A 72089-nucleotide genomic window follows, 5' to 3' on the forward strand; every position below is an offset into this window, starting at 1 on the left:
GTGATGTCACTTATAATTTTACTCACAAGTTATGTACCACAGAAATTATATCGATAAATACCAATATAAGAGCATAGCAGTTATTAACACAATAAATCAAGTAAGCTAGTTCGGTGAGCAACTTAATCTAGAGAGATTAGAATCCCGACGGAAAAGAGAGTTACTAGTAAGAAGTACACAACGGTCTTACCTATTGATCACACTTTCATTCATAATCCCTTAATTTTGTTTATGAAATTTTGTATGGTTGGAGGGACAAGATGTCGCACACAATGTATAGACAATGTGTCCGACAACTTGCTTAATACAGATAATGGATAATCTATAATAAGTGCGATAAAGAAAAGACACACAATATGTTTACCCAGTTCGGTGCAATGTCACCATCACTACTACAAATTTGGTTTTCTAATGCGCATGACTATCAGGTGCGACTAGTCGCACCTAAAAGTCGCATCTAAATGACTTTCAGGTGCGACTAGTCGCACCAGATTGTCAACCCGAAGTATAAAAAATTTCACTAAATTTTTTTTTTTGCTTTTGAGTATCAGGTGCGACTAGTCGCATCTGATAGTTTAAAATTACTATCAGGTGCGACAAAGTCGCACCTGATTGTTTAAAATTTTAACCGGGTCAATTCTCCCCCTCATTTTTTCATTCAGCTTTAAAAACTGAATGAAAAAACCGAGAGGGAGGGAAAGAGAGATCGAGCGAGAGAGAGATGATAAGAGAGCGAGACTGAGAAGGGGAGAGACCGAGGGAGAGGACGCACGACCACCAGCACCCGCCCGAGACCCCAGCCCTGTGCGCGCGCCATCCAGCCAGCCACCGAGCCCGAGCGCCACCCGCGCGCGGCCGAGAAGGAACCAGCGCCGCCGCGAGCACGTCGAGGACGCCGGAATCAGAGGAGAGGAGAGCCAATCGGAGATATTCAAGTGAGAATTTCTTTTCCCCAATTTTGAGATTCGATTCTAGGGTTTGGATTGAGGTTTTTCTCTCTGATTGTCTTAGGGTGATTTTGGGCGTGGATTAGTATTTGTTCCGGATTTAATAGTTTAGGAATCGATTCAATGATGTTTGTTCTTGATTTAAACTGAGTTTGCCTTTGATTTGGATCTTGGCCGTGTGATTTGGATCCGGATTAGTGTTTGAACTGCCTCTGTAAATCGACGTGGACAGACCGATATGATCTGAGTTATCATTTTTGGATATTTTTCATGGATAGTAGACTGTATGAGCTTTCTAAAATGACCAAGAACATGTAAATCCATTGAGTATTGAATGAGTTATGAATTTCCAAAGTTTGTGTTTCGCAGCAGTAAAACGAGATTTCCAGAATTGTAACAGTGAATTACGGGCTGTTTTTGAGATAGCTATTCTTGTCGTATATATGCTTGTAATATCTCGTTAGAAAGCTACATGAGTCTACTTTCATTTGCCGCTAGAATCAATCGATTTCAAGTTTTGTAGCTCGAGTTATGATGGCTCAAATTTTCTTGGTGTGGATTTGGCTGAAATCTGTGTGGTGTGTCGTTAAAAGTAATGATTTGATTTTATGATGATTTTTGGCTGATTGCTTTGGTTTGGTCTTGGCTGAAATGAGTTTGTGATTTTGCTGTGATTCATTGGCCGTGACACTTGTTTTGGCTATGTGATTCATTTTGACTGTTTGTGATGTTGAAATTATAGGAGTGGCCTTGTTCGATTTGAATCGGTTTTGGGACGTGAATATGAGAATCGCTTGTCTAATTTCTAGAAATTTATTTGGATGAAGTGGGTTATGAGAAATTAACGTGTGTGTGTGAGTGTCTCTTGGTGTGCATGTTGTTTTTTTTAGGCCGAGGTGCCGAGGCTGCGATGGGATGGCTGAATGGCTGTCCACGCCGCAAGGGTTGGTAAGCTTTGGTTCGTGGAGAAGGAGGCGCTAGTATGCGATGTACGGGGGCTACGAGGACGCTGCTGTTTCGGCAGCGGGACGACACCAACCTTGAAGGTTTTGGCCTCGATTCGGCCAGCAGCCTCCGGCACGGACCGTTCAGCCACTTGTTTGAACGTGAGTTTCTTCCTCAAGTAATAAGCGACTGCGATTGGTATGTCTGAGTTGTATTGTGGCCGATCATCATGATTGTTCTAAAAAGTTAAAAATAAACTTTACAAGAATTTTGTGTCCTCTCTTAGGTCTCATGAAGAAATGTCCGTGAAGCTTGTTGACTACATTGTCGACGAGCATTCCATTGATATTGAACCTGGAATGTTGAAACGAGTGAAGGTAAAAATGTGTTCTTGATTTCGCTGGTTAATGATTTCTCAGTCTTCTATTTTTCTAATAAAATGCGGATTTTGCATTTGTCTTGTAGGAGATGATACTAGCTAGCTCCGAGATAAAATCTCCATGGGTAAGAATTTTTTTTTATAATTTTTTTATGGGCATATTTTCAAGATAATGATCTTATTCCTAAATAATTTCTGTTGGACGTGTAGGGTTCAAGAGAAAAGAGTTTCTTATACGATATCGTTGCAAATGGTCGAAATGGAATCGATGTAGACAAGTGCGCTTCTTTCATTTCATTCAAATTTATTTATTTACTTCTTGAATTATTTTTTGGTTATATGTTGATGAGTTTGTATTTCTAGATTTGATTACATTGTCCGCGATTGCCGAGCTTGTGGGGTTGGATGCAACTTTGAGTTTCAGAGGTTAACATTTTTTTTAAAACTTTGTTGATATATTTTCAACAATATATGAGCTTCCATCTTTTGCAGGTTAATGGACCTCGCCGTGCGCTCAGCCCCGGCCCCGCTGCCTCCGAGTCCCAGCCACTGAGCCGTTGTCCCCGAGCCCCAGCCTCCGAGCCGCTGTCCCCGAGTCCCCGGCCGGCCGTCCTAGGTTAGTGTATATATTAGTTTTTTTTATAATCATATATTAGTTAGTTAGCTAGGTTAGTTAGGTTGATAAATATATATTAGTGTATAAATTTTGATTAGTTTATGTTAATTGTAATTGTAATTGTAATTAATTTGATAACATGTTAATGTTTTGTAATATGTTTAGGTTAGTGTTTCTATTAAATTATTTATATAATTATTAGTTTAGGTTAAAATTAGTTTAGGTTAAAATTAAGTTTAGGTTAAAATTAAGTTTAGGTTATAATAATGTGATTAGTTTAGGTTAAAATTAAGTTTAGGTTAAAATTAGTTTAGGTTAAAATTAATATATAATCAGCATATTAATTTTTTTTTTTAAAGATAAAGAGCATCAGGTGCGACTAGTCGCACCTGATAATCAAGACTTTCAGGTGCGACTAGTCGCACCTGATAATCAAGACACTTTCAGGTGCGACTTGTCGCACCTGATAATCAAGAGGATTATCAGGTGCGGACTTTCGGGTGCGACGTTGTCGCATCTAAAGTCGCACCTGAAAGTACTTTCAGATGCAACTTTTGCAATTTCAGGTGCGAAAAAAGTCGCACCTGATGCTATATTTTGTACTAGTGCATGTCTGGGAACTTACAGTCAGTGAAAAGGAATTCACGATCACGTAGTCAATAGTACAACCAAGGTCTTATATGATTACAACAACAAATCAAAGCCATAGAAACTATTACCACGAGTGATTACCAAGTGCAAGGACTCCCCTTGAATTTGAGACCCCTCTCAATTCCACTCTTCAAGCACACGCCAATGCTTGGATGACTTCAGTCTTCAACGGGCGTGAATTTTCAATCACGTAAGCACAAAACCCAAATCACCCAATCTTCTCGAATAGTATTTGGTGAATGACACCACTCAAAACAATCCAACTAGTTTCCCAATCTGTCAATCTTGCACGTCTAGGAACCCTAATTGTTTTTTCAAAAGCGTCAAGGCTGCTAAGGGTGGAGCCAGGGGCGGACCCACATAGTCAACGGGGGTGGCCCGGGCCACTCCCACTTTTCAGAAATTAATAATTTTTTAATTAGTTAAAAATTAAATATAAATAAAAAAAAATAATTATAATACACTAATAATAGTAAAAAGACCAAAAAGTCGGAGTCAGTTGCTATTTAAACGAGAAAAACCCTATTCTTTGATTGTTTTTTTATTCAGAATAAATTTCTTTTTTAATCTTCCTGCGTCACAGCCACACTGCTCTGCCTTCCTCTCCCTGCCGCACAACTCCCTGCCAGACTGCTCTCCCTGCCACACAACTCCCTGCCACTTTGCTCTCCCTGCCACACAACTCCAGCAAATAAGGTAATTTTTTTTTCTTTTACTCATTTAATTCTTTGTATATTATATTGCTTGAGTAAAAAAATAAAGAAAAGTCAATACTCACTTGCGTACACTACCACCAAGTAAAGCAATTCACTTTATTTTATCTATTCATCTATTGTACTTTTTTTTTTCTTTTTGGGTTGTTTGTTGAACAAATTAGTCACGCAAAGCAGTTGCTTTTACAAATCCTGACATAATTTTTTTTTTTTAATTCTCTTAGCTTCAAGCGAATTTGAGGATATGTACATGTGTATATTATTTTTTATTCAATATATTTTTTCTAATTCATTATTTTTTATTCAATATATATTTTTTTAATTCATTATTTTTTTTCAGATGAAAACACCCACAATTCATTCGTTCTTCAAAAGAAAAAATATTGAATCTTCATCTTCAGATAGTCAATTACAGTCTGAGGATCATGCTTCAAAATTACAAAGAGTTGAAGTTGTTGCCGAATTTGATATCGATAAATTAGAACGTGATCCAGGTTTACGACCACAAATATGGAAGTATCCACTCGATAAGCGTGACGAAGTTCGAAGAGCTTATATTAAGAATGGACCATATCAGCCTATACTTTCTATGTATCCAAAATCAGGTGAAAAACATTCTCGAAGTTTTCAGCCATCTATGTTTACCCGCTTTTCACCATGGTTGGAATATTCTCCTGCAATAGATGCTATATTTTGTCTACCGTGCTTCTTATTTCATAAAGAAGATGGACCATCAGGATCCAATGCATTCACTGTTAATGGGTTTCGGACGTGGAGTAAAGTGGGAGGGAAAAATTGTTCACTGGTGGCACATGTTGGAAAGGATCATAATTCTCCTCATCAAAAGGCACAACATGCCTTGTCAGATCTCTTGAATCAGTCTGCTCATATTCCAAACAGGTTTGGAAATTTTATATCTCAAGATATAATAGATAATAGACTTCGTCTTAAAACCTCCATTGAAGTAGCTAAGTGGCTTGCATACCAGGCATGCGCATTTAGAGGTCATGATGAGTCTAGCACATCAAGAAATCGCGGAAACTTTTTAGAATTGTTGAGATATTCTGCAGCTTTAAATGATGATGTAGCAAACGTTTTGGATAAAGCTCCACGAAACGCGTCGTATACATCACCGAAGATACAAAAGCAAATATTACATGTCTTGGCAAGTAAAGCAAAAAAGTATATCCGGGAAGAGATTGATTGTGCGAAGTATTGTATAATTGTGGACGAAGCTAGAGATGAATCTAAAAGGGAGCAAATGTCACTTGTATTGAGATTTGTTGGCAAGGATGGTTGCATAAAAGAGCGCTTTTTTGGTTTACTTCATGTCAAAGATACTAAAGCATTGACTTTGAAAGATGGTATTTTCTCGATGCTCACTCGTTATGGTCTTGATGTGCAATCTATACGAGGGCAAGGTTATGATGGTGCAAGTAACATGCGTGGAGAATGGAATGGTTTGCAAGCCTTAGTTTCAAATCAATGCCCGTATGCTTATTATGTTCATTGTTTTGCCCATCGCCTGCAATTATCACTAGTTGCGGCGTCCAAGGAAGTTTATCATGTGAGTTTTTTCTTTACTAAGCTTAATTTTATTGTCAATATTGTGAGTGCATCATGTAAGCGTAACGATCAACTTAAAGATGCTCATGCCTCAAATATTGCCTATTTGCTTAATATGGAGGAGCTTGAAAGTGGGAAAGGCCTTAACCAGATAGGTTCTTTGCAAAGACCGGGTGATACACGTTGGACTTCTCACTTTAAATCAATTTCTAGTATGATTAAAATGTTTAGTGCAACATGTGAAGTGTTATTAAACATCATTGATGATGGAACTACTCATAACCAACGTGGTGAAGCATGTTCAGCTTACGAGACAATGACTTCTTATTACTTTGTCTTCATTATGCATCTGATGAAAGAAATTCTAGAGATCACTAGCATGCTTTGCAATGCTTTGCAGATTCAATCTCAAGATATTTTAAATGCAATGCAGCTTGTTTCATCAACTAAGTCACTCCTTCAGAAACTTAGAGATGATGGGTGGAGCAATTTGGTTGAAAAAGTGAGATCGTTTTGTGGAAGTGTCAATATAGAAGTGCCTAATTTTAGTGCTTTTCATGTTGCACGGAGGGGAATGGCTTGTGACATTACAGTGGAGCATTATTATAAAGCTGATATATTCTATACAGTGATAGACTCTCAGCTGCAAGAATTGAATAGCAGATTTAATGATAATACAGTGGAGTTGATGATTCTCAGTTCAGCTTTAGATCCGAAAGAGATGCGCGCATCATTAAGAGGTGATGATATATGTAAACTTGTGCAGAAATTTTACTCAGAAGATTTTGCGGAATATGAGATGACATTGTTGCATATGGAGCTTCAACATTTTGATCAGGTTCGACAACTTCCAGATTTCATATCATTGACAACGATTTCTGATCTATGTCAATGGTTGGTGAAAACAAGAAAATCGGAAATATTTCCTTTGGTGTATAAAGTGATAACTCTTATTCTCACACTTCCAGTTTCTACTGCTACTACCGAACGTTCTTTTTCAGCGATGAAGATAGTGAAGACTGCACTTCGTAACAAGATGGAAGATGATTTTTTGTCAGATTGTTTGCTCATTAATATTGAGAAAGAAATTGTTGAGATGTTTAGCATAGATTCAATAATAGATGATTTTCGTGATATGGAATCAAGACGCTCTTTATTTTAATTAAATTATGTATTAGGATACATTTTTTTATGATATTTAATTTATATAATTTTTTTTTCTTGGCCACCCTCAACTTCAATTCCTAGTTCCGCCCCTGGGTGGAGCACTCGGCTCCTATAGCAGTCATACAATTCTGGAAGTGAATCTAGGGTTTCCTTACCCATACTCGCAAGAATATCACTCAATAAAGTCACCAGCGAGGCAATCTGACAAAACCGGAAACTTGCCAAAATAACAATCTGCGCACAAGAGGAATGATGTCTTAACAGAAGCTGGAACATGATGACCGACATCTTTCCTCACTACTTGCGCTAAAAAATAGAGCCAACTTATGACGTAACAACAGTTTTCCTTATATTCTACCTATAAATTTTCAACTCATAATGTATCTAAATTTTAGATCCTCTCACTTTCACTCAAGACACTCAATCAAGTGTTTCATACACTTTTACAACGATATATGATCTTTACAATATCATGAGAAACAAATTTAACCTCTATCACTCACAAATAAGTGGACTATCTAAGATAGGGGACCTTGAACAGAGCCTTACACACTCGCAAAAACAACCAATTTTTGCTCACTCACAATGCTTAAAAAATCACACTACGTAAACAAAACAAAACATTAAGATCCATTTAATATGTTTTGGGAAATAAAAAAAATAAACTCGTGACAAAATATTTGATATTCATAAATGAGTCCCACCTAAATCCGTTTAAAATATTAAAATTAAGTTCCATATTAACACTAAATATGACCTCCGAGAAAATGGGATATGAACTTCATAGAATCGGATCCGATTATTGCTTAAAATGGAAATGAAAAATGTTTGGTTTTGAAATAAACAAGCAATCGTCACCACCTTAATTTAGGATTTAGGATTTTCAGGGTTTGAGCTCGCAAACAAACACACATGCATACACATATAAAGATATACAAAGAGAAAGAAGGAGATGGCACATTGGTGGTGATCTATGGTGGTGGTGGTGGTGGTACGGTAGGGGAGAGGGAGAGACATGAAAATAAAGAGAGGGACAAAGAGAGAACTAATTGAGAGATTGGGGACATGGTGCGGCGAATCTTCAGGGGGGGGGGAGGGGGGGCTGGGTTGCCGGAGCGAGAGCGATGGAGAGAGAGAGAGGGTGGCGACGGAGAAGAAGAAGCGCGGCGCCGAAGTCATCTCCACTCCGAGGTTTCTGGTGTGTATCATTAGAAAAGTAACGCGACGTAGAGAACAAACTCAAGAAAGAGAGTCAAAGATGAGGGAAAGAAAATTAGCCGGTGTTCGTTCACGAATAGGTGAGAATCACTTGAAAATATTTCTTCTTGTTCGAATATCAGAGCTGAAATTCTAGGGTTTCTTTGTGCTTTTGATTTGAAGATTCGAAGGTGAATTTCGTCTTGAGTTTTAGGGGTTTCAACGAGGAAGTGGTGGAAGAGTGTTCTTGATTCCGTGCTCCAGTGATTTGATTACTTGAATTCTCATGTCTTGGTCTGATATTGCTTTATGAATTATGAATGGATTGGTAATTTTGGTTTGGTTGTGGATTGATTTAGGGTTTTGGCGTTTGAATCTAATTCATTTATAGAGAGAGAGAGAGAGAGAGAGAGAGAGATTTCCCTTTTGATTTTCGTTTCTCGGTTAAGTGAAAAAAGAGAAGAAAGCTTTTATTATTAAACTTAATATAAAAGTCAAAATAAAAGTAAAAGGGGGAAATTGGACTCGCCAAATAGTTAAAAATCAAACCTATAATCATCGCTTTTTGGTGAAGTTTGGTAATGTCTTTGGATGCGACATGTCAAATCCAAAGGCGTTTTAGATGCGACCTTTTGATACGACAATTCGCATACAAAAGCTGTCCACATCTAAAAACGCTTTTCGTCCTAGTAAATGCCAAAATAATAATTAAAACATGAAGAATATCTTTCACACACACACACACACACACACACACATATATATATATATATATATATATATATAAATTTTAAATACGACACTTATTATAAATGGGTAGAAAAAAGATACAGTTCATGAAAACCATAACCTTACAATTTTGAATGGGTAATATACATTCTTTACCCTAAGTTTATTTATACACTTAATTAGGAAAATAGTCAATTTAAACGTTTGATATTGCTAAATAGCTAACATTTCGTAAATCTTAGGTAAATAACTGCTACCTTTTATTTATAACCGCAGTTTTACAAGAATACCTATACATATTATTCCCGTCCAAACGTTGGCTATTTAAATGAATTTGATAAATCGTCTCTCTTAACACGATTAAGTCAACTAAATAATTAATTTCTAAATTTAAACACATAACACAATTCAAATTTAAATGAATGACTCACAAAAATATTCAAATAAAAACGTAAAATAAATGTGTTAATATCTGTTAATATGTGTCAATAATTGTAAATATTCTGTAAATATCTTTAAATACGTATAAATGTGAACTACGATTTTAAAGAACACAAAAAAAAAAAAAAAATAACTGTTGCGTATATTTTGGGCATTGATATGCTATCAGGAATTCATGAAATAATGTAAAAATAACAGCTTTCTATATTTTTGGAAATTTAAGAGAGATAATTTAAAATTCAAATTTTTAAAAAAATTGCCTTAAATAAATTACTGAATTAATAATCAAAATTTAAATAAAAATTCGAAAATATAAAGGAGGGACAAACCTGAAAATCATAAAATTTTCTGATAGGGCTACGTCATCTTTGTGGCTATTTATTTAAGATTTACGAAACGTTGATTATTTAGCAATGTCAAACGTTTAAATTGACAATTTTTCTAATGGACCTTTATTTATATTGGTAAGGTTCTACCCATATTGTCAAATAAGGTCTTATATATGATACGTGATTCCGCGGCTAAAATTACTCTGTGTTCAAGGATTAATCACCGAGTCAAACATATTCATTCAAAAACTATCGTTTTGAGGGGTATCATCTACATATAATAAAAAATAATTGGTTAAAAAAATAATTTTTAACATAAAAGCAAACAAATATTTGAGCAAAGGTGTTGAGAGTGATGTGGTGGTATAATGACGTCGTCATCATGGCTCATTGCCCCGGCATGATTTTTTTTTTTTTTTTTTTTGTGTGTCGTAATTAATCTACTATTTTACAATACCGGACAACAAGTTTACAAATAAAGTAGATCACTTACCTCTCTATTCTCTTCCGGAGCATTGGAAACAAAATATCAATCGGACTACTCTACACACACACATGAAATATTGTCAATTATTTGAAGATTTTTTTATTCAAGAACATGTCAACCACACACACACTGACACCTACATATGCCATTGGATTAGGATGACTGTTTTTCTAACAAATTATGCTTCGTCATGTAACTAAAAACACGCGTTGTGCATTGAAAACGAGTATGCTAAGAAGAAACAATAATAGAATATGAAACACGAATAAGAGAATAAGGTTTCGATGCCAGGACACAGATACGGTATAGTGGTCTGGTTGGTGTGGCTGAACAAGTTATTGTAAGGTTTATTAAAATAAAAGAAACGGTATGCGTACAGTGGGACTGATTGGTGCAAGATAATATTCGAATATGGAGGCCATTACTTACACATATTGTTAATTTCAGTACCTTTGCTTTGATATTGACTTAATTTTCTAATACCAAAAGAAATACCACCAAACACTTCTTTTGGACTTATGTATGTGGCAATATATATAATATATATTGGGTCAAATATATATACAGATACATATATTTCTTATGCCATGGTTATCGTTTTGGAAAAACACTTTGTTCAACATTCAAGCATATGTAAGGAACGAGGACCTGTCATGACTCATGATGATCAGTTTATCTCGCGCGCTTTGAAGTTTAAGTCTTTGACTTTAGGTTACAGCTTTATTAAGGATTTAATTATATTTATTTTCTAGATGTTGCGCTATTCAAAAAGGAAATATTACTCGAATATTGAAAATATACTAATGATTTTGTTATTGATTTTAACTACAGTTAAGTCATTCGCGCTACTATACTTTCTCTCAACTGGTTGTTAGTTTGTTCGAGGATTGACTAGTGTGTATTTGCGTTTGATCCGTGAAATGTTTTGGGGAGAGGATCGCGTGAAAGTAAAGAGGGTCACTTATATAAGGGGAGTTTAAATCAGATAGAGAATAATAACTCTTTGAGAAGGAGTGTGTGAGTCTAAATAATATACTTCTATTGACTTATAGTAAATTTCTTTACACCACCACACACACTGTTTTCTAGACTAGGGGTTTATCATCAAATTGAATTATGGGAAAATATGGAAAATATTATATGTATCCACTGTGTTTAATCTAAATGTTGCCATTATTTTCACAGTTTTTAAAAATATCATATCTATCTCTTCAAATTATTATTTATATCATAGTTATACTCTAAAATTCATTTGTATATCAAATATATCCCTCAAACTAAAATTTTATTGACTTTTAATTTATTTACCCTAAATGATATCACATATTTATTTTTTATTTTAAGAAGAAAATAAAATATATTAAGATGAATAAATCATAATTTACCATTTCGTTTGTGTCAAGAAATCTGTTTTTTACCATCTCATGACACTTTTCTCATTTTCCACCAAAATCATAATTTGGACAAAAATACTAATAAAAAGGAGGAGAGAGAATATATTTTTTTAATCCATTTTTACCCTCTTTTATTTTCTTTACTTTTTTTAAAAGAAATTTTTAAGTCTCGTTTGTGTCAAAAAATTTGTTTTTATTTTATTTTATTTTAAATATAGATTTGTTTAACGATTTGTCGACATATATGTCAACAAATGACAACACTGAAAAGTTAGTTTATTTATTTACATAAATGTCAACAATTGACATAATTTGGTTATATAGATATCAACAATTAACACATATATCAACAGTCGACTTGATTTGTAGATATAATAATCAACAATTGACATGAATTATTGACACAATTGTCAACAATTGACATGATTTGTTGACATAGAGGACACAATTTTTTCAATATTTATGCTAAAAAATCAAAGCTAAAAATCTATCATTATTATTTGTACTATCTATCATTATTTGTTTTGAGATTTTGTGACAAAAAACTAAATGTTTATTTATCTACATGCTTATCGTCGGTGCATCAATTTCAAATTCTTCAAATTGCATTGGTGTCGGAAGCTCTCGCTCTCCGCCTCGGTTTATTTTTCGTTTTGGTTGTGTTTTTATCTATCCATTTTGTGGAGTCATATGCTAAGACGGTGGTTCAAACTCTCGAGAAACACTCTATTTTTAAAATGAGTTTCGTTTCATTTCGTCGAGTGCAGCTAGTTTATTGTCTAATTTTCAGGAGTAACGTTTTCATACTGGGAAGCCAACATGTTAGCCCATGTTTTAACAACTTAAGCTCTTTTTATAGATGATAAACTCATTAGGTTGGAGGATATATATCCCTCTTTCGATAGAGTCTGTATTTAATAAAAAAAAATATTATGATTTTTAAAAAATAATTGAAAGTTGAGAGATTTGTGGCGGGAGATTGAAAGTTGAGAACAAGGAAAAACAAAATGTCAAGAAAGGGAGAGAGGATCCTAAATGACGACGACGACTTGGCATCGGAGGACGTTGCTCTGGCGACGAAGCTCGCCAAGAAAAAACCCGAAGACGACGACGACATCGTGGTCTGCGAGATTTTGAAGAACCGAACCTCAAGGCTTTCCTTTTCTCGACGACTTCGTGGTCTGGGATCTGAAGTCGGAGAATCGAGGCTTTCCTTTAATCACCACAGACTTGACCAGATCGAACCTCTCTGTGACCTGCCGCGGCATGAAGGAATAACAGTTGTCGATGAAGAACTCGGAGCGGGTAAAAGCCTCGGTGCGCCACTAGGACTTGCAGACGAGCAACGTGGCATTCCGGTCGTGCCACGACATCAGGAAGCACAACACGCTCTCCAGCACCTGATCTACAGGCGGCTGCGACTGCACCTCTGTCGATGTCCCTTCCCTGCTCTGATTCACCTCCTTCGACATTAATACTCTCTTATTCAAACCAACGATCCAATTTGATCAATGAGAGAGAGAGAGAGAGAGAGAGAGAGAGAGAGATGTAAAATTGTTAGATGAGTTTAGCTGATCTGCCTTTTTTTAGCTAACATTCAGAGAAGAAACGTTAGAGAAAGAGAAATGAGAGGGAGAAAATAGAGAGATGGCAAAAAAGTATTTGCACACTTGACTTATTAGTAAAATATTCCAAATTAGCATTTTGGTGGAAAATGAGAAATGAATTATTAAATGATAGTAGATGTGTCAATTTCTCTTAAAGGTATTATGCGCATTTCATATTTTTTTTAACAAAAAATTAGGTAACTAGTCAGCTTAGACGTTTGAGTTTGTTATATAGCCAACGTTTGGTAAATATTTAGTAAATAACCATAAACATAACGTGACATTTTTGGTTTACCATTTTATTGAATTAAAAGGGTAGGGTATTTATGTCACTTTAAGCGTGTAAATACGTGGATGTGGTTATTTACCAAATATTTATAAAACGTTGGTTACATAGCAATCTTAAAATGTAAATATGACTACATACTTAATAGACCCTTTTTAATTATAAAGTCAATTAAAAATTATGAAATGGTTATATATGATCCAATACATTTTTTTAGGATATAAAAAGGGTTCATTAGGAAAATAGCCAACTTAAACGTTTGATATTGCTAAATAGCCAATGTTTGGTAAATATTAGATAAATAGCCAATTTCATATATTTACAAACGTAAATCTTAAATAAATAGTCACTGCCATATATATTAAGTCACGTTATCATTTATGGCTATTTACCTAAGATTTACCAAACGTTGACTATTTAGCAATATCGAACGTTTAAGTTGGCTATTTTCTTAATTTTTTTATATAAAAATGTTATAAATAATAATCTAAAAAGATACGCATGTGAATCGTGGGAATAATCACAATATTTCCACTAAACATAAAGAATACATCCCTTGAATTATTAACTATACGTCTTTATCTCTTATCTTAGTACTGCTTATTTCTTATTACTTGTGTTGTGTGTAATAAACTGACAATTAGTACTCGTCGGTCAATATATAATTCTGCACATTCGTTGAACAACTATATATATATATATATATATATATATATATATAATATTGTATTTGTTCTATAACCAGTCATTCATCTCACATAAAGAAGCCTTCGAATTTTATATGCTCTACCAATTTTTCAAAGAAGAAAAAGGAAAATTCTATATGTTTTTTCCTTGTCCATTTCGATATTTTCAAGAAAAGCTTCTTTTCCTGATTTCCTTTTACCTGGATGCGCAAATGCGCGTTCCAACTTTTATAAAGTTAAGAACTTTCAGTCTTTAAATTACTCTTGGTTAAAATATATATTGTCCTTCTCCCAAACTAATTTGCAGAGCCAATTAACTTTACCGCCTTCTTTAAAATGTTAATATTTCTAGTACATGAAAACGAGAGTCACGAAGTTTTATGGATGTATGTGCATCTAACACCGCACGAAATAAAAAAAGCATAAAAGCAAAACTAAGAGATTATATATATTACTAATTACCAAATTAACTTGGGAATTAATGCATGATATTGAAATAAAATATTACCATTGCACTTTAATATTCCGACATCACAAAATAAAACCAAACAAAAAGAGAAGAAATTAAAAAACACAAAAAGTAAAATAAATAAAAACTGGCCAATTGCACGGTGGTCTCTTAGTCACCTTCATTGAATTGTATCTAAAAATATATTAGCTTATTATTATAGCAAACGGCCATGCTAGTATATGTGAAAGTAACATCCATTATATGATTTCCGACCCCACATAAAGGAATTCATTACATAACAGCGTTTCTTCATGGAAGATCAATGGTTGGACAATAATTAAAAAGTATATATAATATTGATTTTGTACGTGTATAAATACCCTCGATTGTGGCGTTAATTAGTAAGCGAAAGCAGAAAAAATGGGTTCACCAAAGAAGAGTGACATTATTGATGAGCTCAAGAAATCAGAGAGTATGTCAAAGTCAAACAATATTAGGTCGAACTTATTCATAGTTCTGAGATACTCTGATTGGGTTGATATTGTGCTGATGATTTTGGGCACTGTTGGAGCTATTGGTGATGGCATGTCCACAAACATTTTGCTGGTTTATGCCAGCCGTATTATGAACAGCCTGGGATACGGAAACACCCAACAAAATCGCGGCAATTTCATGGACGAAGTTGAAAAGGTAAATTTTAAACAGTTTCAATTTCGTTCACTATTATATATTTCTAACACACTTTTTGTGTGTGTGTGTGTGTGTATGAAAACAGTGCAGTTTGAACTTCGTGTACTTGGGATTAGCAGTACTGGTTGTGGTTTTTATGGGTAAAGCACTTTATAAATTATATACACATACCCTATTCATTTTTCTTTTTCCTTTCTATGTAGTAATAAAATAGGTACTTTAATTTGGATGCTAATTAAAACGGAACTAGCTGGTAGTATTTTCGTGACTGATAAACGTCCTTGATTGAAACCCTAATAACATAGTATTTTCGTGATTGATAAACGTCCTCGATTGAAACCCTAATAGTTATGGTGATGATGAATGGTATGATATGATATATGGGTACATGCAGAGGGGTATTGCTGGAGCAAAACGAGCGAGAGGCAAGTGATGAGAATGCGATACAAGTATTTGGAAGCAGTGTTGAGACAGGAAGTTGGCTTCTTTCACTCCCAACAAGCCACTACCTCTGACGTCATCAACAGCATCTCTGAAGACACCTCTCTCATCCAACAAGTCCTCAGTGAAAAGGTTTCACAACTAACTATTACAATTTACACCACTTCAAGTTTGTACTTTGCTAGGCCCTTAAAACAATTTTAGTCCATTATTTAGTCTCTCTAACTAATTTTTTTTTTCTTGGTAATTTCCGTCTAAGATTTAACATATTAACATGCAAAGTACATGATTTGTTAATAGAGGTCATTTTATGCCTTTGTAATGATTAAATAACATTTCATGTTTCTATCACGTATCGATATATATTCAACCCAAAACCAACAATTATTTATTATAAGGCTTAAATTATTCATTTAAACTAATAAATTTAATAAATGGTTAAAATTTGTCTAAACTTAGTAAAATAACCAACACTTAAAAAAATGTGCAACTACGAAATGTCAATATTTTTTTTTACTCTAATAGTTTCGATTTGCAATTTTGTATGAATCTTTCTTTATGGCTTATTTATACGGCTATAGTCATATGAAAATGTTTTACCGTATAGCCAACTTTCTATTAATTTTAAGTAAATAGTCACGGGATTTTATTAACAAAGCCAAAAACATTAATAATTGTAGATATTCGTTAATAATTGTAAATCCAAAGTTACATTTTGATTTTACATATATACAGGTGCCGATATTTCTGATGCACGCTTCGGTGTTTGCATCGGGACTGGCATTCGCGACCATGTTCTCGTGGAGGCTGGCTCTAGTGGCGTTCCCGACTCTTCTAGTGTTAATCATCCCGGGCCTAATCTACGGGAAATACCTTATGTACATCTCGAGGATGGCCCGCGAGGAGTACGGGATCGCCAACGCGATTGTGGAGCAGGCGCTGAGCTCCATCAGGACGGTGTACGCTTTCACCGCGGAGAAGCGCGTAGTGGAGCGCTACTCCGCGGTGCTGGACCGCACCACTGCCCTGGGGATCAAGCAAGGGCTGGCCAAGGGACTAGCCGTTGGGAGCACCGGGCTGTGTTTTGCCATTTGGGCGTTCCTTGCGTGGTACGGAAGCCGTTTGGTCATGTATAACGGCGAGAGTGGCGGCAGGATTTACGCTGCCGCGATCTCCTTCGTCTTGAGTGGACTGTACGTTTCTTTTACCTTACCTTTCATTTTTGTTTTATTTTCATAGTTTCTTATTCTAATCTTATTTTTGTGCTTAAGATAAACTTTATATGTTTTATTTTTTGGTCACCATAAAATTAAGATTTGTGATGATGATTATATATCAATTCTGTAAATAAAACGGTACTCGTATAGATATATTTTGCACGCATCAAAAATTGCAAGTTATTACACTTGAAAATTCTATGTTATTTTACAGGTCATAAAAAATGAGATTAATTTTTCACCTATTTTTCATGAAAAATTGAATTAACTAATTAATTACAACTTTATGTCTTAATTTCATTTCCCTCCTTCCTAATAGCACAATAAGATGAAATCTATTATTTTCTTTTACCTCCTATTTTTCAAATTAAAAAAAGCATATATATATATATATATATATATATATATATATATATATATATATATATATATATGAAGTGACATGTTGTTCTTAGCTCCAGTTGGAAGTTGGAACTCAGAATATAAGAGCAACATTAATGGTGCATTAGCTTAATTTGTCAAATCAATTTTTTAAGGTATAATTTTTTTAAGCAAAATTGCTCTTTAGTGGTAAGCCAATCTCCATCTTATTGCTTAAACATTAACCATATTTTTTTTTACATTTTATTGCATTCTCATTGGTTGAAAAATAAGTGGGACCCATTAGCTTAGTTTAGAGCCAATTTGCTTAATAGAGCTAATTTGCTCTACCAAGCAAATAGCTAAAATGTGCAACAATGGTTAAGCTAATAGCTTAAACTTTTCAAAATTGCTAGCAAGTCCCTCTTTTTGCACCATTAAAGATGCTCTAAGAGAGAAATTGAATTTGTGTTATTTAGATGGAGGGGAAAAAAAAGGAAAAGAAAAAGGGAGAACGGATAACTAATGAGTGAATCTTCTATAAAAAAAGTTATTGAAAAATAGAATTCATCCAAATTCATACACTAATTTATGTGTATTTTCTCATATTTCACTCTTCATTTTTTCTCTTTTTTATGACTTAAATACAACATTGAATTTTTGATATTCTGTATTATTTTTTATTTAATTCTCATTTTCCCTTCTATTTTCTTTTTTCCCCGTGCTTTTCGAATTCCAAACGAAATTGTATGCCATTTTTATAGCTTGAGTCTAATCCTGGGCATTGGAACGGAAGGCAACGGAAATTCCGTCCTTCCGCTATTGTTCTTGGGTACCGGAAATTCTGATCCGTTAGCTTCCGGTACTACTGTTGACCCGAATATATATATATATATATATATATATATATATATATATATATTTTGTGGATAAAATAGTATATTTTAGGATTAATTTTTATTTATTATATGAATCGTACCGGAAGTTATTGGAAGAGAAGCATAAGTAACACACACAGAGAATACAGAAACACTAAGGGACCGTTTGGTTTAGTTTTCTAAACACGTTTTCTGTTTTTAAATTCTATTTTCTGATTCTAATTTTTAAATTTAAAAAACAGATTTAGAATTACGTTTCGGAATATTTTAAATGTTGTTTGGTTATGTTTTCCATTCAATTGTATAGAGATAAAATAGAAAACAACTTTTCATTGTTTTTTGTTTTTTAAACAAATTTCAAAGAAAACAGAAACATGATTCTAAATCTGTTTTCTGAATTTATAACCAAACAGTTTTTCTAAAACTGTTTTCTAGAATTTAGAATCAGAAAACAGAAAACAGAAATGGAAAACTTAACCAAATGGGACCTAAAACTAATGAATTAGTGCACTAAAACTAATGAATCAGTGTAATTGATCAATGCAATGCAGGTCTCTGGGCACGGCACTACCGGAGCTGAAATACTTCACGGAAGCTGCCGTGGCAGCGGAGCGTATCCTGGAGCGAATCGAGCGCGAACCCGAGATCGACGGCGACAGCGACAAGGGAATAGTCCCGGCCACGATCCGCGGCGAGCTCAAGTTCGACCGCGTTGGGTTCGCGTACCCGTCCCGCCCCGACTCCCCCGTCCTCACCGACTTCACACTCACCGTCCACGCCGGCAACACCGTCGCCCTCGTCGGCGCCAGCGGCTCCGGCAAGTCCACCGCCCTCGCCCTCGCCCTCCGCTTCTACGACCCCGACTCCGGCCACGTCACCATCGACGGCCTCCACGTCACCGCCCTCAGCCTCAGGTGGCTCCGCGCGCAGATCGGCCTCGTCAGCCAAGACCACGCTCTGTTTGGAACCTCGGTGAGGGACAACATCTTGTTCGGGAAGCTTGACGCTTCCGCGGCGGAGCTCACCGCCGCCGCCGTCGCCGCCAACGCTCACGGATTCATCACGCGGCTTCCGGAAGGCTACGAGACCAAGATCGGAGAGAAGGGAGGGCTTTTGTCCGGCGGGCAGAAGCAGAGGATCGCCATAGCCAGGGCGATCGTAAGGAATCCCGTGATTCTCCTTTTGGATGAAGCCACATCGGCTTTGGATTCCGAGTCGGAGAGTCTGGTTCAGAACGCGCTTGACCAAGCCTCCGTCGGGAGAACCACGCTCGTGGTGGCTCACAAGCTTTCCACCGTGAGAAACGCCGATCTGATCGCGGTGGTGAACGGCGGCTCTGTGATCGAGATCGGCTCGCACGCCGAGCTCGTTAACCGAACCAACGGTCACTACGCGAAGCTCGTCAAGATGCAGAGGCAGTTCAGCTCCGACGAGCCGGAAGCCTTCTTCTCCGCCGCCGCCGCGCCGAGGTCGAGTCCTCTTCTCTTCGCCAAATCTCCGGTCGAAAGATTCTCCGATCCTCTTCCTCCGGCGAAGACGGCGATTCCGCTTCCTCCATCGGCTCCGCCGTCGTTCTTCCGGCTCCTCTCGCTGAACCGGCCGGAGTGGAAGCACGGGGTGGCCGGAGCGATCTCGGCGGCGGCGTTCGGATCGGTGCAGCCGACGTACGCGCTGACGATCGGGGGAATGATCGCGGCGTTCTTTGCTCCGACGCACGAGGAGATGCGGTCGCGGATCCGAGTGTACTGCGGGATCTTCGCGGCGCTGGCTATGGCGTCGATGGCGCTGAACCTGGTTCAGCACTACAGCTTCGCGTACATGGGAGAGAGGCTGACGAGGAGAGTCCGGATCCGGATGCTGAAGAACATCCTGACCTTCGAGACCGCCTGGTTTGACGATGCCGGGTCCAACGGAAGCGGCGCGCTCTGCTCGCGCCTCAGCAACGAGGCGTCGATGGTCAAGTCTCTCGTCGCCGATCGCGCCTCGCTGACAGTTCAGACGGCCTCCGCCGTCGCCGTCGCCGTCGCCATGGGCCTCGCCATTGCCTGGAAGCTCGCCGTCGTCATGGTGGCGGTGCAGCCCCTGACCGTCGCGTGCTTCTACGCGCGCAAGGTAATATATTACTGCTCACTTGTCAGTCTTATATGCTGCCAAGGGTTGAAATAAACCAAACGGATACTATGAAATGTCTAATTATTGTAGAACAGAAAATTTATTGCTAATCAGGAGAGAGCCATAAATTGTAAATTATATGCGAAAATATGAAAAGAAAAAAATAAATTAGATAAAGCTAATTCATAAATTTGTAGGTTTAAAAAAAAATTAAAAACTAGCAAAAGAAGTGTATATATATATATATATATATATATATATATATATATATATATATATATGTATATATATTTTTCAGTAGAGGTTATTAAAAAAATAAGTTAACCAACTCAAAATCTTCCATCTTTCTTTTTGAGTTGCTATCGATGCTTTTACCGAATCCAGAACTTTTGTCCATTTTTTTGTGTCTCCCGCCAATTTAACCATTTTAATTTATTTTTAAATAAATATACACTAATAATTAAATAAAATGATCATGACGTGATTTATTTTGATTGGAGGGATACCAAGGAAAACACAAAAAAATAACAGAGGATCCGGGCATTGACGGAGCCAAAAATTCAAGTCAGGGATCAAAATTGAAAATATTTTAAAATTTTGGGTCAAAAAATATAAAAAATGCTAAAATTTTAAGGGTAAAAATTGCAAGTTCTAAAAATTCAGGGGAGTATTTGTCTCTCTTAAGCCCAAGGTGGCTCCGCCCATGGATCCGGGTTTGTTTTTAACACATTTTAAACAAACATACACTAAAATAAGTGTGATGTGGCTTATGGTAATTTTTTTTTTTTTTTTTTTTTTCGCGTTGATTCAAACTCATCTTTTCGTTTTGGGTGAGGGTGTGTCTATCATATCATAATTATGCCAACTAAATGCGGGGTATGAATATGTGCAACAAAATTAAGGTGTTACTAACGAGGGCTTCGGCGTCGGCGGCACGGGCCCAAGCGCAGAGCGCGCAATCGGCGGCGGAGGCAGTGAGGAACCACGAGATAGTGACGGCGTTCGGGAGCAGCGGAGAGGTGCTGAGGCTGTTTGCGGCGGCGCAGGAGGGGGCGAGGAGGGAGGGTGCGAGGAGGGCGTGGACGGCCGGGATCGGGATGGGGTCCGCGCAGTGTCTGACGTTCATGACGTGGGCCTTGGATTTTTGGTTCGGCGGGAAGTTGGTGGAGAAGGGTGAGATTTCCGCGGGAGATGTTTTCAAGACCTTCTTTATATTGGTGAGCACCGGGAAGGTTATTGCCGAGGCCGGGAGCATGACGTCCGACCTTGCTAAGGGATCTGCTGCCGTTGCTTCTGTTTTTCACATCCTCAACCGCCGATCTCTCATCCCGCCCTCCGCCAATCATGTAAGTATATAAATGTATTTCTTTCTATTGTAATACTTATAGTTGAGTTTGTTTGTGCAAACGAGACCGAGTTTCTCATTTGTTACACCATAAATAAAAGACTTTTAAAATAAAGTATTCGTTAATAAATTACATTTTGTGGTATATCTCTATATGTTTAGTAGCGAGAGATTTCAGGGTTTAAGAATTTTGGGTTTTATAGCCAAATAGTCAAATGAAATTAAAGGATTTGAAAAATAGTAAACGCTCTTCTAAAATTAATTAAATAGTTAAATTGTGAAAATACTTGGTTTCAACAAATTTTACCCTATGATTAGAGTGATAGATTGCTTATATAAAATGTGAAGAAATTCAATGATAAGGTCAAAATATTTTTTGACGGCGTAACTTTGATTATTTGTTGAAAACTTAAAATTAAATTTGGTTATTTTGTTATTTATTTAGTTTCAAATGCCTATTTTATATACTACTGATTATTTATTTATTCAAATCATATATTTTATATAGGTTTGAATAAAAAAATAAAAAAAAACTAGAAGTAAAATGGGAGTTAATGCACAATTTTTTGTTAAAATATTTTGAGAGTGATTGGTGATATTCTTGCAAAATGTCATGAAGTCACTGTTTCAAAATAATCAGTAGCAAGTGGGAGGAGTAGTTTATGATTTTATTCTATTTTAAAGACATTCTTAGAACATTTTTTCACTTGGGATATCCATTGACACACACAGGATGATGATGGAAGAAAATTAGAAAAAGTGTTGGGAGGGATAGAGATGAAGAAGGTAGAATTCGCATACCCGAGCAGGCCACACGCGCCGGTGCTGCGAGGGCTGAACTTGGAAGTGAAGGCTGGCTCAAGTATCGGTGTGGTTGGGAAGAGCGGATGTGGAAAGTCGACGATAATAAGCCTGATTTTGAGATTCTACGACGTTGATAAAGGGAGCGTCAGGGTTGATGGCGTGGACATCAGAGAGTTGGACATCCAATGGTTAAGGAGCCACACCGCCCTCGTTAGCCAAGAGCCAATTATATATTCTGGCACCATCCACCACAACATCGTCTTTGGCAACCCCGATGCCTCGCACAGCCAGGTCATCGAGGCTGCAAAAGCCGCCAACGCCCACCAATTCATCTCGTAAGTATATATATATATATATATATATATATATATATATATATATATATATATATATATAATTAAGTATTTAGCCAACTAAAACGTTTGAAATTGCTATATAGCCAACGTTTCGTAAATTTTAGATAAATAGCCATAAAGATGACGTGACATTCCTAATTTGCCCTTATATTGAAATAAAAGTGTGGTGTATTTACGTTAATTTACGCGTGACTTTTTACCTAAGATTTACGAAACGTTGGCTATATAACAATGTGAAACTATATATATAGTTGTATACCTAATGGACTACATATATATATATATATATATATATATATATATATATGTGTGTGTGTGTGTGTGTGTGTGTGTGTGTGTGTGTGTGTGTGTGTGTGTGTGTGTGTGTGTCGATTTAGCAGTTAGGGATTATTATACAATATGTTTATTAGTGTATTAAATAATAATTTGATAAATGACAAATGATTTAATTTTTTTTTTTGCGGGCAGGTCGTTGAAGGAAGGTTACGACACAGAGTGTGGGGAAGGAGGGGTGCAACTTTCGGGAGGACAAAAGCAAAGGATAGCGATAGCAAGGGCCATAATTCGAAATCCGATAATATTACTGTTGGACGAGGCAACAAGCGCTCTTGACGTGCAATCAGAGCAATTGGTGCAAGAAGCCCTAAACCGTATCATGGTCGGGAGGACCACCATTGTGGTAGCCCACAGGCTCAACACCATCAAACACTTGGACACGATTGCAGTCCTGGCCGACGGGAAGGTGGCCGAGCGAGGATCCTATGCCCATCTCAAGCACAACAAGGGTGCTTTTTTCAACCTTTTAAATTTGCCAAACTTTGGTCCAATCAGTTAGACATTTCCATATTTTAGTTTGTGTGTAGTATTAGTATTATTAGTAGAAGTATATATGGTCTATGTTTGAGTAGACTATATATGTGAGAGTGGGTTTCAAAATATATATAGACTAAATAAGCAATTCACCTGTGAAAAAAGCAACTCACTACTTGAAATATATATCTAGTTTAATTCAAAATATTATAAAGCTAAACTACAGCATGATCCAGACACCTCAAAATCCAAACGTTCTTGAAACCTCAAAGAGTATGTAGTTACATTTTGCGTTTAACATTACTCATTTTGTGTAGCATTTGTTATTTAAACGTTTGATTTCAACTGCCAATTGAGTTTTCCTTGTTGCTGAATTTCGACCGTCAATAAGAATGTAATATCGAGCAATTATATTTTTCGTTGCTTTATGGTCAAGGAACAACAAAAACAAAGAAATCAAAAGAATATTCTTACAGGTTGAGACACGATCAATTACGATATGTTTAAAGCTTTTAATTTCTTAAAACTCAATTATAATCCTCAAGGCAATGTATATTTTTAGGCTTGTTACAGCGCAGGATTTTGTGGTGAAAGATTACTTGCAGAAATTATATCATGCGGCGAATATAAGGGGAAATAATACCACAAATGATAATAGAAAAATACAAACAGAACTTTTAAAAATAGAAACATCCTGCCTTCTTTTTCTTTTCTTTTCTTTTTCTTGGTTAGACTAAAGCCAATTAAAGATTAAGGATTGATATCTAATCATCATCTTCATCTTCTGTTCTTCTTCTTGTTGTTGGTATCAAACCAATTCTTTTTGTTAGTTAACAGGTCTGTACATGTTAGAAAACGGCAACCAAACATAGTTCTCACTCCTTTCCCTTCACCTTTTGATCCAAGAGAAAGGTGAAAACTGGATTTGAGAACGTTTCAGAAGAGTTTCTTCTTCTTCTTTGACAACACACATTCTATTGCCTTGGCTGGCGTCTTTTCTTGGACTTGAGATCAACGACGACGATGGAAATGTTGTCGGAGCTGTTCTTTCCGTAAGCAATCTCGGTGAGGTTGTCAGCGACGAACTGCGCCGGAGATACCTGGTCTTCCGTGGCAGTGCTATTCAGCAAGAATCTTCGGCGTCTTCTCAAGATGTGACGCGCGATCTCTCCTACTTCGTCGTTGCTCATCACGTCCCAAAGACCGTCGCTCGCCAAAATCAAGCACTCGTCGTCGTCGCTCCTGGTCATGAACGTAATCTCGGGTTCTGGTATTATCCACGGTCTTAGATATCTGTCCCCTGTTAGATATCATACGATGAACACAGCCCCTTAAACACAAGTTACGGATTTATAGCAAGTAATATTCAAATTTGGGGACTAAACCAAGCTACCAGAAATGAAAAATTGGTTCCACTGTCATGTAAATATAATATGACTAATTCATAGACTCATAGCATAAAGCATGGTGGGTTATATCATTGTTTAATTTGAAGTGTTAGTTTCTAGTGCTAATCACAGTACACTAGTATATCCTTCCATCCTATTTTCACTTGGTGCTCCAAAAAAAAAAAAAAAAAAAAAAATTGGAAAGGGTAGAGAGAGGAAAACCTATAGCTCTGGACATGGCAAGAACTCCAAAGACTCTAGAGCCATTCCAGTTAATGACTCTCCCTCCCCCATCTTCGATTCTCTTCAGCTCGTCTTCTCTATCGGGCTGTGTGACGATGAACCATTTTCTTGTTTAGTCTCATGCCAAAAAATCAATATCAACATCTATCTATGACACCTTTTTTTATTCATTACGCTGTCCCTGAACTGAACACAAAGCTCAGCCTTTAAGAAAAGAAAGAAAGAAAACAGAGTTCGGTTATAACCTTCTGATCAACGGTCAAGGGGATTGTTTGTGTCCCACGGCAAAGAACGGCTCTGGAGTCTCCGCAATTCGAGGTGATGATCTGGCAGCCGGAGAGAAGCGCGACCACGGCGGTCGATCCAACCATCTCCGGCGCCACCGATTCGGTGAGGACGTTATTGTCCACTTTCTGAAACCCGACAGACAAAGCTGTCTCCCATTTCCTCTGCCATTCAGAGCCGCCATGATCGCTCTCTCTACTCCACTCTTCTGCTATCACACTGTGCATTCGCTCGGAGCAGAATTTCGCCACCTCAACAAACCAACCAATTTTCATGTGCTCATAATTAATCACTCAATTTTTTTTTGGAAAGCAAGGCCTCTAGTAACATTATTCTTTCCTTTTAACTTACTCCAAACAGCAAAAAGTAGAGACCAATTGTGTGATCGTGTATATATGTTCATGTGTGTCATCAACAATAATTCAACCAACCGAGCGATGAATAATATCTCGGAGTGTTGAGAATTGAGATAAAAGGAAAGATTATAACCTCATGTTCCAGATAAATGGACTATCATGTCATGTCTACCAGCAACAAATGGCAATAAGAAAAATAAAAGTGACTCGTCAGAGCATCCAATGCAAAGGAATTGGTGTGTGTGTGTCCATTAAATAATAAACACAAAACAGCTGTATCCTAGCAATCAATTTACAATTATTTCTATAAAACATTTGTAACGACAACATTACCAACTACCTCTCTATTCTTTACTCACGCACTATACTATTATTACACGTGAAACATAAAACTCTCGTGTCAACTTTGCTATTTAAAAAAAATATATATAAAAATCGGTAATCTAAAATATAGTATGCAGATAAAAACCCCTGATTAAAAATTTGGAAAAAAAAAATAGAAAAATCAACCACGGTAAGTTTTTATGTTTTTGTTTTTTTGTTTTGTTTTTTTGTGTGGAAGAATTAAATAAAATGAATTGAATGTTAGAAAGCATTGTTTGGTGACTCACCTTGCAATGTGGTCCCAACGCAAAAGACTTGTATGTTTCTTCCAACAAAAGCGGAAAAGGACCACTTCTTGATCGTCATAATCAGAGATTTTATTTAGGTAGCGCTCTAATAATTATCGTTTTACACTAAACTAAGAGCTTTCAATAAAGGTTTCGTCAGCATGTGATGATGATATATATATATGTATACATAGCGAAGAAGAACAAATGGAATACTTGAATACTACTGTGGGTCCCACTGGGGAATTGTGACTGGCGAGGCTTCCGTGACGAAAGTTGGTGACCGCCACGTGACGCGAGCAAAGCCCAAGTTAATTACAATTGTTAACGAACGGAATTGCGTTGTCCTAAAGACACGTGTCGAAGACAAATTCTAGTGACTCAAAGGACGGTCACGCTCGACCCTTCGATGAGGTCGATCCAACAGCCAAGAAGTTGTACTCGCTCTCTCTCCACCGAATGTCCAAAACCAACACTCGTGGACCACTCGGGACACGAAACGTTTCACTTACTTGTGACTTTGGGACTATATACCTAAGAACCAATCGTAACTTGCCAAAACAACTTTCATTATTTCTTTTGTTTAAACTTTAAACCAAAATAAAATAAAAACTCGTACCCACTGTCACGTTCCTTTCAATCCCACTCGAAAGAGGAAAACTATTATCAAATTATCAATCCATCAGAAAGATAACGATTATTTAGTCTAAAATAACCATTTTTTTAATTTGCAAGCAAGAAGACACACCGTCTTTTTTGCCGGTACAATTTTAATCTTGTCGACTTACCTAACCTTGAAGTCTACTCTCAAATTCAAAATATTATTATTAAAATAATAACAGATCAAGTGTTTGCTTGAGTACCTGAGAACCTCCGTGACCGTCGTAGACTCCGAAGAAATGAATCGGCGAAACCTCGCCGGAAGTTCTGGATCCCGGAGCCGTACAGCCTCCTACGTGATCGCACGGCCGCGAAATGAAATCCGGCGCCACCGCCACCGCGTCCTCCATCTCTTTCCGCCGTCCGATCACCGACTTAAATCCCCAGCTCACCGCCGCGTTGTTTCTTCCGACGCACTTTTGCCTCGCCGCCCCGATCTCCGCTGCTGGCGCCGGTATTTCGCCGGAGCTCGTGCTGGTCATGGACGCTCCGCCTGAGCTGGACGAGCTCCGCAATTCCTCGGCCGTGAAAACGGAGGAATTAGCTGAATCAACTCGGTCGAAAAGCTCGTCTTCCGGCGAAGTTTCCATGTCAAGGCGTTTTCGTCGCTCACATCCGCCGAGAGAGAGAGAGAGAAAAAAAAAAAAGAAAGAGAGGGAATTAATTTCTTTTCTTTTTCTGTTCTGATGAGAGGGAGAGAGGGAATGAATTTCGATTAGGATAAAATAAGGGGAAAAAGAGAAGGGACAGGTGTGAGGCTGACACGTGTAAGAGGATTTATTGTTGAAGTGAATCATGGAAAGAGAGAAGAAAAGGGCATTAAGTGATTGATTGGCCACTCAGTGTCGTACTCTTTTCTTTTTTTCACTTTTCGCTTCACCACCACGTGTCCTTCTTCGATCTATCTACCTCTCTCTGGTATTCGGTAGGGATGCCAATTTGTCCCATTACCCGCGTTTCGGCCCGTTACCCGATTTATTCGGGTCGGGTAATATCCGTCTTTTTAGGTAAACGGGTAATACCCGTTAGGGTTTTAACGGGTCCAGGTACGGGTAACGGAATAGTCATCCCGTACCCGGTTACCCGGAATCCGACCCGTTAACTTTTAAATATTTAAAAAGATAACAAATTTTAATATGTTGCAATGAAGATGACCAAATTTACAATGAAAATGATCAATTTGCAATGAAGACTTCTTTTGTATTTTTATTTATTTATTTTGAATGTTAATGTTCTTTATATTGTAGTAGTATTTTGATATTTTTCACATAAATTTTATTATTTTTAAACTTTATATTGTTGATGGATTTTTATTTTATAAACGGGTAAGCGGGTCTACCCGACCCGCTACCATTTTTTTAAACCAGGTAAACGTGTAACGGGTCCAATATTTTTAACCCGCTTACCAGGCGGGTATCCCCGTTATCCGGCCCGTCTCAAAATCCGGGTAAACGGGTCCGGGTAACGGGTAAAAAATTATAGCGGGTACGGGTAACGGAATAGGTGTACCCAGCTTTACCCGTACCCGTTGCCATCCCTAGTATTTTCCAATATTGCCAACTCCATTCTTCGTCGTCCTAATTTCGTTACAAGCTTGGTAAACAAGTTTATTATTGAGCTCTAGTTTGTTAACTTTGTTTTACTAATTTTATTAAGTTCTGTAAAATTCAAATGTAATTTGTATTGTTAATGTGATTCATCGGATAAAATTTAGGAGACGCGTGTCGGTAGTGCAAGCTTGTGATGTGTATCGATCTCGGGTAACGAGATTCAAATATCTCATATTGTTACGACCGTGATGGAGTTCCTATGAAATTGAGGTGAATGGTGTGATTCACCGTATTTTTCATTTTTCTTAGCTGAAAGAGAAGTCACATAAAGTGATATATAATGGATTGTTCATCTTATTAAATGAAGAACATGAGAATTAGAGATTTTTCAAGTTCTTGGATACGTTTTTAGATGAAATGTAATGTGGCATAATTTTAGTCTTTGTTTGTGAAAAGAAATATGAGAGTAGATAAAAAGAATATTTCTTCTTCAATTCTATAGAGAAATGAAGTAGATCATTCTTTTTTGTGTTTTGAGGTGAGAGAGTTTCTCTTTATTAGGAGAGATGAAGTAATGAAGTAGGAAATTATAATTGAGAAAGAAAGAAAATTGTTATTTTTTTGTGTTTATTTTATAATCAAACTTGAGAGATGTGGAGTAATTTTAGCATTATTTTGCAGGTATATGTTGAGAGAAATTTAGAGAGAGTGAGAGAAAGATGGAGAGAATTTAGTTTCTCGCAAAATTCTTCCCATTTTTCTTTGGAAGGTAAGTGGTATTTATAGGGGTTTTGAACCTTGAATCTTGGGCCCCAAGAGTTATTGAGGTTGCTGGCCGAACTTGGTTAAAAAAAATCCCTTAATCGAATCTATGAATAGGGCTGAAAATCTCTTGATGGGATCTGAGACTGGGGCTAAAAGTCCCTTGAGACTGACCTTTTGTTGGGTTGAAAGTCCCTTGTTGGGGTATGAGACTGACCTTTGGTGGGGCTGAGATCTTTTGGCGAGGCCGAGTCCCTTGGTGGGGCTGAGACCCTTGTCGGGGTCGAGTCCTGTGGTGGAGTGGAGATATTTGCCGGGGTTGAGTCCCGTGGTGGGGTTTGAGATACTTGTCATGGTCGGGGTCCGCCTCTAAGCCTCATAATTGGGCTGGTGGTCATGAGTTGGTGGACTTTGTTATTTCTCCACTTTCTTGTCATTTTTAGTTAAGAGTGTCGTTTTTCACTTTTGAAAAATGATGACATAACAAATATAATAATAATAATTTAGTACAATTCAATTGAATATCAACGTTTGTAATTTCTCATTTCTCCCTTATAAGTTATCACATGATTTTATTTATAGAAACTTCCAAAAAAAAAAACTGGATATGACTTCTCTTTAACAAATTTATAAACATATTTGTGATTAATACATGTACTTAAAGAGAATAAATTTATTTTTAATTTAGGAACATAATTGACTTCCTTAAGAAATTGCCTGATCGTGTTTATCGCCTTGCGTGTATTCTTGCTCCCCATCATGACCAATCTTCCATCAATAGACTCAAAATCTTCGGATCATACCTTGAGAAGATTAGTCATGTAGAAAGTACATATATCGCTCAAGACCCATTCTTTGATTAGATCTTGTTCTGAGACCATCATGGCTTATGCACTCTCATATGTCTTATCATAATGGCCACCTCTATATCCTTGTTTCTTTTAGGGAAAATATCGTTTGATGTGATCATTCTTGTGACAATGATATCACTTGAAAATAATTTTTTCTTAATGTTAGTTTCTCTTGACTTTGAGAGATTTTTTTCCATGTGCTTAAAATTTCTCTTGTTAGGCATTCCTCGTGTTAGTAATACCTCCCAGGAAGGTTTCTTGATTTACCTTCCATCGAGTTCCTTTGACTTCAAGGCACTTTGAACTTCTTCAAGGGATAGAGACTCTCTTGCATATTTTATTACATCTATGAAATCACTGAAAGATTTCGGTAGAGCATAGAGGATCGTGATCGCTTGATCACGCCTTTGATTTTCATCCTGATGTTCTCTAGGTCAATGACAATATTATTGAAATTATCAAGATCGTAATCAACAGATACATCCTCGTACACCTTGAATCCGAAGAGCTTTCCTTTGAGGTTGATTTAATTAGGCAGAGAATTCGTCATGTAGTTCATATTTGAGCAAAAATTTGGTTGCAATGTCTCTTTTGAGACTTTGCACAAATTTATATCTACGAGGTGAGCTCTTTCATGTATGTATTCTCTTCCTTTGACATCTCATCATGTAGATATAAATTTGCTGCCTAAAGTCATCACAATTTTCATTTGGACCATCACATCTTTAAACTACTACAAATTCAATTTTCTGATATGTAAGGGTATTAGGTGCGACGTGTCGCACCTAAGTACATAGTAGGTGCGACATGTCGCATCAGATAACTAAATATTTCGTTGAATTTAAGTGGTATTCGGTACGACACAGTCGCACCGGATATGATTTCGTTGCACCGAATACCTTTATGTGCGATTTTTGTCGCACCTAATACCTTTAGGTGCGACGACTGTCACACCTAAAGGTTTCAAAATTTGGAATGTTCTAAAAAATCCCCCCAAAATTTTTTCGATGTGTGATTTCATATTCGGTGCAAAGCCGGGTGTGACGGCATCGCACCGAATAGGTTTAGGGTATTATAAATACCCGAGCCCTCTTCTTTCTCGCCCGATTTCTCTCTCTTTTTGCAACTCCCTCTCTCACTCTCTTTGCAACTCCCTCTCCGGCGACCTCGGCCCAGCTCCCTCGCCCAACCCCGTCGGCCCAGCCTCCTCGCCCCAGCCCCCTCGGCCTGGCCCTCCCTTCGGCCCCCTCGATCTTCTCCTCCCCCCCCGACGGACGTCCTCCTCCGGCGAGCCCTCCTCGGCCGATTCCGGTAAGCCCCTCTATCTCTGTCTCACCATCTCTCTCAATCTCACTATATCTCTCCGCCCAACGCCGCCGCCCAACCCTCCCATCGGCCCGACGGACGTCCCAACCCCCGGCCCAGCCCTCATCGGCCCGCCCCTTCCCTCAGCCCCCTCGATCTCCCCTCGGGCCGCCCAACCCACCCCTCGGCCCGACGGACGTCCCAGCCCCCGGCCCAGCCCTCCTCGGCCCAGCTCCGCTCGCAGCCGCCCGAAGCAGTGAGTCCAACCTGTCTCGGACCTCGCCACAACCCGTCCCCGACCTCGCCGCAGCCCAATGTAAGTCTCACTCTCTCACTCACTCTCTCACTTTTTCCCTGTATCCCGGTCATTCACAACCCCGCGTGGTAGCTCATTGCCTCGCAGCTCATCCTCGTCTCGTCGTCGCCTCGGTGAAGGTTAGTTGATATTTGTAATTAGTAACATTTTTAGATTATTTAATATGTAATATGTTCTAAAATTAAATAGTAACATGTTGGATTAGTTAAATTAAATTAAAAGTAACTTATATATTTAGTTTGATTATAAATATGAAACATGTTAGATTAGACGAATTAAGTTAAAAGTAAATACTAAATTAATTAGTAACATGTTTAGTGTAATTTCAAGTAATTGTAACATGTTTTGTTTAATTTGATTGCAATTTGTATAAAATTTGGTTAATTAATTAATTAGTAACATGTTTAGTTAGATTAATTAGTAATATATATGAATATGTTTTAAAATGAATTAGTAACATGTTAAATTTAATTTTAATTTATTGAAAATTTATTGCGACCGAACCACGGAGGCTCGGTTTAGTATTTAATATGTTGATAGGACAGTCCTGATTGGTTATATATGTGTTTTTTTTTATATTGCAGATTTTGGTAAGTCAATATTATAGGGGAAACTCTACCGAATTTTTTGTAGAATAAAACGTATTTGTAAAAAAATTAACTCTTTCGATAACATATTTTAACGAAATCAACTAATTATTCGAAATTGGTTAACTCGTTCATGAAATCAGTAGTGAATTTGTATATAATAACGTATTCTAATAATTTCGTTTAAAAAATAATACACGTCTTTCACAATTTCTCTTTCACTCTTACGAATTCGCTCTCGACTATTTCAAATCCTAACGATTCATTTTTTTCATCTCAATTTCCTTACAAAACGAATCCTAACGATTCATTTTTACCTCTCAATTTCCTAATAATCACTACTACAAATAATGTTTTCAGGTGCGGCAGATATTCGGGTGCGACTTTTCGCACCCAAAAGTCGCACCAAATAATCCTTCAGGTGCGACTTATCGCACCCATAAGTCAAACAACTCGTCGAAAATTTTCTCTGATTTTTTTGACTTTGGGTGCGACTTTTCGCACCCAAAAGTCTCTCAGAACTATTGGGTGCGACTATGTCGCACCCATAGGCTGAAAATATTTTTAGCGGCCAAATTCCCCCGCTTTTGGTAAAAATATCATTGGGTGCGAATTTTCGCACCCAAAAATAATGAAACGAGTTATTGGGTGCGACTTAGTCGCACCCAAAACCGCTTTTGGTAAAAATATCATTGGGTGAAAAAGTCGCACCCAAAGGTCCCAAATTTTTGAGCGGCCAAATTTTCCCCCTCTTTTACAAATATCACTAGGTGCGACTTTGTCGCACCCAAAAGGATCATTGGGTGCGACTCTGTCGCACCCGAAAGTGTCATTGGGTGCGACAAAGTCGCACCCCAAATTCAAAGGGTTATATAAATTAAAGTGCTGCTCGGTTTTCATTTTACCCGAGCCAAAGTTTAAACTTCTCTCTCTCCGATTTCTCTCTTAAAAAGTCTCCGACCACCACCATACTCCGAGCTCCGTCGCCGCCGCCACTCCGAGCTTCGTCGGCTCCCTCTCACTCTTAACTCCGTCGCCACCATAACTCTTTTCCCATTCTTCTTCCTTTCTTCTCCCACCACGCTGTCAGCCGTGAGTCACGAGGACGCCGGACCAGGAGCGACCACCGGGGAAGGAGTGAGAGAGCGCCGGAGAATCTAATTCCACAAAAACAAGGTGAGGATTCTTGACCTCGAGTTGATTTTGGATTTTTGAGCTCCGAAATTCAAATTTGGGGGTTTCGGATTTCAAAGATGATTTTTTGTGAAATTGATTGGTTTTGGTTGCTCATTGACAAACAGAAGAGCAAGGCGTAGTCTTTAACCAGGACGACGCAGAGGAGCATGCGATGCTATAAATTCTCGGGAACCGTCAAGATTGGTATGTTGGAATAGGTCCAGCGGTCCCGAGATCATCTTGGGCTATTGCTCAGGCTCAGGACGAAAGCTCGTCGTCAGGCTCAGGCTCGTCGCGGCGCCGCGTTCCAGATCCAGTGGTTGGCGAGCTCCAAGCTCAGGTGGCGGTACAACAACTCGCTATGGATGAGATGAGGCGAGCCCAACAACAGCAGATGAAGGAGATGCAGCGACAAATGTTCGCGTTCACACAGCAGTTTTCGCCCTTGCCTCAGATGTCGTCCGGCACGATGCCACAGATGCCTCAGATGTCGCCCGGCATGTTGCCACGGATGCCTCAGACGACGCCGTCGCCTCAAATGCACCCGTCGCCTCAAATGCACCCTATGCATCAGACAACGCCGCCATCAGTTTCAATGGCAGATGCTCAGACGACGCCGCCAGCTTCAGCAGAATTCCAGCGAGAGCGTACGAGCGGCAGTGCACGAGGAGGTAGCAGCAGTTCCGGAGGAAGATTTGGCGGAAGAAGGAGTAAAACATTCAAGGAGTGGTTTACAAACCGAGGAAAAGGAAAGGGAAAAGAATGAACATTTTTTTTAATTATTTGTCGTACATTATAATAATTATTGTAATCGAACAACAAGTGTTTAGTTTTTATTATTATTATGAATATTAATTAATGATTTTTCTAATTAATAAACTATTTAGTAAGTATTATTTGATTATAATAATAGAATTTATAAGCATAATAAACAAAAAAAAATTAAAAAAAAAAAACTATCGGGTGCGACTATCCGCACCCGAAAATTGAGCGGGTAGACCTTTGGGTGCGAATAGTCGCACCCAAAGGTCAACATTCCCCGTCACATTATGGCGGGAAGGCTATAAGGTGCGACTTGTTGCACCCAATAGTTTGGCGGGAAGGCCATTGGGTGCGACTTGTCGCACCCACAAATTTGGCGGGTAGGCCAATGGGTACGACTAGTCGCACCCACCCAAAGGTTTGGCGGGTAGGCCTTTGGGTGCGAAAAGTCGCACCCAATGGCCTTCCCGCGGACTTTTTCGCTCATCTTTTCTGACTTATGGGTGCGAATTTGGGTGCGGAAAACCGCACCTAAAAGTCATGACCATCACCTTTAGGTGCGAACTTTCGGGTGCGAAAAAGTCGCACCTAAAGGTATCATTGGGTGCGACTTTCGACTTTTAGGTGCGAAAAAAGTCGCACCTAATGATGTTTTTTGTACTAGTGAATTCACTCTTACAAAATGAATTCTAACGATTCATTTTTACCTCTCAATTTCCCCTCTCATTCAGCGGAATGTCAAATCCAAGTAGAGATTGGATTACCGAGAACAATCGATTGAGTTTACAGTATAAAACATGGGTTAACGAGTTTATCCATCTTGCAAGCAGACTCGCGAATGAAAATGGTTAATATTGTCGTCCTTATAAGTCTTGCAATAACGTGAGATGGCACGACATCGGCGTCGTAAAGAATCACCTTTTTAACAAGGGGTTTACCCCGGGATACACTGAATGGTATCATCACGGCGAACGCCATGTGCTTACCCAAGTAGAAGATGCCTGCGAAACTAACTAGTGATGAGTCGGTGGATTGCACGATGCTCTCCATGATATAATGGATCACGAGAACTTCGACGAATTTACGGATCCGACCCCGAGCGAAGTGCGTGCAGAGGAGCAAGTGAAAGATTTATTCGCCGAGTTGGAAGCGGAATTGTACCCTGGATGCAAAGAGTTTTCGTCTTTGTCGTTCCTGGTTTCATTGATGCACATCAAAGTCACGAACCATTGGACGAACAAGTCGTTCACAGAATTTTTGCAGCTCTTGAGGAAGTCTCATCTAATTAGTAACCGAATTCTGGAAAAACACTACGAGGCCAGGACGAAGCTGAAGCATTTCGGCATGGGATACGAGAGATCGACGCGTGCATCAACGATTATGTGTTATTTCGAAAAGATCTCGAGAAAGTTGCAGTGTGCCCAGTTTGCAATGAGAGTAAATGGAAGCCATCCGGGAAGAATATATCACAAAAGATATTGCAATACTTTCCCTTGAAAGATCGATTGAAGTGATTGTCGCTTGAGATGCAGTGGCACGAATGAGATAGTGTCAAGGAAGAAGACATTTTGCAACATCCTGTGGATGGTTCGACGTGGAAGAATCTAGACAAGAGACATCCAGATTTTGCTGCAGAGCCTCGCAACGTACGGCTGGGACTAGCTTTTGATGGGTTCAACACGTTTGGGGAAATGAGTTTAGCGTACAGTATGTGACCCGTTGTACTAGTTGCGTACAACTTGCTGCCTTGGTTGTGCATGAAAAATGAGTACCTAATGCTAACGCTTCTGATACTTGGGCTGAGCTCACCTGGAAAAGACACGGATGTGTTCTTACAGCCAGTTGTTGAAGAGATGAAAGAATTGTGGGATACTGGTTCCAAGTGCGAGATGGGGCGAATGATGAAGTTTTTCGGTTGTGTGTCGTGCTTTTATGGATGATAAACGACTTTCCGGCTCAATCGTATTTGTCGGGATGGAGTGGCCAATGGTATCTTGCATGCCCCACGTGCAACCTCGAGACGCCATCTATGAAAGTCAGAAACAAAACCGTCTACTATGATCATCGTCCTTGCCTACGCCCCACCGATTGAGAAAAAGCACTGATCACTACGTAGATCGCCACGAGAAATGCTGTAAACCTGCCAAGACTCAGCAAGACATACTCGATCAGTTGTCTAGTGTTTCTTGCACGACAACTGGCAAATATACTGATAAACAAAAACGTGCTTAGTGCGAATGAATTGGACCAAAAAGAGCATCTTCTATGAGTTGTCTTATTGGTCAGAGTTGGAGTTGAAACACAAGATGGACGTCATGCATATAGAAAAGAACGTGTGCGAAAATCTTCTCGAGACGATGCTCAGCTTGGAAAAGAAGAACTATGATATGGAGAAGTCGAGATTTGAGTTGACGGACTTGAAAATCAAGACTTCTCTGCACTTTAGACAACAAATGAATGAATAGTACAAACTACCAGCAGCGTACACGTTAACCCTTGAGCAGAGACAGCGGTTTACCAAGGTCCTCTGATATTCCAAATTCCCAGACGGGCTCACTGGAAATTTGAAGAAAAATTTGACTGCTGACGGGAAGCTCAGAGGTTTGAAGTCGCACGATTGTCATGTGATCTTGCAGAGGCTGTTGACTGATGGTATTTGCTCTTTTGTGCCAAAACTGATACATAAGACGATCTCTGAGATTTGCAACTTTTTCAAGTTGATAAGTTCTAGAACCCTAAGAGTGGAAGATCTCGAAAAAGCACTAGATTCCATCATTAAGATCTTGTGTAAGCTTGAGATGATATTCCCGCCAGCTTTTTTCACGATCATGGTTCACGTGGCAATTCATCTACCAGATGAAGCGTTGTGTGACGGTCCGGTGCATATGCGATGGATGTACCCAGTTGAGAGATACCTTGGAACGTTAAAACATTTTGTCTAAAATAGAGCTAGGCCAGGAGGCTCTATTGCGGAATCGTACGTTGTAGAAGAGGCATTCACATTTGTTGCAAGGTATCTCGAAGACAGGAAAACTGTTGATGAAGTTCAAGTGCGGGAACTGAAGATTCTGATATCGAAGCAATGCATAGAAAAGAATTCAAAATTTGGTTTGCAAAAAAGGTAAAATGAAATAATTCATTTGCTGAAAGCATACTAAAAATGCTAATGACATTTTCATTTGCTTTGTTTCGTATCCAGATTTATGACATGAAAGTTAGTGGTTTCGACGTGTCCGAAGAGCTTTACGCATTGTCTACCGGATCCTTGCAAATCGCTCATCAGTATCCGAGTTGCTTTGTGAATGGCGTGACGTTCATCACTCGTTGTCGTGATAACCAACGAATCACCTAGAACAACGGTATTTGTGTGCCTGTGAACGAGTACAATTTTTACGGTCGAATGGAAGACGTCATTGTGCTGAACTATAGACATAATTATCGTGTCGTACTGTTCAAATGTATATGGTATGGTGACAAGTGCAATGCATGGCATATAGTGCACGTTGATAAGACCATCGGAGCAACGAGTTCGTATACCGCCAGAGACTGGTTTACAAAAGAGCCGTATATACTCGCGACTTAAGCGAAGCAAGTGTTTTACATCCAAGATCTCGTTAAGGGACGCGAATGGAAAATCGTTCAGGAATGCAATCATCGAGGGATATGGGACATTCTTGAAGTTGACCTGATCACTTTAGCCTCGATTCCGTTGACAATAGAATTGTCAAACATCGACCGTCTTAATCACCGACACGAAACCGCTATGGCCGAGCTTGTTACTGTTGTTGACGATGATGAAGAAGTGGATGAAGAAGATAAGGCATGCGACTTTTTGAGGGAGACGATGTTGATGTTGATACTAACATTACATCGAGTGACGACGATGAATGACTAACACCATGTAATAACCACGGTCGAATACTAATTGAATAATAAATACTAACTACAATTCATTTTGTAGGATGTCGACTTCTTCAGGTCAGGACCCATCATGAGGAGATCGTGATCCCCCGTAGATGTCGAGGAGGAAGCGGGGACCAACGACTGGCCTCGTTTCCGCGAGAGCTGGTGTTGGGACTCCTGGAGCGAACATAGTTCGTTATGATCAGACACAACAGGCGTTCTTCCAAGACGTCAGGGAACAAAACTCATTGATCGGGATGTTCCAAAACCGCATAGGAAACCTGATCAACAGTACCATTCTCGTTGACCTCCCTAACCAGAATCACGTGCCTGCTCAGAGTGTGGTGGCTCTTATGAGCTCAATTCATAACGAGTACAACTTTGTGTACGCTCATCTTGACACTAGCGAGCTTATATCAGTAGATCCTATTCGCAACGGGATTGATATGGCTATCATTCGCGATGCGAAGAGGGTGCGATGTGGCCAGAAGTCGAGATTGTCGCAGCTCTTCTTCAAGACGTTTTGCAGGAGTAAGGATCTCACTAGAAACGAAACTCTCGAGGGCTATAACCAGGAAGCTTGGTTGAAGGCAATAGAGATGTTCGACACGTCAGAGCATAGTTGAATTTTTATTTAGGGTTCTAATGAATTTATGTCTCGCAGGCGAAGTCTATCCGCAACGGGGAAAATTCGAAGATGAAGAAGACGAAGGCGAGACAAGGGTCGCTCAATGTTTTTGGTCATCGCTCGAGGAACATAAGTTGCATAATATTAAGTTGCAATATATATGTGATTCTTATTTTAATGTTGAAAAATTGCAGGGAAATGAAGATGGGAGTATGAGCTCAGCTTTAGCAATATGGTCAGAAAAACACCATGACGCTAAGGGATCGTGGACGATGGAATTCGCAAAATCGCAATTTGTAAGTAACTTGTTTTATTTACTATATTTAATTACTTAAATTATTCTTATCTGATAAATTTTTGTGGTTTTTTTGTGAAGGATCAAGTCACCGTCATGATGATAGATATTTTACGACAAGCGGATGAGCAAAACACCGTGATCACCCAAGAAGATGCAATGGAGTACGCGATGCGCGAAGTTTTCGGGGTACGCAAAGACTGGGAAGTAGTGATAGGGCCTTCGATCCCAAGGTCATCGCTAGGTGTGGCTCAAGCGCTAGATATTGGCTCGTCAAGTTCGTCATCTCAGACCGATCCATTGCTTAACGAGATGCGAGCTCAGATGGATGCCCAACAAGCCGAGCTGCAGGAGATGCGGCAACAGATCGCATTCCCCACGCAGTCCCAGATGCACCACCATCCTCTCACAACTCCTCAACCTCAGCCTGCACCGCAACCAGGTGGCACAGATTAGCAGACGCCAAGATCTATGCTGGGTTCTATGGATTTCTTGCGAGACCGTCCTTACGGAAGCGACGGAACGAGCAGCAGCGCGTCAGGCAGCGGCGGATGAGGACGAGGAAGCGGTTCCCAAAGTTTTGGCAACTTATTGGTAGAGGAAATTCTACTATCGATAAGGTGTATAGGAAAAAATTAGGAGTTGACTTTTTCGTTTTTATTAGACTGAATTTGTATGTTTAATTTATATAAGAATTCTATTTTCAGAATATTATTTCTAATTTATAATTTTGTTAATTAATATTTATTTAATTATAGATTAATTTTGATTTAAATTTCTAATATATAAATTTGTAAATTTTTTTTAATTAAAATAACATATTGGGTGCGACATGTCGCACCTAATATAATGGCGGGAAGCTTATTCGGTGCGTCATGTCGCACCCAATATGTGGGTGGGAAGCTTATTCGGTGCGACATGTTGAACCAAATAGGCTTCCCGCCATTATATTGGGTGCGACATGTCGCACCCAATATGAAATCACCCGCCAATTTCAAGAATTTTAGCAGCAAAATAAGTGCGAAATTAGGTGCAACATGTCGCAGCTTATAAACTATTAAGTACGACTTTTGAGGTATTTGGTGGGACAGTTGTCGCACCGGATGCCTCTACTTGTGTTAGTGTTAGTTCGTTGTCTCCATAGTGCGAAGCCCTTTTTTTTCCGTCGAATCGATCCACCTATACTTTTGTCACTCGATCACATCTTTTGTCACTCGATCCCATCTTTGGTTGAATCTCTTATTTGAAACTTTTTTTTTTCTCGTCTTGTCTTTTGGGGTTTCACTATGTTTGAATATCAATTTACAAAAGTTCGTGTATTTTCTCAAACACCCTCTATTGTTTCCTGGTCTGTTTCCCTTTTCTGTCCCCAAAATTGCATATGAAGTGCTCTCATTATTTCTAATCTAAATACCTTTATAAATAGGCTTACAGATCAATCCTAGCTAGGGCTGTACAAAACCGAACCGAAAATCGGATAAAACCGATATCCAAACCGAACCGAAACCGAAATTTGGAGCCACGTCAGCTAACCGAAATTCGGATTCGGATAACCGATCCGGTTTACAAAACTGGACCGGATATCGGATTTGATTTTGGAAAAATTTGGATATCGGATATTTAACCGATTTTTTTTAATTAAAAATAAATATATATTAAAACAAATTTATGTCACTATTATTAACACATGATGGTCAAGTTGAACAAACTTCTCATATATCAACTCATACTGCTACTATAACTTGATTATGTGATCTATAAAGGTAACATACAAATTCAATTGTTGTATGGTTTATTATGATCATTAGGGTAGTAATTTTAATTATATATTATGATATTTACATGTGCAGGTAGTTGGAGACGAGTATCCTTTTGAATTTTATTTTTTTACTCAGTTTTAGATTATGTATTGTCATTTTGGAGCTTTATAAGAGTCGTTTGTACTCGTTTTTTGAATCTTTACAAACCGGATTTGGATTTTAGAAACTGGATATCCATTTTATAAAACTGGATATTAAACTGGATCTGAAATTTTACAAATTGGATAACCGAATTTTAAAAATTGGATACTGGACTGGATACTGGATTTAAGAAACCGGATAACCGAATATTCGGATAACCGAATTTCGGTTTTAGACTAAATTGGATCGGATACTGGACCGAGTTTTTAAAAACCGAAAATTCGGATTCGGATACTAAAACTGTCAAAAACCGAACCGAACCGATCCAGTTTCACCCATTCCTAGCACACTGACGTGTCAGTAAATAAACTTTGTTATGATCCCACGGTCATAACCTCAATAGAATTGTAGAAATTTTGGCCGCTAATGACTTCCTGTGCCACTTGAGTCCAGAATACAATTATAAAAATATGAGATCTACACAACAACATAAATTTGTCATATCTGATGGGCATTAATTTTTTTTTTCTTCTGAATTTCAAAATTTTAAATAAGGACATGTATATATATATATATACATATATATATATATATATATATATATATATATATGAGGGGATGAAAGTGAACCATAAAAAATGTATTATTTAGCTCGTAATTATGTATATTTTTGTACCACGCAGTGTCTGTTTTAATCTTCTCTCGCATATTATATGTTTCCGATACACTGTGAGTGAACATAGAATTAATATTTTCTTATATTCCAGTAATGAAACAGAATCGGAATTCTGTTTTGGTTTAACTAGAACGGATATTCCAAGTGTCGTGAATAGTGTTCAATCAAAATCTAATGTTCTGCCTATCATTATTCTAGGTTTTATTTATTAGGCTTCAACGATTCACATCAAAAATATAAAAGGCTCAAACTCTCTACAATTTAGGGCCGTACAAAACCGAACCGAAAATCGAATAAAACCGATATCCAAACCGAACCGAAACCGAAATTTGGAGCCACGTCAGCTAATCGAAATTTGGATTCGGATAACCGATCCGGTTTACAAAACTGAACCGGATATCGGATTTGATTTTGGGAAAATCTGGATATCGGTTATTTAACCGAGGTTTTTTTAGTTAAAAATAAATATATATTAAAAATAAATATATATTAAATATATATTACATGTGCAGGTAGTTGGAGACGAGTGTCGTTTTGAATTTTATTTTTTACTCATTTTAGATTATGTATTGTCATTTTGGAGCTTTATAAGAGTCGTTTGTACTCGTTTTTTGAATTTTTACAAATCGGATTTGGATTTTAGAAACTGGATATCCATTTTATAAAACTGGATATTAAACTGGATCTGAAATTTTACAAATTGGATAACCGAATTTTAAAAATTGGATACTGGACTGGATACTGGATTTAAGAAACCAGATAACCGAATTTCAGTTTTAGACTAAATTGGACCGGATACTGGACCGAGTTTTTCAAAACCAAAAATTCGGATTCGGATACTAAAAATATCAAAAATCGAACCGAACCGATCCAGTTTCACCCCTACTACAATTTTATAAAGAAATTAAGCATTTCTAGTCTTCCTACCGTGTTAGTTCCGATTTTAAGTTAACTACATAGCAAGAAGTCCCATTGTCTCCTTAGTGAAAAAAAAAAAAAAAAAAAAAAAAAAAAAGCCATGTATTGGTGGAGAGACCATGTAATGTGCCCGCGTGTAGCCTAAATATATGGCAGACTATTGAGCGACTTCCACGTGGCATGATGCCATGTATTGGTACTTCGGAGAGGCCATGTAATGTGCCTGTGTGTAGCAGATTTAATTCGAGTTAATTTTTTTTTTTTTTGAGGAAAAATTCGAGTTAATTAATGTGGAATCTTAAAGCAAATGAATAAAGTGGGCCAATTGCACAATGTCATAATAGCTACGTGTTGCGCTGGACTGAAGTGGGACCCTGTTTTCTCTCCCTCTTCCCCACACATGCTGTCATCAACGAAAATATATATATATATATATATATATATATATATATATATATATATTATTTTTCTTAAAGAAATACGTGAGGTATAATGTTTGACCTTACTTAGTTGCCACGTGGTACATTTGTTCTAAAATTCCTTACCAACATAATATAATAAACACTAAATCTAACTATTATTAAAAATATATATATATATATATATATATATATATATATATTAAATCTAACTGCCATTTAGTACCAATAGGAAAGAAGCAACGTAGTCCCAATTCCCAAATTAAATGTACCACGTGGCAACTAAGTAAGGTGTCATTTAGCAAAATAACCAAAATAAAACGATGAAATTTGTTTTTAGTCTACGTTTGAATTTTTTTAAGGATATAGCCAAATGGCTTATGTCGCAATAATTAAGTTCTGATTTGCCCTTATTTATTAACAAATTCGTCACTTTTTCTCTCTTATTTTCTTTCAAATAATTTTTTTGCATAAAAACTTTAAAAATTCGTATATTTCTCATACGAACTCGAAATTGAGTGATTCCAAATCATACGGATTCGTAACGCCAAGATCATCAAAAATAGATCCATTGTGTTTGATGAAACATCATGTTTAATACTATATATGTAGAAAAATCACGTTACTACCTTAAATATGGAAATAACTAAAATTTATCAAAAAAATAAATGGAAACGTAAATATGATGCATTAAACATAATTTTTCATCAAACACAATGAGTCTATTTTTTAAGATCTCGATGCCACGAATTTGTAGGATCTGAAATCACTCAGTTTCGAGTTCGTATGAGAAATATACAAATTTTTGAAGTTTTGATGAAAAAAAACTATTTGAAAAAAAATAAGAGAGAGAAAGTCTAAAATTTGTTAATAAATAATGGCAAATCATAACTTAATTATTGCCACATAAGCTATTTGGTTATATCCTTAAAAATTGTCAAGCATAGAATAGATCCAAAATCACATGTTTAAAATGGCGTAATTAGTTACAAATCTCCTTTTAAATTTGGCATGCATTTACTAATTTAGTCAGTGGTTTCTTTTTTTTCGTGGTGATACAGAAAAAGTTGTACAATATATATATATATATATATATATATATATATATATATATATTAGGATGTCATTACCCCCTGGACTCGTACCTCGATTCCTTTTTTACCTCCTGGACTCGAGAGAGAGAGATAGAGAGAGAGAGAGAGAGAGAGAGAGAATAATACAAATATTTAATTATTTAATAATTAATATATCTTATAAAAATATTTAAATCTTTAAAATATTTAGAAAAATAGAAAATATTAATATACCCTTTAAAATATTGTCACGTCATCAAAAAGTTAAATTTAACGTCCAAATACTAACGGAAGTGGCAAGTTGTAACACGTGTCTAAGTTCTGAGATTAGTTTTGCAACATTTCCGAGTCCAGGGGGTAAAAAAGGAATTTATTCAAATTTTAAATAACCAATATAAACAAAATTATAATAATGAGAGTATCATATTATGAAAAATAAATTATTTCTAAATAGTACTACATATCAGGACAACGAGAAATCCATCTGTTATAATCATTTAAATAAAAACTTGCACTTTTATTAATTCACATACAACGTATTAAGTATCCCATGATTTTGGAAACTTAATAAAAGGCATGGAAAAAAAAATAGATACGCATATATAAACCGTTTTGAACTTTTGAAAGAAAAACTTGGCAAAAAAAAAAAAAAATTGCCGTTCAAGAGGTTATATGCTTAAATTTCGTAAGGAAAAAAAAAACACCTTGTATCCACATCTATATGGATTTGATCTTTGTATTTTTGTGTAAATTATAGAACGTAAAATGTATTACATGAACCGAGTAAGAGACTTGAAAATTCCATCCAAAAGTTAATGAGAAAAACATAGATGAACAAAAAAATGTGAAATTTAAGGACTACAAGTCTACAAGGGCATATGAACTTCTATAATTTAAGTTAATTAACGCACCAAACCATCGAGTCTTTCTTAATGACTACTCAAACCGAACAGCTTTATCGACTTTTTCCTAGCTCAATGTGTCATCAACACAAACGAAGAGTTTTAATTTTTCTTTTTCAAAAAGTATATGGAAACTTGTTGAACTTAAAATGTCAATTTATAGTATCTTTTGTGATTTTCCTTTATACAAACAAACAAGATATTTAAAAGAGAAAAGTAAAATAAAATACATGCATTATAAACAACACTTGATTGCCTTGGGCTTGTGTATTTAAAGCATTTCAAAGTTAACATCTTAGACAGCTGGAAGAAGAGAAAAAAAGTAATCGACAAATCTTATCAACAACAAGCATTAAGCATTGTACATTATTACGAGACATCTGGATTTGGATATAAACAGCCTCTCTCTACAACCTTAATTAGCAAAGGAATATTTGCGTGACAAAGATTATTTCGCTTTTCACTGTCAACAACCAGTTTTGCAACTCAAACAAAAGAACTGGCACCAAAGAATAAACAATTTTAGAGATGAGAAAGAAAAAAACGTTCACTTTGATTTGGAATTTAATGTGTTTAAAATTGGATATGTATGTGCGTTGCGTTACACCTGGATTGCCTTAACACTTAAATTCCTTTATTATTTGATTTCCCTTAAGGCGGTTTTCAAAGGCCCTACATCATGTCATAAGTTGCAACGATATGGAAAATCAGAGAATCTATCGAAACTAATCATAAGAGTTCTCATAACTATAAGGTTAAGATTGCTAATTATTGTGCATTAATTAGAGAGATGTTAATGCTAATTTGGAAGGTTTTGGCTTAGGGTTTTGTGCCACGTAGTTAGATTTGAGTGTAAAAGTACAATTCTGAAAGATCTATTACCGATCCTCATATAAAACATGTGCTTAATTAGTCAAAACTTAGAAATACGATTGAGATACCATCAACTAAGTTTGTGTTAATCACATATAGTAAAGTGTAATTATTTTTATAGTCATAGCAAATCTGTAGATTGGATCAGAAGCGGAATCCAACACAATTTTAAATACGAAACTCGATTACTCAAATTTAATGTTACTTCACATTTGAAAATGAAGTTTCATGCTAAACACTTTATAAAATCAAATTTTTGGGTAAGTGTTCTAATATGTTTTACCTATCTGAAAGCTTGGTTTTTCTAAAGTGTTTAACATGAAGCTTGACTTTCAATTATGAAATAATATTAAACTTGATTTCTTAAGTTTCCCTTTTAAATTATCAAATATTTAACTTTTTTGCCATAAGAAATCATTTACATCACAAAATGCCAATTATCATCCAATATGAAATACAAGTTAAAATGATATTCAAACAAAAAACAAAAACGTTAACATGAAGTTAATTGTCACTAGTTTTATAATGAAAACCTTCTATCCCATTTCATTTTTTCTCATAGTTATCTCAATGAATTGAAATTTTGGAACTTATGTGGAAATTTAATTTTTCGTTGAATATAGAACAACGGATGTTGTTTAATTCTTCCGTCATTTTATGTCTCCAAAATTGTGTTTAAATTGTGTTATTTTAGTAATTTTGTTAAGTTTATATCTTCAAATTTGTAAGAAATTGATATATTTAGATTTAAAACCTCTTTTAATAGTGTGGGTAATTATTTGATCTATATAGCGCGCGCACATATATATATATATATATATATATATATATATATATATATATATATATATATATATATGTGTGTGTGTATGTGTATGTATATAGCGGGGACTTTCACAATAGGAATTTAGAAATTTTATGGAGTATAAGTAAGTTATAAATTATTCTTGAATGATAATTTGGTTTCAAAACTCATAATTATTTATTATCATTTAATTTTTTGAAACTTTGAATAAATTTATAAATCATGGAAATCAATTTTTGATTTTGTAGATTCTGGAAAGCTTATTAAATTTTACAATATATTTTGAGAATGATTAATTTTAAAAAATTATTTTTAAATTAATTTTGCAGGTTAAATTATAAATAATGCAAACAAATTGAGAATGAATGATTTATAATGTGTGTTTGAAACTTATCACATGCTCTTATAAACTTAATGTGTGTTTGAAATTTATAATGTTTATTTAAATTTCAAGTTATTGAATGTTTTTTGTTTTGGTCTTATCAAATTCCGCGGCATTACCACTACTATAAATATAGGCATCGAGTACGACGAAAGTCGCACCCAATGCCCAGAATGTCGTACCCGAAAGTTTTTCGGGTGCGACTTTAGGTGCGACATTGTCGAACCCAATAGCCTGTCGCTAAAGGCTTCGGGTGCGACATGTCGCATCTAAAAGTGTTGCATATTAGGTACCTTATTTTATTTTAAAAAAAAATTACAAATTAGAAGATGGAACCCTGAAACTACGCTGGTCTCGAGCCGCTCCGCCTCCGGGTTCTTCTTCTGGGTCTGGCGTGAAGAGGATGTTGGGGCCATTTCGCCGTGTCCCGAGCGTCCAGATCTTCTTCAGGAGCTTCGGCCATTGTCGTCGGCATTTCTCTGCCCGGTCCTTGTCGTCCTCGTTCTTCGACGCGATGTCGATCTCGATGAGGTCTCCGAGGACGCCGAGCTCAAAAAGCGCGTCCAGCACCGACGCCAAAATGAGAGAGAGAGAGAGAGAGAGAGAGAGAGAGAGAGAGAGAGAGAGAGAGAGAGAGGCTGAGGCTGAGGCTGAGGTCTCCGCGGAGCGAGGTCGTCGCCAGAGAAAGAGAAAGAGAAAGAGAGTAAGATAGACCGAAAGAGAGTGAGATATAGAGAAATAGAGAGTGAGAGTCGCTTACAATGAGGCGGTGGCGAGGAGGAGAGGCGGCGGTGAGGATGTTTGTCACGCAGAGAGAGTCGCAGAGGTTCAGAGAGAGAGAGAGAGAGTGGAGTCGTGAAAATGAAGAAGAAGAAGAAGGAACGATATTTTATAATTTTAACATAATACTTTCAGGTGCGACATGTCACACCTGTTGCTCATATTGGGTGCGACATGTCGCACCGGATACTAATTTTTTTTTTCAATTCAGGACAGGTCAAATAAGAGGAGGGATTTTAAGCCCGCCTAAAATTTTTAAAACTTTTAGGTGCGACATGTCGCACCGGATAGTATTGGGCGCGACATGTCGCACCCGATACCACTTAAAATGAGCGAAATTTTTGGTTTTCTGCAAAGATATCCGGTGCGACATGTCGCACCCAATGCCCGTTTAGGTACGACATGTCGCACCAGATACCCTTCCGCACCAGAAAATGAAATTCGTAGTAGTGTACTTTCATCGAAATTCTTGTCGGTCACTGCAATTTTTCATGGACACAATTATTGAAATTTCACATTATTTCCATCACAATTTTCATTGGCCACCTTAATTTTTTAATTTTCAATCATTAGTTATATCTCACACTTAATTTAAACACTAACAAGGGGCATCAATTTGACAATAAACATAAAATGGGGATGGGACAACATACAAAACTGATACGAAAATATATAAAAAATCAAATAAACGACTAACTGAAAAAAGTATATAACGCCAATAAACAATGTCTCCACGAAAAAACTACTTAATGCAATGGAAAAACTACTTCATGCGATGGAAAACTACTTAATGCGATGGCCCTTAAATATTGAAAAACAAAATTTCTTTCATTAAGTATTGGATGTACTGATAAATTTAGTACAAGTTTCAAACATTCTTTTTTGAGGAAATGGCGGTAAAAAGACCCAATGTTTTCGGGCTATTACACTTAAATATCCAATGTTTAAAATTGGTGGGCAAAGTACCCAAAGTCGAGATTTTGTTACTGTCAAATTCACCGTTAGAGTTTAAGCTGTTAAAATGGATGAGAGTACACGTGTCATCATCCGGTGAATTTTACAAAAAAAAAATCTCTCTCTCTCTCTGTGAAACATTAATTTTATCTGTGAAACATTACAAAAACAGAGAACATGAGCGCCGACGGGATCGACCTCAACGCCCCCGACTCCGACGGCCTCACCGCCCTCGACCACCTCCGTCTCCGGCCCCGCTCCGCCTCCTCCGATGTCCTCATCCGCCGCCTCATCTCCGCCGGAGCCATCTTCTCCGGCGAGACCCTCGTCTCGCGGCTCAAGACTCTGTTTAGGTGGGTTACTGCTTTTGGAGCTGAATAGAGTTTTGAGGCCAGGAGGGTATTTTGTATGGTCAGCCACTCCCGTGTACCAGAAGCTAGAAGAGGATGTGGAGATTTGGAAAGGTTTATATATGTATATATCTCACTTCTTTTTTTTATTAAAAAAAAAAGAAAGGAGGTCCATTTTAATTGAACGTACTACAATACAATATGTTGTTTGTTGTAGCAATGTCTTCACTGACGAAGTCAATGTGCTGGGAGGTTGTGGCGATCGAGAGGGACAAGCTGAACTCGATCGGACCACTTTCCTCGAGCTCTCGCCGGAGGAGAATAGCCTCCGCTGGTCCCCCGTCGACAGCGCCAGGAGCATCTGCGCCGGCGGCGGCGGCAGAGGGGACGAGAAGAACGAGTTCGGCGGGAAGTGGGAGACCGGCGGCGGGGACTGTGGGCTGGGAGTCGGGCTCGGCGTGGGTCCGGGGCTCGGGCTCGGGCTGAGGCTCGGGAGGCGGCGGTGGAAGTTGCGGTGGCTGTTGCAGGCGGCGCATTTGAGGGAGGAGGGGAAGTTGCGGTGGCAGTTGCCGGCGGCTCATTTATTTTCTTTTTTACAATTTTTTTCGCAACATTTTATTTTATTTAGGTAATTAATAAACAAAAAATTCTCACAAATACCCTAAGATGCAGCCACGTCGCATTCCGTTTATTTTTAACGTCCAAGGTACCAACGGAGTAGTAACTTCTTGGGTTTGGGTACTTTACCCGCCAATTTTAAACGTTGGGTATATAAGTGTAATAACCCGAAAACATTGGATTTTTTTGCCGCCATTTCCTCTTCTTTTTTCCAACTTGTTATTTGTAATTTAGAAATAAGACTAGCATAACTCTATAAGGAAAAATTACAAGAATGCTGTTTTTAAAGTGCAAATTTCAAAATATTGCATGTTTTAAACTTACTAAAAAATAATGTTTTCTAAACTATATATATACAATTATTTGACATTATTTTTCTTATCAATAAAACTGTAAATATTAAATAAAGTTAAAAGAGTTTAAAACCGTAAAGAAGATATATATATATATTGTAGACATCAAGAAAAATTATCATCTATCATTTAAGAAACACAATTTTCATGATAAAAAATTTAGACATATTTTTGCGATAAATTTTAAAAAGCATTATCATATATATTTTTGCAACCAATCCCAATCTATGATGATGCTTTTTCAGGCTGCCTTTTTTAATCAAGGCCTTTGGAATAGGATATGTCACTCTCCTTTCCTTTTTTTACCTTAAAAAATTAAAATATTAGTATATATCTACTGTAACACTATTTTGAACTATATATTTACTGTTTTCAACTAATTATAACCATTCCAAATAGCCAAAAATATGCATATTTTAGTTTCATCTGTTTCTTTGCAAACATATTTTAAAATAAAGTTCTAAGAAAAAGAAATGTAAAAAATTGTATCTCGTTATGGGCATGTGTACATGGGCCTGTTGGGCTGCCTATCGTAAGCAGAAAATGGTAGTCTAATTTTACAGAGAAAATTATGAAAATAATGATTTTTTTGGGTGAAACATTTTCCAAATAGTTGTTATTTTAAATCCATTAAAATATAACGTTTTTCAAATGTTTAATAATTATTTTTCTTATAAATTAAAATTTCAACAATAGATAAAATTAAATAAATTCAAAAAATAAAAAATGACCGTTTACAACTAAAAAAATGCTATTTTTAAGTTACTGTGTTGCCCATTGACGTTGTGGCATAACGGAACTTGGAATTCGTAGAAAAAAGTTCGAATTGCTTAACTCGTTATAACAAATTAAAATACAAGATTAGATAAATAGCAAGCTAAATTTTTTGGAATTGCTATATAACCGACGTTTCGTAAATATTAGATAAATAGCCACAAACATGACGTAACATTTTTTGTTTGCTCTTTCATTGAAATAAAGTGATGGGTATTTATGTCAATTTACGTATATAAATACATGGACGTTGCTATTTACCTAAGATTTACGAAATATTGGCTATATAGTAATGTGAAAATGAAATTTGGTCATACAGTGGACCCATAAAAATAAGAGAAATTGTCATATCTACCACCATTTCAATAACATTTTCCAATAATCCACTAAAACATAATTTTGGCCAAAAATACTACTGGACTTTGTGTGGAAAACCCAAAATACCATTCACTTTAATATTCCTTACATTTTGATCAAAATCCAAAACAATTAATATTTATCTTTATTTTGAGAAATCGGTGAGGATGAGATTTTGAATAAACTCGGTTAGGGAGAGAGAAAGCGAAATAAAACCAATTAAATGAAAAAATAATTAATAAAGATAAATATTAATTGAGTTTTTGTTTTTGATCAAAATATAAGGAATATTAAAGTAAAAGATATTTTGGGTTTTCCACACAAAATCAAGTAGTATTTTTGGCCAAAATTAATTTTTAGTGGATTATTGGAAAATGTTATTGAAATGGTAGTAGATGTTACAATTTCTCTAAAAATAAGTACATGTGTATATATTTGATTGTTTGAGGCGGTTATATGGTGATAATAGTCTCAACTTAAATTTTTTTGCACTTGCTTATGACACGTGGCTCACATGTAGCTACCTAAACAATCACTAAGACCTAATTTGATTGGCTATCTTTATGAACGATAAATATTTTTTTAACATTTATTTCAAAAACCAAGCCTAATATGATTTTCTTACACATTGGGAAACTTGAGAAACCAAATCTAATGTAAACTTCACATTTGAAAATTAAGCTGCATGTTAGACATATAAGTAAAAGCAAATATTTAGATATGTAAAAATTCAAAATACCATTTATTTTTAATAAAATTGGTTTTGCGTTCATCAATTTTTTTATCCAGTAATTCAAAGTTTTTCACTTTATTTCAAAGATCTTGTTATTAAGGATGACATTTATCATTAAAAGTTCGAATGCATATATTTTGGTCTTCGACGTGAACAAACTTCAAAATTAAATTAAAAAGTTCAAAATCATTACAGATTTCTTTTAAAAAGTTTAAAATTGTTACTACTATTTCGAAGATAAAAGTTCAAACTTGCAACGTTGGGTAAAAATAAAATCTTAGAAATAAAGTGAAAAACTTCGAATTTTTGGATAAAAAATCGACGAACACAAAACAAATTCTCACAAAAAATCAAAAGTATTTTGGACATTTCACATATAAAAAAATTTGATTGTATTGATGTGTCTAACATAGAGCTTGAATTTCAAATATGGAATTACAATAGGCTTAGTTTTTCAAATTTACAAAGTGTGCATAATTTATATATATATGCTTGATTAAATATACCCCAGGCAGTACACACACCCGGTGACTGTAAAGATCAATTATTAATATTAAATATACGGTTATTGACACCAGCTTTCGTCGCATGGACATTGCTGGCTGTTTAAAATGTGTGGTGTGACAACAGTACAATTACGACCATATCCAAACAAGCCACTATAAATAATAATCATAATAAAAATACTGTCGGTAAACTTATCTCTTACCAAATCTCTTAACTATAATATATATAATATACATCGCAGTCAAAAAACAGCACGCCATTCTCTCTTAATTACGTCGAAACACATAAAGATTAAAAAAAAAAAAAAAATCAAAAGAAACAGTTCACTTTTCACGCCTCTATAAATTCAAAACCACACTCCAAATTCTAATTCTAATATCCCAAGAGGATTACACACTTCCCAGTCCCAAAGCCTACCTATCTCTGCAATACAAACATGGCTGGTAGCAGCAATATATCAGCCTTGAGTTTGACCATGGACATGTCGTTTGACCTAGACGAGGCTCTGACGCTGCCTGAGATCCCGAGGGCCGGGCGTGACGTGGACAGCCTGGCGACGGTGGAGGCGGTCGGAGACGAGTGCTCGGTCTGCATGGAAGGATTCGGGCCGGGACGTCTCGGAAAGAGGCTCACGTGCTGCCACGTGTACCACCGATCCTGCATCGCCGATTGGTCCCTCCGCCACAACTCTTGCCCTCTCTGTCGCTCCAAGATCTTCCAAGAAAATTAACTCTCATTTTTTTTGTTGTTATATATGTATGTCCAATATATGTTTACATTAAAATACATGATGAGTAGTTTTGACCATTCTCTGATCTGATCCTTCTTATGGTTATATGATATTCTTTTATTTTATTATTATTATTATTATTATGGAGAGGAACAAGTTTTGTATTGTCTTTTTGCTTGTTTTTATTTAACTGTTTTATTTAATTGATGAAGTATGGTTTTTTTAATACAAAACGAAAAGTCCCAATCTAGTTTAGCTTGTTCTTCTGTATAAACAGAAGCTTGGACCCACATCTAAATTAGTCAAATACTAATTTTCAAATTAAGCTTGTCTGGAAACGCATTAAACCTGCTGGTTACATGTTATGCAAAACGACAGTAAAATGGGAGGAAAAATATATAGTTATTGTCTGTTATAATAATAATAAAAAAAGTATGAATGGCAAATTAAATTAACAAGGTTGATCAAAATTAGTCCTGGTTACACTTTTTTTTTTGTGAGTTTGATTGGCAAAGTAAATTAAATTTATCATCGTACTATATTAAATTTACTATTATAGTATATTAAAGTGAGATATATTGAACTAGTTTTAAGTATGTAGTGGGATATATATATATATATATATATATATATATATATATATATATATATATATAAAGGCGGGTTCGGAAATTCGAATAGACATACCCCTTGCTCTCCCACAATTAAATTATACTAGTAATATAAAATTTATTTTGTAAGCTAGGTTATTAAAATTTACTCAAAATTTATAGATTTAAAAAGTTCTTATAGAAAAATAGTTATTGAAACTTATATTATAGTAAAATAGCCTAACGTTTCGAAACTTATTAATATATAATCATCAGTGAAAATACGTTTGTATCCTCATTAATATTTAGCTGGTTACTTTTTGTTTGTTTATTATATCATTACGTTTATAACTTACACATATGAACTAAAATGTTTGATATTCTGTATATTTATAAAAAAATGAGTATATAATATGAATCCTAAACTTCCATGTTCATTAGCTAGAACGTAAACGTGAGTGTTGTATCAATACAGTTTGCATTGTATAAATTACATGTGTGTGATATTTTTTAAATGTTGTATGGAATAGATTATCTGTTTTGTATTATATAAACTAGATCAATATTGCCATTCAAGTTTCAAATCACCATTTATAAATTGTTGCTTATAAGATCTACTCCAGCCTGAGAATAAGGACGTACGTCATTGCCTGTTAAAAAAAATTATATTTCATATTATGAGTTATGAATTATTTTAGAGGGTGATAAAGTAAGTAGATATATATACCAGAAATAAATAGAGTAAGAATAATTTTGAAAATGGAAAATATTTATATTTTTATTTATTGACAGAATTGATTATTTATTTAAAAATTATCAAATAATTATTTATATGCTCAATAATTAATTTGAAATAACAGTTTCTTATCATTTCTCAATAAATATTGGAAAATATCAAGAGTATCCTTCGTGTTTAATCGAAATACGAAATTTATCTCTTCGATTTTCAGAAATATCAGACATATCCCTTAAGTTTAATATAAATTACATATGCCTCCAGTGACGGATCTAGGATTTCAATCAAGGGGGGGCAAATTTGAGAAATATTTTTTAGGAGGGGCATTATTGAAAAAAAACTTACAAATTTGGGTCAAAAACATAATTATTAATAAAATTTAGGGGTAAAATTATAAAAAATATAAAAATTTGGGGTTAGAAAAATAATTTTCAAAAATTGAGGGGGGGCATTGGCCCACCCTGGCCCCCACCTAGATCCGTGTCACTGTATGCCTCCCCTAAAAAATACTATATTGCAAATATCACCATTTTTCGTTTATTTTTTTATAAAAAATAATATGAATTATCCAAAATACCCTTAATGAAATATATATTTATTTATTATTTTATTAAAAAAATATATATATTAAAAAATTTCTTTATAAAAAGTTAAAGGATTTTTTTTGTAAAGAGAGATTTTGATTTTTTTTAATAAAATAGTAAATAAATATATATTTTATTAAGAGTATTTTGGGGAGTTCAAATTATTTTTTTGTAAAAAAATAAATGAAATTGAATGCGCTTTTTAGGAAGTCAACATAATTTACTTTGATTTATCGTTTCCCAAGCACATAATTGTGGTCCAAAAGAGCGAGTCCATTACTTGGTACGTGTACAAAACCCTTTTTCACTAGTTTTCTTCTTTATGATGTGCTCAGATGAATAGTTTGAGGTATGCTAAGACACGAGTCTAACATTATGCTGTATTTGGCTTTTGAATGTTGAATATTATTTGCGAATAAACGTGCAAGTTCTTAAAAAAATAAATAAATAAATAAATAAACGAAAGTAAGCGTAGACCCTATGACTTTACTTCCCAAAACAATTTGCTTATGCGCTTATATATACTTACCAAACTTAACTGAAGTTTTAAATAAATCAGTAAATTTACTTTTTTTTTTTTTGAAGTTTATGAATTTTTTTTTTTTTTTTTTAGCAAATGAAATTTACTTGAACAATTTATTATTATTTTTTACTATATTTTATTTCCAAAATTCACGATCCTCGACAGTGAATAGAGGGCTTACTACTTGAGCTATCTCATTTTATTTTCTATTTATTCTTATATATATAATTATAAATAATTATTTACACATTTTAGCACAAATTATAATTATTTACACATTTTAGGACAAATTAAATTTTTTTTTTGAAAATTTCAATATTGATTTTTTTTCCCTACAGTGATAAGAATAGAACTATTGTATTCCTAACACAAGATGAGATCACTAGCTCAAGTAAATTTCTTGGTGATGAAGCCAAATTAATAAAGTGGATTACTTACTTTATGATAATACAAAAATCATAACGTTTTGAACACGTGTGGATATGCAGCATTTGGGAACACGAATATGAGTAAATAACACGTGTGGATTATGAAGTACTTACTGTTGCTACCAACCAACTACAATATAGTAACCCAAGGTAACAATGATAAGCCACTTAAGAACAGCTTATCAACTAAATGGTAACAAAATAACAATGATAAGACCATTGAAAAGTTGATAGATTTGAAGTATGAAGTATGAACACACTCCAAGACTAAAGAATAATAAGGTAAGGGACAATTTTGACCATCTATCTATATATTTCACGCCCACCTTCAGAGTTATATACCAAATTGGCAACAAAATAGGAAGAAAAAAAAAAGACACAAATATTATTTTAGGTGATTTGACCCGTTATCCACGTTCCAGTCCGTTACTCGATTTTATCGGGTCGGATAATACTCGTTCTTTTTGGATAAAAACGGGTAAATGGATAATACCCGTTAAGGTTTTAACGGGTCCGCGTACGGAAAACGAAATAGTCATCCCGTACCCGGTTATCCGGGACCCGACCTGTTAACTTTTAAATATTTAGAAATATAATAAATCATTATATGTTTACCTAATTAGATGATATATTTTTTAGGAAACAACTTCTTCCAGTATGATGGCCTTGCAATAAAGATGACCAAATTTGCAATGAAGGTGACTCAATTTGCAATGAAGATTTTTTTTTTGTATTTTTTTTTTAATTTATAGTGTTTTTTGCAATGAAGATGACTCAATCTGCAATGAAGATCACTCAAGTCAATCTTTTTTACATTTTTTTGTCTAATGGCACTAAGTTTTATTATTTTTAAACTTTATATTGTTGATAGATTTTTATTTTGTAAACCAGGTAAACGGGTAAGCGGGTCTACCCGACGCACTACCCTTTTTTAAAATCGGGTAAACAGGTAACGGGTCCAATATTTTTATCCCGCTTATCCGGCGGGTGTCCCTGTTACTCGGCCCGTCTCAAAACCCAAGTAAACGGGTCCGGGTAACGGGTAAAAAATTATAGCGGATACGAGTAACGGAATAGGTTTACTCGGTCTTACCCGTATCCGTTGCCATTGCATCTTAATTTTCGGTTCGTGTTTTGTGTGAAGTTAATTTTTATGTTTAATTTTGGATGTATATTTAATTATTTCTCACTCGATCTCGCCATAAATTAATTTCGGTTTTTTCGTTAAATTTTTTTTTTTCTATACAACTCTTCTTACATTGGCTTTAGCATATATAGCCCATACATACGAAATACAATAATTAGTAACATACAAAATAATCAAGATAATTAAAAATGCACCACAAAGAAAAACTGGGACGTGATAAGTCAATTTCTATTTTCTACACACGCAAAAAAAAAAGAAAAAAGTTATCTGACACGTTTTATTTGCTTCAAGTTCAACATACCCTGGTCAAAAGTGAGGGCGAGTCTGTCCAAGAAAAAAAACAATAAAGAATCATAACTTTTCTGTCTACTATAAATACAAGAAGCACTTGAGGATAATATCACACAACTCAACTCAGATATATCTCCGATATAGTAACCATTCTCGCTCATTAATCTACAAACAAAAATAAATTAAACATATGGCAATGGCATCAAACTTGTGGGCCATCGAAATGAGGTTCGACTTGGACGACTGTCTGAGCCTGGCTCAGGACACGACGCTCCGGTCATCGGCGGCGGCGGCTTCGGCGGCGGCGCTTCCGACGGCGGAATCCACTCCGGAGGACGACGTGTGCTCGGTTTGCATGGGAGGATTCGGGTCGGGTCATACCAACAAACGGGTCCCATGCGGCCACGTGTACCACCAATCTTGCATCGCCCAGTGGTCCCTCCACCAAAACTCTTGCCCTCTCTGCCGCTCCAAGATTTTCTTCTCACAAACCTAGTTAATCATCGCTCATTAGCAAACTGTGTATACTTAATTTGTTCTTTGTTTATCATCATTCAATTGATTAATATTTATTATGCATTCTTTTCGTCTACTGCCTCACACGCAACACTTTTGCCTTTTCATTCTATTTCAATGAAAACATATATTATCGTGCATGCCCTACTATACATGTTATCATAAAATTGTCACGTCGAAGAGGTAGTAATTAAGTACGTATATGCGCTGTGAAAAAGCAGTACGTATATACCTAGGCTTAATCAAAAGCGAGTTATTAGAGTATGAGTTAAGCCCAGACAGAATATGCGATAACAACAAACTGTAATTTTAGCAGTTTTCCAACTCATTATATAGTTTATCACCTAGTTTACAAGTATTCCATATGTTTAGTCTCATACATAAAGACACTACATCGATTATAGCCGGTTTTTACTTTTGCTTAAATAGTACAAAATGATAGGTGTTTAAGTATACCATATTCAGTGTGATATATAATAAGTACCCTAAATGCTAATATTTCGGAGCTAGGTTTTTAGCTACTCCAATCTTTAACTCTAAATTAGAGAGTTACTTTCTAATAATAGTTTTGTCATCTATACAATTTCGTATACATCGAAATATAAACAACAGCAACACTAGTAATAACTATTAACTCTATAATAGCTATTATTCACATCTGAAATGAGATAGATGGCCTGAGCAAAACAAAAAAAAAAATGAGATAGAATGGGTTGGGCATGAGTTATAACGATTTCTACTTTTTTTTTAATTCAAGATAATTCGAGTTGCTGTTATTAATGGGTATAGCTTTTTTTTTTTTTTTGGTTATAGATCTCTAGCTTTTTTTTGGTTATTAATGGGTTGCTGTTTAAAAGATTTTCTCCAAATCTTGAGCAAATATGGATCATTAGATCTCATCTAAAGGCCCAGATTGACTCCGAAAAACATACTCCTAACCTTTTTAAACAGCTCTTGTAACCTAAGAACATCATTCATTCATTCTAGTATTTATTTTTCTACTTTGCATCTTTTGAGAGCTTTTAAGAGGAGAGATAGCGTTCTTCATTGGAATCGACAATTCCGACATTGTGCACTTGAACTCCATTAATAGTTTTTCCTTTTTCCTTCCCTTCACTTTTATTTTGCAACTTCTTGTTATTGTGAATCTCTAGTTTTTCTTTAATATGAATTCTCTTTTGCTTTCTATATTCATTCTCCTACTTTCTATAATTATTTTATGCTTGTCTATGATCATGAATTCCATTAGAGGCTAGTTCTTTAGTAGGGTTGCGATGTAGTCGGAATTAATCATGGTTAATGGGTGTCCTTAGGGTTAGATTATGCTTTAAGTGCTTCAACAATATGCTTGTTTGACTGAAATTATTCTTAATGCTTTCTTTGCTTGATCACCATTAGAATTGTCTGCTAGGAGTGTTTGGCTATTCGAGAGAGAGTAAAAACTCGTACTTTCTTTTAGTCTTCATAATTGATCTTAGGTTAGTAGAGAACCTAAGCAGTTCATGTAATCAATAGAACTCTTGTGTTTATTGCGTGTGATTGCGTTAATAGGATTAGAGGCCAAGAGGATAACAATCCGACAATTGCATAGGTTTGTTAGATCACTCGAGAGAGGCCGGTGAATATCGTTGATAGGGTGAGATTAACCTGCATATAGGAGTAGTTCTTGTTGTTCGTACCCGAAACCCCCGATCCAATGTTTTCTGACGAAATCGTGACCCCTAATTTCTCGTATTTGAAAACTCGTGTTTATTTACTGTTTTTAGTTTATTCAATTTAGTAGTCTCTTAATCATAAACTCTTGCTTCCCTTGAAATCAATTCGCTACAAGTTAGATAAAAATCGCTAGAATTGCTGGTCTTTGAGGGTTCGACATCCGTTCTTCATACAATAATGATGTGGACAAATAGATAACCGCGTATAAACCAACGTCCCTCGTCTACAACGGCTATAAAAGTCCAAATGCGCAGAAGATCGGCTAGAGACTCACGCTCAAACACACAGAGATAACACTTTTCCACATTTGATTTATTTTGCTCCTTGTACTGTAGATTTGTTTTATATAATGAAAATTCGGCCTAGATAATCGATGTAACAATTTAAACTAAAATCTTATTTTCGCTGATAATTGTTGTAAAGATTTTTCCATCAATAGTACTAATGGATAAATTGCAAAAATAAATTTACAAAAGTACTGTTTATTGGCAAGCGCGGAGACAAAGTTATGGATGTCTCCATCTGGAAAAAACCACGGATAAATTGGAAAACTGAAGATGGATTACCACACACAACTCAACTCTTGGAAAATTCTAGGCAATTAACAACAGCGACAAGTCCATTAAACTTTCTATATTCAGTATCTTTATTCTACAATCCAATTGATCTAGTGATTGATACAAACTTCGTCACAATCAACTTCTATTGACCGATAGTCAACATAGGGAATTGAAAGCTTTAATTAAATAAATTTTTAAAATTGATTTGTCTTTATTTTAGTACTTTGTGGAACCTTTGATTTTCATCATTATTAATTTTTTTTTAAGGAATCATTACTTTTTTTAGGTACTTTGATCATCCTTAAAAAAATTAATTGTCTAATTACATAAATGCTCTTGTAGCCACAAATTTCCGGTGTGTGTGTGCGCGCGCGCGCGCGCGTGTGTGAACAAAACACAAATTTTTACTAAGTGTTTGGTTTTCATTCCAAAAAGTGTTTTTGACTTTTTGAGATAAAAAAATTGAAAACAAAAAGTGAAAGTTGCGTTTGGTTTAATTTGTCAAAAAATTTTGAAGTTGTTTTGTAAAAGAGTAAAGAAAACTGAAAACAAATAAAATGTGTTTTGTAAAAAAAAATTTATTCTCTTCTCTCCTCCTTCTCCTTCAAAAACAAAAATGAAAACTGTACCAAACAGTTTTTTCAATTTCTCAAAAACAAAAATGAAAACTGTACCAAACAGCTTTTTGAAAACAACTGCAATACAACTACAAAAATTAGAAAATAGAAAACAAAAACTTTTTGAGTTAACTACCAAACAGGAAATTAGATTCCTAAATGTCCATAACTTATGTGTTTAATTAGAGAAATATTTCGAAGAGTGGAATCCGCACGCATGATGACTATATATACTATACACGTTACCAAACCTGAAATAATTCACGCTTTATCTCTCTTGATCTGCTTATGTATATTTTATCCCATTCATACTTCGTAGACCAACAGATATAGCTCACACACATTTTCAAGCCTCAATATTTTGATTGTGACAACTTGACCAAGCATATTATAATAACAGAATTTTTAGTTTTGGTTTTTGAAAAATAATTAAGCACACACATGCACATGCCGCAAAACCTGGAGTATATAAGATAAATATTGTTCACCAACCTTAGCCAAACCTATGATTTATTTCCTTTCAAAATTTCATTGTTACAAAACTAGACTCAGTAGTATGCCAAAGTTAACACATAGACTGAACTAAGTATTGGTCAAATAAATAGACTTAAAATTACAATCTTTGGAACATGATATCCCTTGACAAGTAATATTGTATTACATTTTTTGTTTGTATTTTATTTTCAATTATCTTTTAATTCTCAATCTCTCATTCAGCTATTCCATTTATTTTTCTCTCTTCCACTTTTAAAAACCAAATAATCATATTGAAAACCTATTTTTGAACTATTTCTTTTGTATTTTCAAATATTTTGTGACGCAAGACAACGCTTTAACAGAATCCAATTAACAGATGCCATCTAATACATCGTAACTCATCAGGATCCATAGCAAAAAAAGTTGCGAGGATTTTGATAAAAGCCGATGAAAATTAATTTTTCGCGATTTAATCCGATATATTCCATGAAACTCAGATTTTGTTTAGTAGGAAAGAGAGAAAAAAAAAGGGTGGATGGATTAAAAGGGAAGGCGGGGGATTATAAATTTTTAAAAATTGATTGATATAATATGAGGAGAGATTATAATTCGTCATTTTTTTGTTTGATATAGATAAAAAATAGCGATGAATGACTGATTATTGTTATTGTACTAAATTACTATATTATCCTTATCTTTACATAAGAATTATATTAATAAAGGTTATATTTTTAATTTACTCAATATTTTTGGTTTCCATCCTTCGTACTAAAGTCAAATTTGAAGATGAATTTTGGTGGGACCGCTCATCATCTTGCTTTCATCATCTCTATCAAATAACACTATGAATTAATACAATTGCTTAAGCCCTCCATCTTAATCCGCCCATCATCTTTCCCTCGTACCAACACAACGCCCTCAAGTTTTCAACGATAATCACTAACATGTGTAAAAAATATCTGAAAAACGAAAAGACAAAAAAAAATATTTATTACGCACAAAAATTGATTTTGAATATGATTATTAGACTTTTGGAAGTGAAATTAATGAAGATAAAATAGAAAAAATGGGATATATGAAATAAATTGAGAGGAGAAATGTAGTTGAAAATGTAAAGAATGAAGTGTATTAAAATTTTAGGGTATTTTAGTCCAAATTAAAGATTTTATCTATTTTTATATATGATACATAACTCAATGTAATTTAAAAAATTTGGTACATTATGTACAAATATTTATGTTATAAAATGCATTGTCTTGTCTCTTTCTTTCCTATTTCTTTCCTTTTACAAAGCCATTATTTTGTACAAGCCACTTAATTTAGGTCTTCAAAAATGGCGCCTAGGATCTCCCACACGCTTCAAAGACGCAACGTGAATAGTGGACCAGCCTTTTTATAGGACCATAATTGCAATTGACTCAAATAGATTCACTCCATTCATCCAATACCTGTTAAATCCGCTTCCACTTTGTCGTCGTACTTTCCAAGCCAAGTTGCATTGCATTATTTTGTGACTTTTGTAAAACTCTTTTTTTTTTTTTTTTTTTTTTTTTTTTTTTGTGCGTCTAAAAGCAGGTTGACATTGAACTTTCAACTTGCCCTTTTTTGTCCTATGTGGCTCTGCCTGGCGTCGATTGTCACGTGTGGAACTCGCATTAATCAGCACAATATAAGCTATATACCATACAGTTAATCAGCACAATAATATAGAATTCACCATATTATTTTTATTTTTCAACTTTGAAAATAGAACCGATCGTTTACAATACATATATAACTTCAATGCTTTCATATATTTGGGACAACAAATTAGGACACTTATTATTTAATTTTATTCAAAAATTGAGTTAATTATATTTTTTGTATTTGTTGTACGAGACATCATATGATAATTATCACATTTTCAGCATATTGTAAAATATGTCAATGCATCTATATTATGGATATAATTTTTTTTTTTATATAATATTGCATATTTGCAATATTTGTGGAGCAATTATGGGTAACTGTGGAATTAATGAGAGCGACGTTGTATTTCATATAAATTAATCTATATTGTTTGCCAGCTGATAATAAGTCAATATATATTGTTTATGGCCTGTTAATATCACGACAATCGTGTTAAAAAATCACGAACTTCCGAATTAGATAACGTACGCTAAGTTGACTTGTATCTAAATGATAACTAAAAATACATTTGTTATATGATTGTTCCCTCCAATATAACCTCTTAAGAATGTAATGTGTCATGTAAGCTTGAAAAAAAAAAAAAAAAACTTCTGACTTTTTTCATACTATAATCCGAGAACATGTTGAAACGACTTTTGCCTCAAAATTTAGCACTTTATTTTTCAGAAAGGTCAAACACGTAACATGTCTAGATCCTTGACCTCCTTAGTAACAGGCCCTGCTTAGTAATATGGATATTCACACACACACACACAGTTGTTTGAGTTTAGTTAATCCACGATTAAAAAAAAAGGAAATTAAATTACCCAACTAGTAGTGATCAGAAAATCCATTCGTTTACAACAATGTGACGCTATTTTCTCACTAATCCCACGTAGGACATTTGACATTTACGTGTCACGTTCCTCTTTTCAGAGAATCTTGATGGTGTGGATTTCATTTCGTATTTGATGATAGGATTAGTGTCCACTGGTCTACCCTGGTTAGTTATGGCCCGTCGTCTTCCGTTTTCACATTCACATGGATCATATATGATAAAAATTTGCAAAAAATAAATTAATAAAATACAGGTGTGTACAATTTATTTAGTTTTTTTTCAAGGGACGGCATATGAAAAAATAAGTATATAATTATGGACTAAAAATGTAAAAAAGTACGGATAAAAAAGTAATTTTTTAAAAGTATACTCTAGTCTCCAGTTGCCTCCACCATTGAGAGCGGTGACGAGACATCATGACGAGACAAATATTATCTTCTCGTTTAGGGCAACTTCAACCCATACATCATATTTGGTTTTAATTTAACACACTTTTTGTGTCGATTTAACATCAATTTTTTTTTCAATTCCAACCACAACACCAAATTTCACACTAAAAATACTATTCATCATTATTATATTATTAAAATAAAACAATCTCTTCATTAATAAATATTTCAATAAATAATTATAATATTTATATTTTTTAATTAAGTGATTAAAATTATTTATTACTTACCAATATTTAACAAAAACTAAGATAAATAAAAAAGAGAAATAAAAATAACATTACTAAAAAAATTACATTTAAATAATTCAACATAAAAACGCACATTTGAAATATAGATTACATCGTACTAATTATCAGAATTAGTATATTCATTCCACAAGTGCTCAATTAATGTATTTCGAAGTTCAATATGAGCGTCTCTATTCTTGATTTGTCGGTTTCGAGCTAAGAATTGTTGAAATCGAGCATCTTCATCGTCCGCCATCTCAACTTCAACATTTGGAACTTCAGCTCGTTCTTCAATGGTTGGATTAACATCGCGTTCATCTTCTATTATCATATTATGCAAAATAATACACGATGTCATGATATCATGTAACACTTTCTTACTCCAAAAGCGGGATGGTCCGGTCACAATTGCAAATCTTGACTTCAACACTCCAAATGCACGCTCCACCTCCTTTCTACATGCTTCTTGCTTCATTGCAAATAACTTTTTTTTTGGACCACGTGGATCGTGAATAGTTTGAACAAGGGTCAACCATTTTGGGTATATGCCATCAGCTAGATAATAACACATGTTATATTCTTTTCCATTAATGACATAACTGGCCGGTGGAGCAGTACCCTCAACAATATTAGCAAAAAGATGAGATGCCTCTAGCACATTAATATCATTATTAGATCCTGGTAGACCGAAATATGCATGCCATATCCAAAGATCATAATCAGCTACAGCTTCTAGAATAATCATAGGATATCCTAGATACCCAACATATTGATCTCCCTAAGCTGTTGGGCAGTTTTTCCACTTCCAATGCATACAATCTAAACTACCCAACATACCTGGAAATCCTCGATGCTCATTAATGTGGAGTAGTCTTGCAACGTCATTAGCATCAGGTGCTCGAAGATAATGGCCTCCAAACACCTCGACAAATAGCACGGCAAAATCTCTTCAAGCATTCCAAAGTTGTGGACTCGCCTATTTTAATATACTCATCGGTGGAGTCTGTCGGTGATCTATATGCCAACATTCAAAATGCGGCTGTTAGTTTTTGCAAACTAGATAACCTGAGTTTACCGAGTCCATCTCTTCGTTGGACAAAGTAATTGTCATGCCTTTGCACATCATCATGAATTTGAAGAAATAAAGCTCGACTCATTCGAAATCTTGGTCGGAACATTGTCTCTGAGAATCGAGGATTCTCTACAAAATAGTCGTTGAAGAGATTGCGAGCGGCATGTTCCCGATCACGGTTGATAACGATATGACCAAGAATAGATCCACGATGAAAGCCTTCAGTATTTAGCCTACGATTTAGCATAAAATTGTTGTTTTCAGTAATTTGAGATATGAATTTATTTTCTAGATCTTCATAAAATTCATTATCTGAAGAAGAAGAGGAAGAAGATTGTATGTAAGATGAACTACCATATTGAAAATTCATCGTTTTTATGAGAAGAAGGTGGTGATATTTTTCAAGTATGAAACTCGTCATTTATAGAAAGAAACAAACAGAAACAAATGCATTGCATTGCCACATCTTGTCTCTTAGTATTATCAGAAACAAACAAATAGATCCAGACAATTGAATTTTATATCTAAATCAAGCCGTTACATTGTATTGTCACATATTGTCCCCTAGCATTATCATAAACAAACAAATAGATCCAGACCATTGAATTTTAGATCTAAAATTTAGCCGTTGCATTGTATTGTCACATCTTGTCCCTTAGCATTATCAGGAACAAACAAATAGATCTAGACCATTGAATTTTAGATATAAAATCTAGCCGTTGCATTTCTAAAATCTGGCCTTTGAATTTCTATAAATAAGACTTACTCCTCAACTCATTTCCTCACAATTTCATTCTTCACATCATTTCTCCAAACATGACTTCAAGTCGCAGTTCTTCATACTCTGTTCAAGAAGATATACTCTTGTGTCATACCTATATTGATATTTCTCAAAACCCAATCATAGGGATTTCCCAAAAAAAAAAAGATCAAGAATTGAAACAGAGTATCGCTCAAATGGAATCCAAAAAGTTAGACCAAGAAGATCTTTAGAAACTAGAATGGCAACCATTCTTTCTGCTGTTTCAAAACTAAGGGGATGTGTTAACCAGATTGAAAATAAGAATCCTAGCGGTGCTTCGGAACAAGACATTGTAAGTATATATTTTGTAGATAATACGTATTCATATATATTTTTTTGTGCTTACTAACTTTTTATCATTATTCTCTTATCAATATGTAAAAGTTAACTCAAGCGAAGATGTTATTGGTAAAGGATGCCAAATACAAGATAGGCTTCAAATTCGATCATGTGTGACCCATTCTGAAGGGAATTGAAAAATTTACTAGTAACAGCTCAAATATCGAGTCCCCGGGTCGTAACTATCTATCATCGTCATTATTTTCTACCGAGTCACCTCTAACCCCCGGTATGAATTCATTTGATCTTAACATGAACGATCAAGAAGACACTTGCAATTTATCTGGAAGACCAATGGGTATAAAAAAAAAAGCAAAGAGACAACAAAAAGATGCTGAAAAATTTAAAAAAATGATGGACAAAAATGAGAATGTTGTCCGAACTATTAAAGATTCTAATTTTGATAGAATTGAAGTTCAGAGACAAAAAAAATGAACTCCGAAAAAAAAAATTGAGCTAGCTCAAATGAAAGAAGAGAATAAAATTATATTCATGAATTTGGATACTATCTCCGACCCAAATATGCATGAATTTCTAGTAAAAGAAAAAGAAAAAAAATATGAAAAAAGAGCACAGACGAACCAATGTGAAGAACAATGAGAAGGTTCTCAATATTATGGATCTCAATATCGAGCATATATTATCAGCAAAATCAAGCTCAGGAAGATCAAGCTCAGGGAAATCAAGCTAATGAATATCAAACTCATGGAGATCAAGCTCAATGAGATCAAAATCAAGATTATACCTAGTATTATAGTTATCTTGACGGAACTGGAAATAATTTTCCCGATTATTAAATCGTGTTTTAAGTTTTTACTATGTCTTTTAAAATTGTGTTATTGTTTTTAGTTGTCATTTTATTTTGTATGTTTAATTTAAATTTTGTAATCTATATTTAAATTTTTTTATGTTTAATTGAACTTTGTTTTAATATTTTTGTAGTCAATTTATGAGTTTTTGTGTTTTATAAATATTTATAAGATTAATATATATATATATATATACACATATAAAATAAAAGATTTGGGTTTAATTTGTAAAAAAAAAAAATGTTATAGCGTGTATATAGTGACACGGCATATATGCCGTCCCACTGTACAAATCACCAAATATGCCGTTGCTTTTACCGTGTGATTGGAACTACATTTACGTTATATTTGGCGTTTTCCCGTGCGATTGGAGTGGCCCTTATACTATTAAGCTATAATACTAAATTTGGTGTTGAAACTTGAAACTACACTATTTTAGTGGGATTTTAGCATTATTCTTTCTACTCCTATCATAACACCAAATTTTACACTAAACATAATATTCTCTATTATTATCTTATAAAAATAAAAAGTATAATAAAGTAGGTTGGTAATGAAATATAAGCATTAAAATTATAATAAAATATTTATAAAGATTCTTTTATTTTTGCCGTATGCTACAATATCGCACAAAATTTGGTTTAAACTGTAGCACACGACAAATTTAGTGTTTTGGAGTGTGGTTGGAGATGCTCTAAACTAGGAGATATTGAGTCTCTATATCGTTATTTAATGTCAACGTTACATATATGTAATTTTTAGAAGAAAAAAAACATAGCTTCCGGAGAATGATATCGATAGAATGAATTAAATTTGCGCTTAGGAACTGAAGTCTGCTCGCTTTCGAGAAATTAAAATGGTTCCATTTCTGGTAACAAGTTGAAAATGGGTATCCATCATGGGACTCCTGGATCACTAACTCTAATTTGTCATCCGAGAGCTAGTAAATCATGAAAGAAAACACAACCCATGTACAAGCGACCACCACATAACTCACTTTTACGCCGAATATAGTGATATAGCGGAATGATAGAAAGCGAACGAATAGCAAACTATGATTTTTTAAAATTTTTGAATTAGATAATCACAAATACGTAATTATATGGAATCAAAAGTTGCAACTCTTGACATTTAATCGGAAAATTAATTTGGAAGTAATAAATAATAATCATTTGTTAATGATTAATAATCACACCTTGTTATGTTATAGGTAAGGATTTATCATTCTAAGTATTGATATACGTAGGATCCGTTTAATACGTGGGTCCACCTCTTTTTTTAAAAATTATTTTTGTATCATTCTATTATGCAAAGTTTTTGTTACAAAATACTGAAAATATTATGCTCAATTAGCCGTTTTAATTGTTCAACACACTAGCGGCGAACTCGGAGCTTAGTGGGGACCGTGCGAGAGGCCCCAGCTTGATGGAGGACTTTCGGTTGATGATGGAGGATTGCGACCTCAGCGACTTGGGCTTTGTGGGAGACTTGTACACGTGGCGTCGCAGCGATACTCCGGGGAGTAGCACGGGGAGGTTGGATAGATGCCTTGGTAACTCGGTTTGGCTATCTCTCTTTCCCGAGGCTACCGTTCGGTATCTGGACTTCTGGGGCTCCGATCATAGACCGCTCTTGCTTAATACGACGGGCCGGGAGAGATGTGATAAGGGCCGGGGGCCTCGCCGATTCTTCTTCGAGGAGGCGTGGTGCCTTGAAGATGGATGTGACGAGGTGGTTTGCTCGGCGTGGGACTCGACGACGGGTGGTGACGTGGGGGACCGGATTACTCGCTCGCTTAGACGATGCCAGGATTCTCTCCAAAGATGGGGAAAGGCGAACTGGAAGACGCCGCGGGATCGCATCGAGAGGCAAAAAGAGGTCTTTCGTGAGACGAGCAATAGAGAGGAAGGCAACAATGTGGAGGAAATCTGGCGTGAAGAACGCCAACTTGATGCGTTTCTCGAGAAGGAAGAGGTTTTCTGGCGCCAGTGAAGTCGGACCACGTGGATGAAATGCGGTGACAAGAACTCGGCCTTTTTCCACCGCAAGGCATCGACGAGGAAGAAGAGGAACTCAATTCAGGGGATTTTTGACGATGAGGGGACGTGGGTTGAAGGTACGCATGGTATTGAAAATATTATATCTTCTTACTTCTCGTCTATTTTCTTGTCGATGCAGCCCTCGATCGAAGCTTGGTGGACGACACCGTGACTCCTTCCATCACCACTTACATGAATGAGGTGCTTCTCCGGCCCTTTACTAGCGAGGAGGTGAAACAGGCGGTGTTCGACATGGATGCGATCAAAGCTCCAGGAGAGGATGGCTTTCCGACTCTCTTCTACTAGAGATATTGGAGTGTGGTGGGCGATTTGGTGGTTGAGTTCTGCTTAGCGACTCTGAACGAGGGTAAGTCGGTTAAGGATACCAACAACACGATCATCACGCTTATTCCGAAGATCGAAAAATCCGAGAAGGTTCGAGATGTCAGACCCATCAGCCTCTGCAACGTGCTTTACAAGGTAATATCTAAGTGCCTGGTTGACCGCCTTAGAGGCACAATGGATATCTCCATATCGGAGAATCAAAGTGCCTTTGTGGGGGGTCGGCAGATCTTTGATAACGTTATGATATGTTATGAGGCTATCCATACTATGTCTTGAGGAAGGTTTGGTAATGGTTCTTGTGCAGCCCTTAAGATTGATATGGCGAAAGCTTACGATAAAGTTGAGTGGTCTTTCTTGAAGTTTATGATGTCGAAGCTCAGTTTTGACAAGCGCTGGATCGAGAAAGTGATGAGCTGCGTGTCCTCCGTTAGCTTTTCCTTTAACATCAACGGGAAGGTTCGCGGTCGAGTTGTGTCGGAAAGGGGTTTGCGCCAAGGAGATCATCTGTCGCCGTTTTTGTTTCTCTTATGTTCGGAGGGTCTTTCGAGCCTTCTCCGGAATCGGGAAAGCCGCCGGCTTATCAGTGGGGCATGTTTCAGCAAGAGAGAGCTCTCCGTCTCTCACCTCTTCTTTGCAGATGACAACATTATGTTCTTCAGAGCCAATAGGGATGAGTGCGAAGAGGTTGCCCGCTGTCTTACGATGTACTCGGCAGCCTCAGGTCAGTTAATTAACTATGCTAAATCTGACATTTGTTTTGGCTCGGATGTGGATGAAGGGTTAGGGGCGGAGCTTGCAGATTCTTTACAGGTATCGGTTACCTCGTGCCATCATCGCTACTTGGGCCTACCTACGGCGGTGGGTAGGAGGAAAGCCGACATTTTTGCATTTGTTCGTGAGAGGGTGTGGGAGAGACTCAACTCGTGGAGGGGGCTCTTCTTGTCGCATGCCGGCAAAGAAACTCTTATCAAGGCGGTCCTTCAAGCTATCCCAAGCTATGTCGTGAGCTGTTTCCGCCTTCCTCAAGGCTTGGTGGACGGGATCCATAAATCTATTGCTAGCTTTTGGTGGGGAGATACGAGTCAAGGCAAGAAAATCCACTGGTGCAAATGGTCGGAGCTTACGAGATATAAGTTTGACGGAGGCCTTGGCTTTCGTGACATGGGCGTCTTCAATCAGGCCTTGCTTGCAAAGAGTGTGTGGAGCATTTTCAGACGGCCGGATAGCCTTGTGGGAAAGGTGCTCTGTCAAAGTTATTACCCGAACGGAGACATCCTTAATGTCACCTGTGGATCTACGGGGTCGTATATCTGGAGGAGCCTTTATTGGGGCAAAGAGAATATTCATAGAGGCTCGAGATGGAGAATTGGAGATTGGGAAACCACGTCAGTTGCTACTGATCGTTGGATTCCCCGGCCTCCGACCTTTATGCTCAGTGATGCGCCCCCCATTTCGGAGGAGATGCGGGTCTATGAGCTCAGAGACGTCAGGGGAGCTTGGAATATCTCGCTCATCTCTGCAATGTTTTCCCTTGATGATGTTGAGGCTATTCTTAGCATTCCGGAAAGCCGAGACGGTGGACCGGATATGCTTAGGTGGCATTTCACAAAAGATGGGGAGTATTCAGTGAGGAGTAGTTATAGGGCCGCGTTGGATTTGACTATCTTGGAGGGGCCATCCTCTCCGTCCGGGAATAGGGATTGGTGGATTAAGCTTTGGAGCCTCAAGAATCCCCCGAAGGTGAAGTACTTTGTGTGACGAGTTTGTCAGGGAAGGATTCCGGCTCGTACTTTGCTTCGCCAGTGTCATGTCATTACTGATGCTCATTGCCTGGTATGTGAATCGGAAGAGGAGGCTATCTTCCACGCGATGTGGGGCTGCCCTTGGGCTAAGAAGATTTGGAAGCTTGGAGGCTTCAAGGACATT

At 36.3% G+C, this 72089-nt stretch overlaps 4 protein-coding genes and 1 pseudogene across 4 annotated transcripts in view; 4 read left to right on the plus strand and 1 right to left on the minus strand.

The window, feature by feature from the left end:
• The first annotated feature begins 4591 nt into the window (after positions 1 to 4591).
• On the plus strand, positions 4592 to 7070 carry LOC149400769 (uncharacterized). Its single transcript, XM_089610503.1, has 3 exons — positions 4592 to 5818; positions 6584 to 6655; positions 6786 to 7070. The coding sequence occupies exons 1-3, from the start codon at positions 4592 to 4594 to the stop codon at positions 6822 to 6824; spliced, it is 1338 nt and encodes a 445-aa protein (XP_089466629.1). The 3' UTR covers positions 6825 to 7070.
• A 7930-nt stretch (positions 7071 to 15000) lies between these two features.
• On the plus strand, positions 15001 to 23818 carry LOC149400770 (putative ABC transporter B family member 8). The gene is made up of 8 exons (XM_089613628.1): positions 15001 to 15281; positions 15367 to 15421; positions 15676 to 15854; positions 16458 to 16915; positions 18729 to 20289; positions 21192 to 21635; positions 22367 to 22773; positions 23263 to 23818. The coding sequence occupies exons 1-8, from the start codon at positions 15012 to 15014 to the stop codon at positions 23627 to 23629; spliced, it is 3741 nt and encodes a 1246-aa protein (XP_089469754.1). The 5' UTR covers positions 15001 to 15011; the 3' UTR covers positions 23630 to 23818.
• Positions 23819 to 24231: 413 nt separating this feature from the next.
• Positions 24232 to 27851, minus strand: LOC149400771 (putative protein phosphatase 2C 6). Its single transcript, XM_089613629.1, has 4 exons — positions 27351 to 27851; positions 25481 to 25771; positions 25215 to 25320; positions 24232 to 24904 (listed from the first exon to the last, which is right to left on the minus strand). The coding sequence occupies exons 1-4, from the start codon at positions 27735 to 27737 to the stop codon at positions 24579 to 24581; spliced, it is 1110 nt and encodes a 369-aa protein (XP_089469755.1). The 5' UTR covers positions 27738 to 27851; the 3' UTR covers positions 24232 to 24578.
• A 38794-nt stretch (positions 27852 to 66645) lies between these two features.
• Positions 66646 to 69771, plus strand: LOC149400772 (uncharacterized; annotated as a pseudogene).
• A 15-nt stretch (positions 69772 to 69786) lies between these two features.
• The window catches only part of LOC149400773 (uncharacterized), a 3038-nt gene continuing 735 nt past the window's right edge, over positions 69787 to 72089 (plus strand). Inside the window, exons 1-5 of the mRNA XM_089610504.1 lie at positions 69787 to 69895; positions 69958 to 70019; positions 70125 to 70365; positions 70468 to 71903; positions 71967 to 72089. The exon at positions 71967 to 72089 is cut by the window's right edge and continues 63 nt beyond it. Coding sequence (XP_089466630.1) covers positions 69787 to 69895; positions 69958 to 70019; positions 70125 to 70365; positions 70468 to 71903; positions 71967 to 72089 — 1971 coding nt within the window. The remainder of the gene's footprint in view (positions 69896 to 69957; positions 70020 to 70124; positions 70366 to 70467; positions 71904 to 71966) is intronic.

This window comes from Urtica dioica, chromosome 4 (assembly GCF_054948205.1).
Source record: "Urtica dioica subsp. dioica isolate 48M chromosome 4, U.dioica_male_clone48M_v1_H2, whole genome shotgun sequence".
Lineage (NCBI taxonomy): Eukaryota > Viridiplantae > Streptophyta > Magnoliopsida > Rosales > Urticaceae > Urtica > Urtica dioica.

Coding starts and splice junctions, on each gene's coding strand:
- LOC149400771 (XM_089613629.1), bottom strand. CDS start 27,737: ATGGAAACTTCGCCGGAAGACGAGCTTTTCGACCGAGTTGATTCAGCT. Junction 25,772..27,350: donor ACGGTCACGGAGGTTCTCAG/GTACTCAAGCAA, acceptor TGGTTTGTTGAG/GTGGCGAAATTCTGCTCCGA. Junction 24,905..25,214: donor TGCCATGTCCAGAGCTATAG/GTTTTCCTCTCT, acceptor GATATCTAACAG/GGGACAGATATCTAAGACCG.
- LOC149400769 (XM_089610503.1), top strand. CDS start 4,592: ATGAAAACACCCACAATTCATTCGTTCTTCAAAAGAAAAAATATTGAA. Junction 5,819..6,583: donor CGTCCAAGGAAGTTTATCAT/GTGAGTTTTTTC, acceptor AAACTTGTGCAG/AAATTTTACTCAGAAGATTT. Junction 6,656..6,785: donor AGCTTCAACATTTTGATCAG/GTTCGACAACTT, acceptor TCACACTTCCAG/TTTCTACTGCTACTACCGAA.
- LOC149400770 (XM_089613628.1), top strand. CDS start 15,012: ATGGGTTCACCAAAGAAGAGTGACATTATTGATGAGCTCAAGAAATCA. Junction 20,290..21,191: donor CGTGCTTCTACGCGCGCAAG/GTAATATATTAC, acceptor AACAAAATTAAG/GTGTTACTAACGAGGGCTTC. Junction 21,636..22,366: donor TCCCGCCCTCCGCCAATCAT/GTAAGTATATAA, acceptor TGACACACACAG/GATGATGATGGAAGAAAATT.